The 72,089-nt window shown below is 37.2% G+C and overlaps 3 protein-coding genes, 1 non-coding gene and 1 pseudogene across 5 annotated transcripts; 3 read left to right on the top strand and 2 right to left on the bottom strand.

Annotated features, from left to right (window-relative positions):
* Window positions 1-32,790: 32,790 nt before the first annotated feature.
* LOC145561170 (small nucleolar RNA R71) lies at window positions 32,791-32,897 on the top strand. The gene has a single exon (XR_014093735.1). It is a non-coding gene; the product is annotated as a small nucleolar RNA R71 (small nucleolar RNA).
* A 12,641-nt stretch (window positions 32,898-45,538) lies between these two features.
* Window positions 45,539-51,464, top strand: LOC145558444 (uncharacterized). The gene is made up of 2 exons (XM_081619689.1): window positions 45,539-46,046; window positions 50,728-51,464. The coding sequence occupies exons 1-2, from the start codon at window positions 45,764-45,766 to the stop codon at window positions 51,108-51,110; spliced, it is 666 nt and encodes a 221-aa protein (XP_081475815.1). The 5' UTR covers window positions 45,539-45,763; the 3' UTR covers window positions 51,111-51,464.
* A 1,330-nt stretch (window positions 51,465-52,794) lies between these two features.
* Window positions 52,795-56,007, bottom strand: LOC145558443 (transmembrane 9 superfamily member 12 pseudogene; annotated as a pseudogene). The gene is made up of 2 exons (XR_014092474.1): window positions 55,823-56,007; window positions 52,795-55,305 (listed from the first exon to the last, which is right to left on the bottom strand). The product of XR_014092474.1 is annotated as a transmembrane 9 superfamily member 12 pseudogene (transcript).
* A 4,882-nt stretch (window positions 56,008-60,889) lies between these two features.
* Window positions 60,890-61,219, bottom strand: LOC145557483 (putative mitochondrial protein AtMg00310). Its single transcript, XM_081618662.1, has one exon. It carries the CDS (start codon window positions 61,217-61,219, stop codon window positions 60,890-60,892), a length of 330 nt encoding a protein of 109 aa, XP_081474788.1.
* A 6,310-nt stretch (window positions 61,220-67,529) lies between these two features.
* On the top strand, window positions 67,530-70,716 carry LOC145559608 (uncharacterized). Its single transcript, XM_081621007.1, has 6 exons — window positions 67,530-67,826; window positions 68,585-68,912; window positions 69,255-69,575; window positions 69,872-69,982; window positions 70,143-70,313; window positions 70,458-70,716. Exons 2-6 carry the CDS (start codon window positions 68,610-68,612, stop codon window positions 70,593-70,595), a joined length of 1,044 nt encoding a protein of 347 aa, XP_081477133.1. The 5' UTR covers window positions 67,530-67,826; window positions 68,585-68,609; the 3' UTR covers window positions 70,596-70,716.
* The last annotated feature ends 1,373 nt before the right edge of the window (window positions 70,717-72,089 follow it).

The raw sequence follows: 72,089 nt of genomic DNA, 5'->3' as shown, positions 1-72,089 counted from the left end.
GAGCAGATGTTAATTTGATATTAAAGGCTATTTTCAATAAGAACCTAGATCTAGTAAATTGCGAGAGCCTGTTAGATCTATGTTGATTAATAAATTGCGAGAGCCTGTTAATCATGTTATCTATGCCATGTCAATGATTGATTACCCTATTTTACCCCGGAATATTATTTATTGGTGAACCTAAGCCCTAGATCCTTTATATATTATTTTCTCCCTCTTTCTACTTTTTTTTAGTTTAGTTTCCTATTCAACTTTAATATTGGTTACTTAAATAATTTAGATTATAATATTTAATTAGGAGTAAAAAGACTTTTTTCCCTGTGGAGATCGACCCTACTTCCCTATCTACCTTAGTTAGTGATTTAGGTAATTATTTTTGATTAGGGGATACGACTTTATCCTGTCATGCATCTCTTTCAAATGAGATAGACAAATGGCAGAAGGAAGTCGATGCAATAGAAAGAGCACTTTACACTGTCGGTCTTGGTTTCGAGGATGAAAAGGTGGAACCAATCAAGCAAGTTGTGCGATTTGAGCCTACGATAAGTGTTCCGCCAGACCGAGTTGCAAGTGTTGAATGCAATGACAATTTGAAGCAATCCTCGATCAAAGAAGGATCTTTGGTGCGTAGCATTGAAGAACCCCTTACCCAAGTCAAGGAGGATCCACCCGATAAGGTGAATTGGCGTCCCACAGGGTATGTCAAAAAGCCGCGTCGTAGCCTAAACACCGCTAGACCAGGTGAGAAACCACCCGATCAAGCGTTAGGCCAAGGTCCTAGTTATTATACTTGGTAAGAAGGTCGTGCGGGACCTAGATAAATCAGCGCTTTGCGGGAGGCAACCCGTATTTTTAATGCTTTTTAGACTAGTTTTTCTTTCCTTTTTCTTATGAGAGGAGAGATGAAGGAATTTAATGAGTTTTATGAGTGTTTGTACAGATTTGAAGGAAAAAAGTTAGCCAAATTTTAGAGAAAAGAAGAAAATAAAAATTCGACAATTTAGCCTCGGGCCCGACCGGGCGAAGCTCGCCCGATCAGGTGCGAGAGCAAGGCTTCAAAATCAAGTAATTTTGCCCGATCGGGCGCGAAACTCGTCGTATACGGACTAAATTGTCCGCCCGACCGGGCGCGAGAAGAGGCGAAAATTATCTCATTAGATCGCCCGACCGGGCGCGAGAGACCATCAGATTTTGAGCGTTAGATCGCCCGACCGGGCGCGAGAGATGTAGGAAATTCGGACACAGATCGCCCGACCGGGCGCGAGAACTAATTGAGTTGAAAAATCCAGATCACCCGACCGGGCGCGAGGTCGTCCGCCACTTTTTCTTCTCTCTTTTCTCTTTTCTTCCTTCATTTCTTTTCTCCTCCATTACTTTCTCTCTCTAAAACTCAAATTCTCTCTACCTTCTCTCTAAGATTTCTCCTTCTTTTCTTACCCAAATCCAAAACTTTTTACATATTTTTGATCCCCTCGTCATCCTCTACATTTCTACACCAAAATCTTCAAGTTCTAATCAAATAATTTCTAGACCCATTTTCAAAAAAAAATATCGAAAATGGCGGCAAAGAGGGCAAGAACACTTCTAGGGGGAAGCTCAAGCTCAAGTCAGCAATATGACCCGGCGTTGCAACTACCGCATTAACCGACGATCAAAATAGCAACCCCAGAACAGAAGGAAAAGCTTGAGCAACTCTACGGGCGTGAGGTAATTCCTTCACGGTGGTTACACCGCCCTACTTTAGAAGCATTAGGTTTATATGATTATGTTAGGAGATTTTTGAACGATATTGGTATGAGGAAATTCTTTGATATGCATTATGCCACTTATCGTGAATCAACCTGTGAATTTCTTTCCTCTTTGCATGTTTATAGCCATAAAAATGGGCCAAAATTAATTTTTAGGTTAAATAATAGAAATATTACTTTGTTGATTTTTGTAAATTGTTTGATTTGGAACCTGATTTTCCTCACCAATGGAATGCTGAATACAAAATGGAGGAAATTTATACTGCCTTGACTAGTTTACCAGCGCCTAACGCCCAACATGCTAGTGCTAAACCAATCCATCACCCTGTTCCTAAAGTATGGCAGAGATTTGCTGGTGTCAGCTTTTTAGGTAGGAACGAGCCCCATAACTGTCAGACCAATGAACTTGCTGTTATTGGTCATTATGTGTTTGGATTCGGGAAGCTTAACATAGCTAGGTATATCATCTATCACTTAGCTAGGCATGCTACGGCTAGTAACACCGCTACTACCCCCATCCGTCTAGGCGGCCTTATCACTAGGATAGCTATTAAGAAGGCCGGTTTTGTAGAGGCTAGACCCCACCAGATGACCAACTATGGAACTGACACCTACATGACCATTAGGTATCTAGAGGAGTTGGGTTGGGTACGATCGGATGGTGAGCAGACACCCCACTAGTGTATTAGGACTGGGAGCGAGCAGCCTTTGCCCATCTTTCCCCTACCTAGTCCTGACTTGACCGCCTTTCCCCCAGGGCAACCGTCCTACACATATGATGTTTTAGTTGCCAACGCTGGGGGGGACGCACCACCACCACCACCACCAGTTCCACCACCTCAGCCTCAACCCGAGGTGGCATTCTCTCCACCTCGCATGTCTCACTCCGTCCCACATGTTGACTCTGACCCAGTTTGGGACCTTTAGAGTATAGGTCAGGTCTTAGCACGTATCGAGCATTCCCATACTGACCTTAGGAGGATGGTAGGCTCCATAGACCAGAGGTTAGGGTACCTAGAGAGGAACCAGGGTAGAGCTCTCTACCCTATGTACGATGATTATGCTCGTCGGGGCAACATTCCCGACGACGCTATTCACCCTGACTGGTTTCAGCCTCCACCCCAGGGATACGATAGGGATCCCACTTCCCATGGTATTTATACTGACTATTCTTCCTTCCATGGGTACGACCAGGACATTCCTTTCGGGGGACCGGCGGGGAGGAGTTTTCATGCTGATTATTTTGGTGGTAGCTCTTCTAGTGCAGGTGGCAGTGGAGGTGCAGGTTTCAGCCACATGGATGAGGATGATCAGGACTAGCTATGCCGGGCTAGTTCCCGAGCCAATGAGGACATTGTCTGATTCTGGCTTGGGGGAGATTTCGGATTTGGTATATTTCTTTTTCTCTTTTCTTTTATTTTTGGTATGTTTTCTTAGGGTAGATTTATTGCTTTCTAGGTTAGTTTTATTGCTTTCTTATATATGAAAAATACAAAAAAATTAAAAAGTAAAAAAATCCAACAGTACGTTCCAATGAAATGTAAATCATGCTTCCCTGTTCCCCTTACTTGAGAAAAATTGTTTTGATTCCTGGTATTTGATGATAAGCATTGTGGATTAGTTGATCATGATTTGATGTTTGATTGCCCTGAAACCTTAACATGCGTCAATTTTGTCCAACTACTTGTGAATATAGTGCTTGACTAGTTGATTTGGTTAGGAATGTGTGATAGTTCCATAGTTCGTGGTATGTCAATGAATTTGAGTATTGGTTTGCAACTATTAGTAATATTTATATGATTCATTATTATGCACATTGAGGAGGACGAAGGCGTTCATTCTTTTAGGTAGCCTCCAGATGATTGTAGATATATTTGTTCCCTTCTTGCTACCCATGTTGTTGCCTTGACTTTTTTGTTGTTTATTAGCCACATTACAAGCCTATTTTGCCCCATTGGTTACTAGTCCCAAGCTTGGCTTGGGGCAGCTATTAGTGAGTGAGGTGAGGGAGTTTGTAGTGTGCTTATTATTTGCACAATTTGGGTGGGTTTTTGAGAAGTAGTTTTGTTTTTTATCATGTTTATTTTTGATGAGTTTGAGATTTATATTTTCTTGAAAAAAAATAAAGCATGATGTTATGAAAAAAAAAAGTTCAAGAAAAAAAAAGTGAAAAAATAAGTGAACTTCAATAGAAAAAAGAAAGAGAAAAAAAATGTTCAATGTTCAAATGTTCTAGTTGGAGGTTGATCCAAAGAAAAGATTTTGAGCTTCAATGAAAAATTCAAGTTTGGAAAATAAAGTTTGTTTATTCACTCTACTTCTTCATTATTATATCTTATGAGTGAAATTGTAAGTGTTAGGATTATTTATTATGATTGGAGTATATTGGGTTGATATTAGAGTTGGTTATGTAGGAGATGTTGATCATTATTTATTTTGATCATGGGCTTTATTAGTATTTGCTCCCTTAAGAATAGCTTTTCTCTCACATTTCCCCAAATGATTCCTACCCTTTACCCTAGCCTTACATTACAAGCTTTAAAGACCTTCCGACCTTTGTGCATAGAACTGTATGAATGTGAAAGTGTTGTTTATCAATGCAAGTTATGATTTGACATATTTCGAGTCGACTAGTAGGTTGAGCGTTCATTGTTTTATACACACGAGAGTGTGAGTTGGGAGGGCATTGTTCACATAAAGGGGTTGGATGGAGAGCGATTGAGTACCCCTTTTACTCGCCACAAAAATGAGAGTTGAGTGCGTGAGCACTAGTCTTGAATTCTATATGCTCTTGTGGTTTGCTCTGTTTGACGATTGTTAGGGAAGATTGGTAATTAGATGGATTTGATTGGTTGATTTTGAAGCATGTTTATTTGATTTACCCTGAATTGTTTGTGCTTGTTTTTTTTACTTTTTGGGGTGAAGTATATTTATTGATTCATTGATGAGATCTTTGCTTAGGGACAAGCAAAGGTTTGGCTTGGGGGAGTTTGATGTGTCTATTTTATATAGTATTTTACCCCCGTCCCTTGGTCATAATTAGTAGTGTTTTTGGCTCTTTAGAGCCACTTTTATTACTAATTGGTGTTTTCTAGTGTTTTCGTAGATTTGGTTAACTTTTGCAGGGATTTATACTTTTGGAGTATTTTCCCGAGATATTTTGGAGCAATCACGAACATTGGAGAAGCACGACAAGATTTTATAGCCCAAGGCCGGTTAGAGCCATCGAACCGGTGATTAAGGGCTCGGTATAGGTGATACCGGGGCATTTGGACCGAGTAATCAAGACCCAAAGAGGAAACCCAGATTAGCCCGAAGAATTGGAGCCCAATCGTAGTCCAAATAGTGGCCCAAGAGAGCCGCCCGGCCAAAGAGGCTGGCGCTCGGAGGCGCGCCCGACCGGGCGGGAGAAGCTAAGGCTGGCGCCCGGTGACGCGCCCGACCGCGGGCGCGAGATTAGTATTTACGAGCAAAAAGGCGCGCCCGATCGCGCGGTGCCTTGCCCGATCGGGCGCGTGTATTTATTAGGAGACGATTAGCGTCGTTTTAGTTTGTTTTAATTTAGGATTTGTACGGAGTATAAATACTCCTCCGTAATACGATTTTAGTTCTCTTCTCTTCTCTCTCTCTCCTTCTTTCCTTTGGACTCTTTCTTTATTCTCCTAATTGTTTTCTTAGATTCTCACCCTCTTAAACCTTGGTTCTTAATCCATTCTTAATTCCAGATTTGTTTGGTAACTATTTCTCTTCTCTTAACCTTAGTTTTTTATTCTATTCCTTTAATTATGTCTTACTTTATTGCTTTGATTAGTTTAGTTTCTATTATGTGTGAGTAGTTTTATTTTTAGGGTTTATGGGGATCCTTAAATAATATGAAGGGGTAATTTATTGTTGTTAATTATCAATGCTAGATTAATTTCCTATTGATTTATTTAATGCTTTGTGACTAGATTAGGCCTGATCTTTTATGCATGAGTTTGACAATATTGATTCGAGAGATGAGAATTGATGTTTAGGTCTAGTTTCAATAGGCAGATTAATTTATAAACGGTTAAGTCGAGATTCGAGAGATGAGATTTAATACCGGTGGATTAATTCTGTGATTGTAATACGTAGCGAAAACCCTTTACGATCTGGTTAATTGATGCATTGATGATTGACTATTATTGATTTCTGATATTGCATGATAATTTCTTATTGAATTGTTTTAACGCTTTACAATTATGGCTTGTAAAAGTATAGCAATATTGAATTGATGAATCGAGCAGATGTTAATTTGAAATTAAAAGCTATTTTCAATAGGAACTTAGATCTAGTAAATTGCGAGAGCCTGTTAGATCTATGTTGATTAATAAATTGCGAGAACCTGTTAATCATGTTATTTATGCAATGTCAATGATTGATTATTATGTTTTACCCTGGAGTATTATTTATTGGTGAACTTATGCCCTAGATCCTTTTATATTATTTTCTCCTTATTCTTAATCTCCATAGTTTAGTTTATTATCCAAATATAAATATTGGTTACTTCATAATCTAGATTATATTAGTTAATTAGGAATAGAAAGACTTGTTTCCCTGTGGAGTTCGACCCTACTTCCCTATCTACTTTAGTTAGAGGACTTAGGTATTTACTTTTGATTAGGGGATACGACTTTACCCTATCAGGGACCATTCACCACTGGGTCAGTGGGCAGAAAATACCTCATAGTGGCGGTAGACTATTTTACTAAGTGGATAGAAGCTGAACCGACCAAGTACATAAAGGCCACCCAAGTGAGGATGTTTGTATGGAAAAACATCATCACAAGATTCGGGGTGCCACACTGCATAGTCTTTGACCACGGATGCCAATTCGACTGCGACACAATCAAGGATTATCTGGAGGACATGGGCACCAAGTATGCAAGTGCCTCAGTCTGCCACCCCCAGAGCAATGGTCAGGCCGAGGCAGCAAACAAGCTGATCCTAACAGCTATTCAGAGAAAGCTGGAGGAGCACAAGGGCTTATGGGCTGACCTAGCCCCAGAGGTCCTATGGGCAAACAGAACCACTGAGAAAGAGTCTACTGGTAAAAGCCCTTTCACCCTAGCCTATGGGGATGATGCAGTTGTCCCATTGGAAGTGCAGATTCCTAGCCTGAGGATACAGCATTATGAATAACAAGGAAACGAAAAACGCATGCTGGAAGAGCTAGACTTCTTGCCGGAGGTAAGGATAAAAGCATCTCTCAAGTTGGCAGCCCAGAAGAGCGGGATTTCCAAAGCTTTCAATAAAAGGGTCAAGCATAGGGAGCTCTTTCCTGGAGACTTGGTCCTCAGAAGGACAGCATCAGTGGGAAGAGGAAATCAGCATGGAAAGCTGTCAGCCAATTGGGAAGGTCCTTTCATCATTCATGAGCAAGTAAGACCAGGTGCATTCCTCCTCGCATATCAAGAAGGTCAGGTCTTAAGAAATAGTTTCAATGCTGATGTGTTAAAGAAATATTTTGTTTAAAAGGCAAGAAGTTAAGTAGAAACGGAGACAGCTATTTCAATTTTGTAAGAACTCTGTTTAGTTCATGTTATGTTAACTAAGGCATCTGAGCCATTTTTAATTTAATGAAATACAAGCTTCTACGTGAGGAGTATATTGCGTAAACTTGTTTTGAAATATCATGCTTTAGCATCATATACTAACATACAGAAGTAAAAAAAAAAGAGAGAGAGAGAGAGAGAGAGAGAGAGAGAGAGAGAGAGAGAAGAGAGCAAGAAAAATGCAAGTGCTGAAGTAAAAAGCACCCTAGCACAAAGCAACAAAACAACGTTAAACTACGAAGGAAAGCATCCCTCCCAAAAACCTAACCTCACCTGCTCAAAGTAAAACAGGGTACCACCTCGGGGACGCCTGAGGGGGAGGCCTGGCACGTTCAACTTGAGCAGGAGAAGGCAGGGAAAACGAAGACGATGAGCTGTGTGGGCAACACTAAAGTTCTCTTAGTCCCACCCAGCTCAGCTCTTTGAGAGGGAGAAGAGGAGGAGATAGATACATATAAGCCCTTACAAAAAGAAGTAAGTGGCACAAAACAACAATTTGCAGCATAAACAAGCTGAACAACATAAATAAGTCACAGCAAAACAAGCTGAATGACACTAAACGAGCGGTCAAAAAGCTGATTAACACAAGTAAGTCTCAACAGAGCATATCGAATAATGCCCAGAAAGGCAACAACTGAATAAACTAGTCAACATGCAAACGAGTCTCTATCAAATTTTAATAGCGTACATAAGGCACGAGCACCCAAAGCAAAAGGGAAGAAGACTTTAACTCACCGAAGTTCCTGCTAAACACAATAGAGAACAAGAAAGCAAGAGAGCCCTCAGCAACCAAATCGGGAAAACAGGGAGGCCTAGCCTATGAGGCCTCACTGAGCGCAACAAAGAAGCTGTTGTGCTTAGATATAGGTACTACTATACCTCGGCCCAGCAGCAGGCCCAAATAAACACGCTGACTATGAGATAATCAACATACAAAGTAGTAGAAATACATACAATATAAAGCTGAACCCTTGCCCACCAAGGCAGAGTAAACATTCAGCAAGTTAGTTACAATATATGCAAAGTTGAGCCCTCGTCCACCAAGACAAGGAAACACTAACCAAGTAAAGCTAGAAAGGCATAAATTCAAGTTAAGCTAGGCGACCCAACAACAAAAGACAAAGTATTATGAGAAAACACAGGGAAACATAATCTTTGGCGGATATACACCCCAAAGATAGTAATAAAAACTACCTAGTTACAACAGATCTGGATGAAGGCTCGGAGGAACCACTGGAGTAGGAAGGTGACAGCAGCCATAACCTTTATTGTCCACCAGCCAAGGACTCCACCCCAATAGCTTCAGCAACATCAGGACAATGGGGAACTTTCAAGTTTAGCATAGCATGGTCAGGAACCTTGCAACTGGCAGCACGAGGGTGGTCAACAGGCAGCTCAAACAAACCAGCCTCAACTTTGGCCTAGAAGGTGTTGAAACGAGCCTGCTGTTCCTCACCTTCACCATATAAGCTGCTCCCACACCGAGCTGCAGCCTCCCATCCACCATCATGGCGATCATCCAATAACTTAGCAAAAGTAGGGGAAAGCGCAAAGGTCTTAAGTGCCTCCTTCCTAGCAGCTTCCAGTTCAGTAACATGCCCAGCCCGCAAATTAGCGATCTCTGCTTCCAACGCCTGCACCCTGGCCTGAGAAGTCCCCAATTGCTTCTCGCAGCTCTTCAATTTGGTCTGGGTGGGACAAAAGAATCCCATCCTTAACAAGCACCCGCTAGCAGTAGGGATCAAAGAAATCAGGGCGAGGCTTGCGCTGGAAAGGGCGAAAGGCACTACCCTCAGCGGGACGACTACTTCCCGACCCAAATGCAGCAGTAGCTGTCGCAGCAGTACCCGTCCTTCTCGCAGCGGGGGGACAGGGAAAAGGCATAACCATTTGTATAGGAGTGGAGGAAGAAAAACAAGAAACAAGAGGAGTGTGCGCAGGGCGCTCACCTGAAGGAGAGGATCGGGAAGTAGAATCTGATTCAGTGGCCACTTGAGGCTCACTTATGTTTTGACTATCAAAAACGTCGGACATTATGAAATCTACAAAGACAAAAAAGCCCACGAAGAGAAGAAAAAGCAATGGGGCGCCGAAAATCAAAGATCGGTTTAAGGAGACAAGAATAATGAAGGAATAAAGGGGAAAGAACCAAGAATGCAACTACAACAACAAAAAAGCAAAAAAAATTGGGCAATAGCAATTGGGGCGAATCAAAAGATACAACCTTGGTTAGCAAAACGCAAAAAGAGGCGAAATTGGGAAAATACATACAACAAAAAGGTACAAAGCAAGTACCTTTAGGAGAAAATGTTGCAGAAGCAACAGAGTACAACAACAATGGCGGACCAAGAACCTAAACAAAACAAAGTTTGAAACTGCAGTCAAAAAAGACAGAAGAAGAAGCAAATTAGTAAAGAAGTAAGAGCAGAAAAATAAAAGAGAAAAGCGAGTATGGCAGAAAGTTGAAGCAAAAACAAAGGCGAAGAAAGCAGAAACTTATCACAACAATAGAGGAACACGAGCACCTGAACAGGAGAAATGAAGAGCGAAGATTTTGAAGTGAAAAGTAATAAAGAATGGAAGATGAAATAAATAAGGGAAGTAAAAGAAATGAGTAAAAAGTAGGGGAAAGTGAATTTAATACGGAGTAAATGGGCAATTGGAAACGAAGCAAAGCCAAACTGCCATGTCACTTCAGTAAATTTAAACTGACGGCCTGGATCATCAACACGTGTCCCACCCATGCAAATATTGTTCCCGCCAAAAAAAAAAACGTGCACTTTAGCGAGAGTGATCGAAATTCCTCTCCGCAAGCTCGTTATTTCTCAGACTTCAGCGGGAGTGATCGAAATTCCTCTCCGCAAGCTCGTCATTTCTCAGAATTCAGCGGGAGTGATCGAAATTCCTCTCCGCAAGCTCGGCATTTCTCAGACTTCAGTAGGAGTGATCGAAATTCCTCTCCGCAAGCTCGGCATTTCACATACTTCAGCGGGAGTGATCGAAATTCCTCTCCGCAAGCTCGTCATTTCTCAGACTTCAGCGGGAGTGATCGAAATTCCTCTCAGCAAGCTCGTCATTTCCCAGACATCAGCGGGAGTTATAAAAAAACTCCCCCTGCAATCCAAGCAAGTCACAGCCGAATGTGCGTCCAGCAGGCAGAAACTGAGCCAACACAAAATTCAAACGACAACAAAGGCATCGTCATCAAAAACCGGACCTGCCTCCCAAGTCTCCAGATCGCAGCAACAACCCAGAGACTTAAGGGAATAGGAGTGTGCAGGATAATTCGGCTAGACTACCCGTTGAGCCACAGCCGATAAGGCTACACGCTCAGAATAGCTGGCATGAATAACCTCACGCCATCTCTTGGGGGGCTAGTTGTAGGGGATAGCTCCTGCTGAGCTATTCCTTCCAGCTGGGCTCAGTTAAGAAGACTACGCTACATATAAAGAGTTGGCATGAGTGATCTCATACCACCTCTTGAGGGGCTAGTTGTATAGGATAGCTCCCGCTAAACTATCGCCTAGCTCCCAGGGTGCGCACTCACTGCCAAGAAAGCAGCTAAGAAGGGCTCTCCAGCCTGATGGAGTCAGCCCGCATGGCTGACCAGGCTAGACTCTCCATAAAGGAGATAGTACGCCTATAAATAGAGGGTAAGGTACAGCGGAAAAGAGGTTAGACGCTGAAGTTATTGTACTTTCTATATCTCTCTAAGTACACTTTCTCTCTCTAAACACTCTCTAACTTAAGCTTCGGAGGGGGATTCCTCGAGCCACCCCCGAGGGCAGTTTACGTGTATTGCCGTGTGTAGGTTGCCGACGGGACCCAGCTTACCCAGCAGAACCCTTGGATCCACACCTAGAACACCTATATTCTGACATCCCTTGTTGTATGACCACATTGTTGGGTAATAAAATAATATAAATTTCGATTCAAACTCTTCAAGTTCTTCTTCTTCGTCTTCAAGTTCAGCTGATGAAATCTATTATAAAATGGTCATGAATCTTATCAACGAGAGTCATCGATTACAAGTAATGCAAAATGCAGTACTTGTAGCTGTAAATAATTTAGTACAGCAAAATTAAATGAACAAAAAGGTCAAAGAAAATAAAGAATAACCGTGCCTAGAAATCGTGAAGTAGCTCACGACATTTTAGTTGCAGATTACTTTAGTGACCAACTATTATACGATGAAACCGCATTTCGAAGGAGGTTTCGTATGCGAAGACCCCTTTTTCCTTCGCATTGTCAACATATCGTTACTTCCAATAATACCTAGATGCTACCATTCGTCTTGGTGCTTCACCCCTTCTAAAAAGCATAGCAGCCATGCATGTTAGCTTATGGTTGTACAACTGATCAAGTAGATTAATATTTGAAGCTCGGTGAAAGAACTGCTAGAGAATGTCTTGGACAGTTTGTTGAAGGAGTAATTGCTTAATTTGCAACTGAGTACCTTCGCAAGCCACAATTGGAAGATATCCAACGCATCCTTAGAGAAGGGGAGGACAGAGTTTCCCTGGTATGTTGGGCAGTATTGATTGCATGCATTGGGTATGGAAAAATTGTCTAACCGAATGGAAAGGAATGTATCAAGGAAAATCTTAAATAACGACTGCTTATTTTAGAAACGATTGCTTCCAGGGATTTATGGATTTGTCCCACCTTCTTTGGGAAGTCTGGATCCTGCAACGACATTAATGTACTTCAACGTTCTCCGGTGTTTGATGATACAATAAATAATTGTGCTCCACATGTTATGTTCACAGTTGACAGAAATAAATAATCGTGCTCCACAAACAATGTTCACAGTTAATCGGCAAGATTTTGGTAGGGATCGGATGGAGTAAGGAGGAAAACCCATTGGAAAAACTGGTCTTCCATGCGTACGCTCAAATGCCTCGGGGGAATGGGGTTTCAAGACCTCGTTGTTTTTAATGATGCATTATTGGGGAGGCAAGCTTGGCATTTTTCGAAATTAAAGCCCCGAACTCTCTGCTTGGACGAGTTTTCAAGGCAAAGTATTACCCCAATTCTAATTTTCTTGAAACCTATTTAGGATATGTGGGGAGCTACTCATGGAGGAGTATTTAGTCATCAAAGTGTCTTGTTAAGGAGTATGTGCTATGGCAAGTGGGTGATGTAGAGGGCCGTTTTATTCTGAGCGAAGAAGTGCCTACTTTAATTACTATGAGTGACATCATTGACACTGACCGAAGGGAGTGGGATTATGAGATTATTGAAGAGCACTTTGTTGAAAGCGATGCCCAATGCATTATGGCAATTCCACTTAGAGAGAATGGCAAAGATGATGAGAAAACTTGGGCTTTCTCTCAAATTGGGGACTACACTGTAAAATCTGCTTATATTTTGGGAAAGGGTTGTGATATTTATCTTTTTTCACCAAGCATGGATAGAAATCTGGAAAGTCGATGTCACCCTGAAGGTGAAGCATTTCTTTTGGAGATTATGTACTAACACTTTGCCTGTGCGTAGCCTTCTTAAACATCGGCATATGTCCAATGACTCTTGCTGCCCTTGGTGTAATACTGACGAAGAAACGGTTGCCCATGCCTTTGCAAACTGTGTGCGAGTTCAGACCTTGTGGGATGGTTGTCAATGCGCAACAATGAAGTAATGGGACGGGTTCAGCTCATGGTGGAATATGGTTTTTAGCTAGGAACACCTAAAAACCAAGCAAACAGGAATGTTTCTCTCTTAGTGTATTTGGGTGAAAGAAATTTCAAAATCTTTGAAAATAAAACCACCCCAAACGAGCTGATTGTTGATAGGGTCTTCAGGTATGTTGAGGAGGTTGGGAAGTACACTGATCGTGTTAGTAAAGCTACAACTCTCGGATCTAATCGCACCCCGAACAAATGGATAGCTCCACCTGTAAATGTTGTTAAAATCAACGTTGATGCTTCACTTACTGATGAAGGATGGGTGGGGTTAGTTGCGGTTACTCAAGATTGTGGGGGGAAGGTTTTATGTGCTACTATTAGGCATACCCATGTGCACTGACACCCCTCCCCCCCCCCCCCCCGAGATAGCAGAGACAAAGGCTCTTTTGATGGCTCTGAAAATGGGTAAAAGTGGTGGTTTCGAGGAGGTGATTCTTGAATCAGATTACAAGTTTGTGGTCAAGCGTCTGTCCTTAGGTGCAAAATTTTCTATTGATATTGATATTGTTCTTGGGGATATTCTATCACTTTGTACTAGTATAAGCTATTTATTTTTCTCATGTAAAGAGAGACGATAATTGTGTAGCACATAATCTCGCTAAGCTCTTTCCTTTTGGTGTTGAACAAACTTGAGGGAATCATGTACCCCAAGAGATAGAACCCTATACTCATGGACTCCCTTTCAATTAATTAATGCAATGCTTTGCTCAATTTTCTTATTATTATTATTATTATTATTATTATTATTATTATTATTATTATTATTATTATTATTATTATTATTATTATGATATATATATATATATAATTTATATAATTTATATATATATATAATTTATCTGGGTGTACTGTACACCTGGGTGCATAGAACATGCTCTGTGTGAAAGGAAGATAGTGTGATATGTCAAGTGGAGAGAAGGAGAGAGAAAATGGGAAAGATTGTAGCATCATTACCAATATGTGTGCTCCAAAATGATATAGAAATTTACCATTTCTTTGAGCATCAATAAGGATCCTTTTAACCACTCAAAAAAGTTAGCTAAAAAGATATATATCCTTATTGATGTTCACGCTCAGATGAAAAATCTCCCATTTCTTTTTCTTCAGAGGATTCTTTTAGCCATTTGAGAATCAATAAGGATCATTTTAGCCATCTAAAAAGGTAGCTAAAAGGATATACAAGTCCTTATTGATGTTCGTACGTTAGTAATCCTTACATCGTTCAGGTTTAAGGGCCTGTTCACATTTACTTAATTTCAGTTCAGTTCAGTTCATTTCAGCTCCAATCAGTTCAGTTCAATTCAGCTCCAATCAGTTTAGTTCAGTTCGATTCAGCTCATAATTTCCATCTCTCATAAAATATTCATTTAAGCTCAGTTCAGTTCAGTTCAGCTCCAATCAGTTCATTTCATCTCAGTTCAATTCAGCTCAGTTCAATAAATATGAACAGACCCTAAAACTAGTTTATAATATTATTAAAACCCAAGGGAATAACATGGTCACGCCATGTGTCACCATTCCCACAACATGACTAGGCAACACGTGTGTGAGGCGGCATCCTATGTGTCACGTCTTTCCCCGATATAATTGATTTCATCGACATTAATTAAAACTCTTTAAATTTTTTTTAAAAAAAATAAAATAAAACTCTATAACTTTAATAAAAAAAAAATATTCATATGTATAATCTCCAAATTTAATTCTATAACTTTAATTCTCTATAATAATGTTTAATTTTCATCAAAAACTTCATATGCATGACCTCCAAATTTAAATTTGACATGCTAAATTTAAATATATATTAATGAAAGATCATATAGATTATTACTTCATATATATTTCACTCTCTTATTAATAATCCGTATTGTTTAACATTAATCCTTTCTATTAATTTTGATCAAACTTAATTATAAACTAGTTATTGGCCCGGGCGATTAACAGGCTAAAGTCGTATCACCTAATAAAAAGTAATTCCTAAATCCTCTAACTAATGCAGATAGGGAAGTAGGGTCGAATCCACAGGGAAACGGGTCTTTCTATTCCTAATTAATTCAAGCAATCTAAATTATAAAGTAACCAATATATTATAATCAAAGGAAACTAAACTAAGAGTAAAGAGAAAACAATTAATAAAAGGCCTAGAGCATAGGTTCACCAATAAATAACATTCCAGGGTAAAACATAATAACTAATCAGCAATGCATAAATTAATCAGATCATAAAATCGCTACGTATTACAATCACACAATTAATTTACCGATATTAAATCTCATCTCTCGAATCTCGACTTAACTATTTATAAATTAACCTGCCTATTGAAACTAGACCTAAACATCAATTCTCATCTCTCGAATCTCGAATCAATATTGTCAAACTCATGAATAAAAGATCATGCCTAATCTAGTCACAGAGCATTAAATCAATCAATAGGAAATTAATCTAGCATTGATAATCAACAATAATAAATTACCCCTTCATATTATTTATGGATCCCCATAAACCCTAGAAAAAAAACTACTCACACATGATTAAATCTAAACTAATCGAAGCAATAAAATAAGACTTGATGAAAGAATTAAAATAAATAACTGAGATTAAAGTAGAAGAAATTGTTACCAAAGTAATCTGGAATTAAGAGTAGAGTTAAGAACAAAGTTGAGAGAATTTTAGAGAGAGAAAATATTCTAAGTAGAGAGAGAAAGTCTAAAATAGAAGGGTGATAAGAATTCCGTACTAAAATCGTACTTAAACATCTCTAAAAACAATCCTAATAAAAAACTAAGAACTCGACAATCAAGTGCCTCCAAAACACGCACCCGATCGGGCAAAGGGTCGCCCAATCAGGCCCGCCTTTTTCTTCAAACTCCTCCTGGGCAGCCGCGCCCGATCGAGCTAACGCTCACCCGATCGGGCGCAAGCTTGCCTGATCGGGCCCGGTCTCTTCCTCGAGGCTTGGACTTCGATTGGGCTTGATTCTTCGGCCCAATCCGGATTTCCTCTTCGGGTCTTGAATACTCGGTCCAAATGCCCCGGTATCACACACCGAGCCCTTAATCACCGGCTCTAACCGGTCCTGGGCTTCAAAGATGGTCGTGTCCTCCTAATGTTCGTAGTTACTCCATGAAAAACCCGGAAAACGCTCTAAATGTGCAATTTCCTACAAAACTCAAGCAAAACTACAAAAGCACTAGAAAACACCAATTAGTAATAAAAGTGGCTCTAAAGAGCCAAAAATACTACTAATTATGACCAAGGGACGGGGGTAAAACACTATATAAATAGGACATATCAAACTCCCCCAAGCCAAACCTTTGCTTGTCTCTAAGCAAAGAGCTCATCATCGAACATATAAAACACGCTTCATCCTAAGTAAAAAAAATCAAGCACAAACGATTCAAGGCAAATCTAATGAACATGCTTCAATGTTAACCAATTTCATTCATCTAATCATTCTTCCTCCCCAACAATTGTCAAGTAGAGCAAACCACATGATCATATAGAATTCAAAACTAGTGCTCACACACTCAACTCTCATTTATGTGGCGAGTAAAAGATGTAATTGATCGCTTTCCAACCAACCCCTTTATATGTGAACAATTCCCTCCCAACTCACACTCTCGTGTGTTTAAAAAGATGTACGCTCAACCTACTAGTCGACTCGAAATATGTCAAATCATAACTTGCATTGATAAAACAACACTTTCACATTCATACAACTCTATGCACAAAGGTCGGAAGGTCTTTAAAGCTTGTAATGTAAGGCTAGGGTAAAAGGGTAGGATAAATTTAGGAAAATGTGAGAGTAAAGCTATGCTTAAGGGAGTCATATCCTAACAAAACCCAAGGTCAAAAACAAGTAATGACCAAAACATCTCCAATCACAACTTAACTCCAAAAAAATTCACCAAGCAATCCCATACATAACAACAATCCCAACACTTACACATTCACTCACAAAGTATGATAATAGGAAAAAGAGTGAATTAAAACAAACTTTGAACTACTGTTTTTTTTTTTCCAAACTTGAACTTTTTTTTTTTTGAATTTTTTTCTTTTTTTTTTCTTGAGCAACCTTCACATAGAACATTTGAACATTTGAAACAATTTTTTTTCTTTGCTCTTTTTTTTTCTTTTTATCTCACATTGGAAATTTTCAACTTTGAAACACAAATTATCAACATTCTTCCAATCATAATATCAAAAGAACAATCACTCTTCTTTTATTCCCACAATGTGCAACTAAAGTGCACACCACAACTCCCTCGCCTCACCAACTAATAGCTCCCCAAAGCCAAGCTTGGGACTAGTAACCAATGGGGCTCATATAGGCTTGTAGTGTGGCTAAATAATCAATAAAAGGGGCACAAGAAACAACATGGGTAGCAAGAAGGGAACAAATGTATCTAATATCGTTTGAAAGCTACCTAAGAGAACAAACGCCTTCGTCCTCCTCAATGTGCATAATATTGAGCCATACAAACACTACTAATAGTTGCAGACCAATACTCAAATTCCTTGACATACCAAGAACTATCACACAATTCCTAATCAAATAAACTAGTCAAGCACTATATTCACAAATAGTTGGCAAAATTGACGCATGTTTAGGCATCCAAACAATTAAACTTCAAATCATGATCAACAAATTCACAAAGCTCATTATCAAATACCAAGAATCAAAACAATATTTTCCAAGTATGGGACACAGGGAAGCATGATTTACAATTCATTGGAACGTATTTTTTTGAATTTTTATATTTTTCAATTTTTTGTATTTTTTCATATAGGAAAGCAATAAAAACTACATTAGAAAGCAATAAAATCTATACTAGAAAGCGATAAATAGAGAAAAGAGAGAAAGAGTTACCATATGTACAAGGTATCTCCCCCCAAGCCAAATCAAGCAATCTCCTCATTGACTTGGGGGTGTAGCTAGGAGAAGCTACTCCTCATCATCACCCTCATCCATCCTTTGATAGCCTCCTCCATAGCTCGAGCCGGCACCACCCTGGCTCGTACCAGCACCACCATAGCCCGAACCACCTGCAAAGTAGTTAGGGTCTACATTTCCCCCATCCCCCCAAAAGGAGCATCGGCCCCATAACCATGGACTCAAGAGTAGTCCACATAAGTACCATAGGCTCCGGGGTCGAATACCCTCCTTAGGGGTATTGGAACCAATCGGGAACTAATGCCTCGGGGGGAATAGCCCCTCGGCGTGCATAATCGTCATACATGGGGTATAAACCCCTCCCGAGGTTCCTCTCTACATGGCCAACCCTCCTATCTAGGGTGCCTAACCTAGAGTCTAGGTTTTGCACCATACCCTCCACTCTCCCTTGCCCTCTCTCGATCCGGTCAAGTTGGCTCCTAAAAGCCGAAAATTCATATGGGGCATGGGGGTCTATGTTGTAATCAACGGAGGAGGGTATGCCATATGTGTAGGGTTGGGGTGGTGGTTGGTATTGGGGTGAATGGTGAGGCTCTTGAACCTCGCCTTGACCGTCTAACTCAAAAGTGTAGGAAGGCTTCCCCTTCGCAAATTTGGTCAAGGCGAGGTTGGGTAGCTTAAAATCTTGATCTCTCCTACCCGACTCCCGGTGGACTATCCACCATGTCTCACCTCCCATAGGCTGCACCTAGTTAAGGCCTTCTAAGTAGGCTAGGTCCATGAGGGTAAAACCTCCACTTTCCTATGGCCGGTTGGGGTCCATCCTAGGTGTTTTACCGCTATATGGGTAACCAACCCCCCAAAATAGATAGGCGCCCTAGACCTACCCCCCCCCCCCCGACCGCATTGGCCACCCTTTGAAAATGTTGGGCTATCCTATGCGGTATGTTTAGTTTTTTAGCATTGGGGATCATATAGGAAGCCAACAATTCAAGTTCATCCCTCCTAACGTTTTCCGGTTCATGCCTCCTGTAGACACCTAAAAATGTCTCCCCAAAACCAAATCCGATGATGAATAACCTTTCACCGCCACTATTGGTCGGGTTTAGTATTTAATCCCGAGAGTGCTTTAAAAATCATATTTTATTAAATTCATATTTTTGAATAGTCCATGGATTAGTCTTGATGTTTGGTGAAAGCATAGTTTTAATTTCAGCCCAAACTTATTAATTAATTTTAAGCCCAAACCTTTTTATTTTATTGTTTTATTATTTATTTTTGGCCCAAACCCTTTATTTATTTTTATTTAATTATTTTCTTATTTTAGCCCAAATAATAATAAGTCAGAAAAAGCCCGAAATTATCAATCGGCACTTAAAATACCGAAAGAAATTAGGGTTAAAAATGTATTTAGGCGGAAAAACGGGCTGGAATTTCCCGCGCCACGGCAGGTACCTACCGTGTCACGGGAATCCTTCCCGTCTGACGGTGGGATTTCCCGTGACGCGGGAAGTCTGCCGTGACACGGGACATTCCGTGTCTTTTCCGCGTAAACCCTTGACGCGTTTTCTATCCCTTTTTCTGAAAATTTCCCGCGTCAAGCCAAAAGTGTACCGTGTCACGGGAAAGTGTGTCGTCTGATAGTGGAGCTTCCCGTGTCACGGTACAGTCTGACCGTGTCACGGGATATTTTTTTAGGGTTTTTATTATTTTAGGGTTCCGTGTGCTCCCTCAGCACATTTTCCCTATAAATACCCCCTCATTTCTGATTTACGGGGCACCGAGTAATTCTCTGATTTTATTTTCTCTCTTCTATGATTTAGCCTAAACACTAGCCTACCCTTTTCACTTCAAAATTCCTTCTTCAAGCACTCAAAGGAGTCCATATTTTACTCGAGGTGCTGTCCTTAAGCCAAGGCGTGAAAGGTAGAACTGTTTGAGGGTTTGGCCCCAAAATCAACTTTATTTAATTTAATTTAATTTAATTATTGTTTATTTATTTCCTTGAAGTTACTAACTCGTTTATTATTTTGTAGTTGCAAACAAACAGAATCAAAGTAAGGATCATACTCCATTTGTTTTTATTATTTTTCTAACGATTTTATATTGTTGGAATTGTGATTAAATTGGTTTTAATATTACTGTTTATTCTATTGTTATTATGATCACCATATTGCATGTTTAAAGGGAATATGTAATTGAAAATCACGCCTAATAAGATAATTTGGACAACCGGTTTAGGGTCCTTTTAATCTTATTATTAATTGAAGTGATCACCAATATTTTAGAATTATGTGTGCATTAATATTAAACCAATTTAGCTTAATAATAGTTTGGAGCGAATTGAATTATTGTTTGTATGCCTTTGAGATCACAGGAATGCTTTTCACTATAAGAATCGAGTAGAGGCCAATACGGGCGAATGTGACTCCATGACTCACTTCGTATCATCATCCCCGATCCTCCTTTCGTGGTTCCGAACCATATGGAGTTAGTAATCTCATGGATTATGAATGGGGTGTAACCTTCACGGGTCAATCGTTGTTGCCTATCGTTGTCCCTTATTCGTGGTTGCCTTTTATGATCCGTGAACGGTGTACAAGTTCCTTAAAAACTTGTTGGTAGCTCCCTACTTTATTTGTCCCTAATCGTTGTCCCTAATCGTAGTGTCAATTCCCACTTCCTATGAGTGCCAAGCATATTCACAACATGCTTTTTACGTAGGCGCACTTCGAGCGATGCCTACACCTCCCAAAGATTGTGAGGCCGACAAACCTTTGCCAAAACTTTGGGATGGGATGTTGAATCCACGTCCCCTTGGCATGTTGGAGGTTGAGTAAACCCTCCCCGGTGAGTCTTTTATAGACCACGGCAATGTGGTCTTGGGAGGGTTCAATAGGTTTATCCGATTTAAGCTCAAACAATTTTCCAAATTCTTTTAAAGTTAAACGCACATCATTGTTTAGCAACCGGAATTGGACATGAGTGATCAAAGCATTAGTTTTAATTACATTGAAACTAGAAACAAATTCTAAAGTCAAATAATCATAGGTGTCATAATGCATTTGAAAAAATCCACTCATTCCTATACCTTTGAACAATTTTTCTACCGGTTTATCAATTCCTAACCTAGACAAAGTAGGATGGTGTACAAAGCGAGTAGAGATTACCTGCCTCTGGATGAGGTTAAGAATCCTAGCTCGTTGTTCAGTTGAGGAGATGACTACTTCGTCCCATCCCGGAAGTTGAAGCTCCGGGTCAACCATCGGTTGCTGTTGTTGCCTCGAACCTTCACCCCTTTGTTGTCTTAATTTTTTTGAAGCCATTTTATGTGTGAATGGTAGGATTTGAAGCTTTTTCTCTCTAAGGGTTTTGATAAATCTTGAAAGAAAGTGGTAGTTTTTTAGTAGAGAATGTAGAGGAAGGTGTAAAGATGAAGAATATGTCCGGTGGCTTATTTTCTTTCCTCACAGTCGACTTCCTTCGATTTTTCTGAAAAAACGTATGTGTTCTACATGCGTCTTAGCCCCGGGGGATTTAAGCTCTATCAACCCAAAAACGCTCATGGCAATAAGGGTTCATCCGAGTTATTAAATCCACCCAAACCATGGAGTCGAGTTCGATTGCATCACGAACTCGCGGAGCCGCCCGTTGGCATACACCCTCAAGGGAGGCTGCCTTGCTAACGCGTCCAAACTCTTAACCATGGTACCCTTTTGACACCCAAAGCTTGACCAATAGTTGAACATAGATCTTGACTCTAGGTTGCGAACTTTTTTACATCATCGTGCCTAAATGCTATGTGGTTGTTTGGTGCTAACCTTCATGTGTTTGCTCTTTTGTTTAACCCATGACCGAGGGTTTTTATTCTCACATAGTAATTAGTACGGATCTAAAATCGGTTAAAATCTGGAAAAATCACAAAACTGGCCTGGAACTGCGCACCGTGTCACGGCATGTTCTGTCGCGCCACAGTGAACAGTGCCGTGACACGGGGCTGTCTACCGTCTGACGGCAGACTGCACCGTGTCACGACAGTCTGTACCATGACACGGTGCCCAGAAAAGTGTCCTGTTAGTCCTTTTTTCGATTTTTGTGCGAATGATGTGTCCAGTTTTGTGTCGTGTCTAGTTGTACGGTCAAAACACGCGTCCATAACCTCACTTAATCACTCACATGTCGTGTTCACACACTTTTTTGCTTTAAGTCGTGCATCACTTTTTTGACCGTATTTTAGGAAGTCTTGTGTTTGTGTCGTTTTTTTTTTCGTAGTAAGTCGGATGGTATCCTCCCTTTAAAAATAAACAAGTAGAATTTCAAAATTATAGATTTTTTTTAAAAAAATAAAATAAAATAAAAAAATTCTCGTGCCACGTCAGCATCCACCGTGGCACGGGAATGGTTGCCGCGACACGGGACTGTCCACCGTGTCACGGAAAAGTCCACCGTGGCACGGTGGACCTGCAAAAAAAAAATTCCCGTGCCACGTCAGCATCCACCGTGGCACGGGAATGGTTGCCGCGACACGGGACTGTCCACCGTGTCACGGCACAGTCCACCGTGGCACGGGAATGGTTGCCGCGATACGGGAAACTCTACCGTGTCACGGAAAATTTCCACCGTGACACGGTGGAATTTCCAAAAAAAAAAAAAAAAAAAAAAAAACGTCAATCAAGTCTTCCGTGTTAATTTGGTCCTCGCGTCAGTCATTTTGGTTATTGTTCACATGTCTAGCCATACGATCATACCACGAGTCTTATAACATCACTTAGTCACTCACGAGTCAAGTATAGTCCACACACTTTCTTTATGTTCCGACTCGAGTCGTGCACCAGGTCGTTTATGATCGTATATTAGGTTCATGCACCCTTTTTTCGTCATAATAAAAAAAATGAGTGGAGTTTTCTCACCTGTTTTCAAATGTCTATTTTTTTCCTTCCTTTCCTATCTTGAGCAATGAGTCAAACAATTAAGTGAATTATTTTATTTCACAGTATTTGGTCAAGGAACAGAGATAGATCAATACGGTTCGAGCCATTACCGCAACAATCTCTCAAATCTAATAGGCGTTCAAAGAGAACTTTGTCATCTCCGTTACTCATCACCTTTCAATGGCCACTAAAGAAGACATTGAGAACATCAACAAATCCATTGAGGCACTGTCTTCCATGATGCAAACCCTTACCACTAGGGTCACTACCATGGAACAAAACAAGGTCACTGTTTCCACCCTTGACAAACTGAAGGAACAAATGAGTAAGATCTATGAGGATTTCACTTATGTGGAACGGCCTCCCACTCCTTTGGATGTGAAGGATAGACTCCCTGACAAGTTCTCCACTGATGATATTCCAAAGTTCAAGCCTACTGACAATCCAATATTCCATTTGAAGGCGTTCTCTGCAACCATGGCTCTTAAGGGATTGGACGTAACACTCTTCCCTACGGTGTTCCCTCTCTCCTTAGAACATGCTTGCCAACAATGGTTTTATTCCTTAGATGCCAAGCATACTGCGACTTGGCAAGATGTCACCGAAAGTTTCATGAATCGTTACAAGTGTAACATTCAAACTAAAACTTCTGAACGTGAACTCTCCATTCTCAAACAGAAAGAGAATGAAGGCTTCACCGCTTACCTGAACAGGTGGAGGGAAACAGCTTCACTCTTGGTAGATCCTCCCAAAGAAAGAGAGATGGTTCGCCTCTTTATTCAAAATCTGACTCATAAATATAGGGAACATCTCAAATTTCTTCCACTGAACACTTTCGAAGCTGTATACGACATCGGCATCAATATCGAGGATGAGCTAATAAAGACTGCTGGTAGTAACAATAATAACACTTGGAAAAACAAGAAGAACGACCATCCTTCTTCTTCGTCTTCTAAGCACGAAAATACTACCAATAATATAAGCCAAGTTGATCTCAATGAAGTGTTAGCTCTTGATACTCCATTGCCCAAGAAGAAAAGAACTTACACTCCTTTAGGAATGACTTATGATGCGGCCTTTGATCGCCTTTACAGTCAAGGCTTGATCACACCTATTGGGCCATTTCCAGAGCCAAAACCTGAAGAAATGAGCTCCAAATGGAATCCCAATGCCTATTGCAAGTACCATCAAGGAAGGGGCCACACTACGGAGCAATGTTGGAATTTGAAGGACGTCATTCAAGACTTGATGGATGCAAACAAACTTCCTGCCCCTCCAGGCGGCAAGAAGTAATGAATACAAGGCACACAGATCCTTCGTGCAAGATTTCATGATTTCTTTCTTTATCATTCTTCTCCATTCCCCCATTCATGTCTAGCATAGGTTTTCCACTTTGAATTTTTTTATATGTTTCATGTGTTTCGTTCACCTTTTCCATTAATAAAATGAGCAATTTTCCTTTACATCTCGATCATAGAATTTTTCATAAAAAAAAATAAATAAAAAATCAATTACCGAACTAAGCCCAAGGTACACCAATGACTTGAGGCACCTTTGCAACCATGTCATTCCCTGTTAACCGTTCAATCACATTCCATTTCTTCATCAACCATTTTGAGCCTCGTCTAACGTTTGGCCTTCATTTCTTCAACCCACATTCACTTAACCCTAGGATTGGAAGATGTGTAATTGTATAACATTCAAAAATCAAGTAAAAAAAAAAAGAAAGCAACAATAAAACAATGTCTAAAGGCAAGTGTTCCAATGTCTTTGATATGAACACGTCTCAAATTGCGTCTCTCATCGAGTGCTTGGTACCGTGCCTGAGAAACATGAATGCTAAGTGAGTGATGGACCGCATGATCTGAGATTGTCTACATTGATTCAAAAGAATAATAAAAAAAAAAAGAGAAAAAAAGAAAGTTCAAAGCAAAAAAAAAATGTGTTGAAAATAAACTAGCAAAATTCAAAATTTTCAAATTCACAATTACACATCTTGGGGGCTTCTCTCGGGTCTTGATCCTTTTACCTTTTTCTTCCTTAAACCATCAACTTAACCACATTACAACCCTTGAAAGACCTCATTGAGGTGTACGTACACTTGTGCAAAGTTCGGTTAGAGCTACGTTCGTCCTGATTCCTAACGGATACGTAGGCAACCTCACATCGAGGTGCGGCCACATTCATATTCATATCCATGCATGATCGAGTCAAAGAATATCCAATGCTTATCCCTACCCATTTAGAGCTAGACTTGGGGGCTTGAATCCAAATCACATTAGCTTACCCAGCCTGAAGAGTCATCATCTTTAACTCTTCTCACATCTCTTTCCATCGCCATAACCCTTACAGCCAGCCTTAGTATCACATTCACACACTTCACTCACACATCCATATCCATATCAATCATCCTTCCCTTTAAGAGCCCTTTATCATGAAATCTTGTTTCAACACTATGCATGTTTCATCATATTTAAAGACAACATTCAATAGAAGAAACATTGTATACTTGCTTAGCTTCCTGACCTGATCAATGTTCATTGTTTCGCATAATGTGCTAAGAAAAATTTATATATCAATGATTTTTAATCATACAAAGCATATCGTGCTTAGCTCCTTGACCTAAGCAACGTTCATTATGCAAAAATCACTATACGTGCTTAGCTTCCAGACCTAAGTGACGTTCAAAATCGCTTCTTTACACCATATATGACGCTTAGCTCCATGACTTAAGTTCATTCATCTATCGTGTCACAGGATGTAATTGTCTTTAGCCTCCTGGCCTAAGAACATGCATCATGCATACATTATTTTCAGGACAAGCAATTCAATCCATACGATTCATTTCGTCTTGCTCAAGGAGGAAGTTCAAAACTTCTTTCCTTTTTCATTATTTTATTTTGGGGAAGTTCAAAAACTTTTTCCAAGTTTTCATCGAAGGAAGTTCGAAAATAAAAGTTCAGTTTTCACATCTTTCTTTTTCGGGAGAAAGTCGGTACCCTCCACTCATGACAAAAATTGACGAAAAATTTTTGCTTTTGCATCTTCGTTTGCTTGTGTCTGCACACACACATATACATACACACACACACTCACAAGTCATACACATGTCATGTCACATCAAGTCAAACTTGGTCAAGTCAGTGGTCAAGTCAATCACAGTATATACGAGTCCATTAGCAAATTTATTTTTGCAGGTCTTATTTACAGCCCACGTCCGGGGACAAACGGACCATTTAAAGCCCACGTCCGGGGACAAGAGGGCCATCTACAGCCCATGTCCGGGGACAAGCGGACCATCTACAGCCCACGTCCGGGGACAAGCGGACCACCATCATTTCATGACGCAAGGTTCTCGATACACAGAGACTTGCAATCTCATCATCTTTCGACTTTCCTCAAACATGGAAAGTATTATCCGGTGGATTTTTCTTCAAGTATATAAAACCGCCAAATCGGCTTTCCTCAAGCATGGAAGGCATTATCGGTGGATTTCTTCAAGCATAAAATGACATCATATTCATCGTCGGCTTTCCTCAGGCTTGGAAAGCGTTATCGGTGGATTTTTCTTCAAGTATAGAAAACCGCCAAGTCGGCTTTCCTCAGGCTTGGAAAGCGTTATCGGTGGATTTTTCTTCAAGTATAGAAAACCGCCAAGTCGGCTTTCCTCAGGCTTGGAAAGCGTTATCGGTGGATTTTTCTTCAAGTATAGAAAACCACCAAATTCCTTTGTCAGCTTTCCTCAAGCATGGAAGGCATTATTGGTGGATTTCTTCAAGCATAGAATGACACCAAATTCGTTCGTCGACTTTCCTCAGGCATGGAAAGTATTCGCCAAGTCGGCTTTCCTCAGGTTTGGAAAGCGTTATCGGTGGATTTTTCTTCAAGTATAGAAAACCGCCAAGTCGGCTTTCCTCAGGCTTGGAAAGCGTTATCGGTGGATTTTTCTTCAAGTATAGAAAACCACCAAATTCCTTTGTCGGCTTTCCTCAAGCATGGAAGGCATTATCTATAGATTTCTTCAAGCATAGAATGACACCAAATTCGTTCGTCGACTTTCCTCAGGCATGGAAAGTATTATCCGGTAGCTTTCTTCAGGCTTAGAAAGGTACCAAACTCTTCAATCGACTTTCCTCAAGCATGGAAAGCATTTTAACAAACGTCATCCGGTGGATTCCTTCAAGCATAGGAAAATACCAAACTCATTTGTCACCGATACACTGGTGCCAGATACGTATTCTATCCCTTTACTCTTTTATCTGTAGAACTAACATTTTTCTACAAGTATCGGCGTATACAGAGTGATTTAGGATCGCAGATCTCTCCTACCCGACTCCCGGTGGACTATCCACCATGTCTCACCTCCCATAGGCTGCACCTAGTTAAGGCCTTCTAAGTAGGCTAGGTCCATGAGGGTAGAACCCTCCACTTTCCTATGGCCGGTTGGGGTCCATCCTAGGTGTTTTACCGCTATATGGGTAACCAACCCCCCAAAATAGATAGGCGCCCTAGACCTACCCCCCCCCCACCGCATTGGCCACCCTTTGAAAATGTTGGGCTATCCTATGCGGTATGTTTAGTTTTTTAGCATTGGGGATCATATAGGAAGCCAACAATTCAAGTTCATCCCTCCTAACGTTTGCCGGTTCATGCCTCCTGTAGACACCTAAAAATGTCTCCCCAAAACCAAATCCGATGATGAACAACCTTTCACCGCCACTATTGGTCGGGTTTAGTATTTAATCCCGAGAGTGCTTAAAAAATCATATTTTATTAAATTCATATTTTTGAACAGTCCATGGATTAGTCTTGATGTTTGGTGAAAGCATAGTTTTAATTTCAGCCCAAACTTATTAATTAATTTTAAGCCCAAACCTTTTTATTTTATTGTTTTATTATTTATTTTTGGCCCAAACCCTTTATTTATTTTTATTTAATTATTTTCTTATTTTAGCCCAAATAATAATAAGTCAGAAAAAGCCCGAAATTATCAATCGGCACTTAAAATACCGAAAGAAATTAGGGTTAAAAATGTATTTAGACGGAAAAACGGGCTGGAATTTCCCGCGCCACGGCAGGTACCTACCGTGTCACGGGAATCCTTCCCGTCTGACGGTGGGATTTCCCGTGACGCGGGAAGTCTGCCGTGACACGGGACATTCCGTGTCTTTTCCGCGTAAACCCTTGACGCGTTTTCTATCCCTTTTTCTGAAAATTTCCCGCGTCACGCCAAAAGTGTACCGTGTCACGGGAAAGTGTGTCGTCTGACGGTGGAGCTTCCCGTGTCACGGTACAGTCTGACCGTGTCACGGGATATTTTTTTAGGGTTTTTATCATTTTAGGGTTCCGTGTGCTCCCTCAGCACATTTTCCCTATAAATACCCCCTCATTTCTGATGTACGGGGCACCGAGTAATTCTCTGATTTTATTTTCTCTCTTCTATGCTTTAGCCTAAACACTAGCCTACCCTTTTCTTTTCAAAATTCCTTTTTCAAGCACTCAAAGGAGTCCATATTTTACTCGAGGTTCTACCCTTAAGCCAAGGCGTGAAAGGTAGAACTGTTTGAGGGTTTGGCCCCAAAATCAACTTTATTTAATTTAATTTAATTTAATTATTGTTTATTTATTTCCTTGAAGTTACTAACTCGTTTATTATTTTGTAGTTGCAAACAAACGGAATCAAAGTAAGGATCATACTCCATTTGTTTTTATTATTTTTCTAACGATTTTATGTTGTTGGAATTGTGATTAAATTGGTTTTAATATTAATGTTTATTCTATTGTTATTATGATCACCATATTGCATGTTTAAAGGGAATATGTAATTGAAAATCACGCCTAATAAGATAATTTGGACAACCGGTTTAGGGTCCTTTTAATCTTATTATTAATTGAAGTGATCACCATATTTTAGAATTATGTGTGCATTAATATTAAACCAATTTAGCTTAATAATAGTTTGGAGCGAATTGAATTATTGTTTGTATGCCTTTGAGATCACAGGAATGCTTTTCACTATAAGAATCGAGTAGAGGCCAATACAGGCGAATGTGACTCCATGACTCACTTCGTACCATCATCCCCGATCCTCCTTTCGTGGTTCCGAACCATATGGAGTTAGTAATCTCATGGATTATGAATGGGGTGTAACCTTCACGGGTCAATCGTTGTTGCCTATCGTTGTCCCTTATTCGTGGTTGCCTTTTATGATCCGTGAACGGTGTACAAGTTCCTTAAAAACTTGTTGGCGACTCCCTACTTTATTTGTCCCTAATCGTTGTCCCTAATCGTAATGTCAATTCCCACTTCCTATGAGTGCCAAGCATATTCACAACATGCTTTTTACGTAGGCGCACTTCGAGCGACGCCTACACCTCCCAAAGATTGTGAGGCCGGCAAACCTGTGCCAAAACTTTGGGACGGGATGTTGAATCCACGTCCCCTTGGAATGTTGGAGGTTGAGTAAACCCTCCCCGGTGAATCTTTTATAGACCACGGCAATGTGGTCTTGGGAGGGTTCAATAGGTTTATCCGATTTAAGCTCAAACAATTTTCCAAATTCTTTTAAAGTTAAACGCACATCATTGTTTAGCAATCGGAATTGGACATTAGTGATCAAAGCATTAGTTTTAATTACATTGAAACTAGAAACAAATTCTAAAGTCAAATAATCATAGGTGTCATAATGCATTTGAAAAAATCCACTCATTCCTATACCTTTGAACAATTTTTCTACCGGTTTATCAATTCCTAACCTAGACAAAGTAAGATGGTGTACAAAGCGAGTAGAGATTACCTGCCTCTGGATGAGGTTAAGCATCCTAGCTCGTTGTTCAGTTGAGGAGATGACTACTTCGTCCCATCCCGGAAGTTGAAGCTCCGGGTCAACCATCGGTTGCTGTTGTTGCCTCGAACCTTCACCCCTTTGTTGTCTTGATTTTTTTGAAGCCATTTTATGTGTGAATGGTAGGATTTGAAGCTTTCTCTATATAAGGGTGTTGATAAATCTTGAGAGAAAGTGGTAGTTTTTTAGTGGAGAATGTAGAGGAAGGTGTAAAGATGAAGAATATGTAAAAATTTTGGAGTTTTGATGGGTGAATTTGAGGAGATCTTGAAAGGAAAGTGAGTTTGAAGGTTTAAAAATGGAGGTTTTAAAGAGAGAAAGTGTGAATGAAGAAGAAGAAGTAAGAAGGAAAAAGAAAAGAAAGGAGGAGAAAAGAAAATAAAGGCCCGGCCAAAAATAGGCGCGCTCGATCGGGCGAGATATGTTTTTCCAGATTTATGAAGTGCGCGCCCGATCGGGCGAGATATGTTTTTCTAGATTTATGAAGTGCGCGCCCGATCAGGCGACCTCCGCCCGATCGGGCTCGAACTCGAAGGATATTTCGCCCTCTTGCTTCGCCCGACATATCTTTTTACTTCACTCGATTTCTCCAAAAATCCACCCGATCGGGCGGCTTCGCCCGATCGGGCGAATTAAAGCTCCAATAAAAATCAATTTGCGCACCCGATCGGGCACATTTTTGCTCGATTTTGACCCTTAGGTGCTCGCCCAATTGGGCGAGCTTCGCCCGATCGGGCCCGTACCCAAATTGGAATGCTCCTTTTTTTCTAACTTTTTCTCTTTAAGTCTCCTAACTTTATGATCTAATACATGTACAAAAACACTTATGAAAGGTAAAATTGCACTCTCCTCACCTCTCTAAAAAAAGAAATAAAAATAAAATAAAAGAAAGACTAGTCTAGAAAGCAAGAAATACGGGTTGCCTCCCGCAAAGCGTTGGTTTATCTAGGTCCCGCACGACCTTTTTACCAAGTACAAGAACTAGGACCCTTGGCCTAACGCTTGGTCGGGTGGTTTTTCACCCAGTCAAGCGGTGTTTAGGCCACGACGCAGCTTCCTGACATACCCTGTGGGACGCCAATTCACCTTATCTGGTGGATCCTCCTTGACTTGGGCTGGGGGTTCTTCAATGTTACGCACTAAAGATCCCTCTTCGATCGATGGTTGCTTCAAATTGTCACTACATTTCGCACTTGCAGCTCGATCTGGCGGAACACTTATTGTAGGCTCAATTTCCACAACTTGCTTGTTCAATTCCACCTTCTCATCTTCGAAGCCAAGACCGACAGTGTAGAGGGCTCTTTATATTGCATCAAATTCCTTTTGCCATTTGTCTATATCATCTGTAGAAGACGCAACACAAGATACCGCCTCCAACGAATCTTTTACAAGAGCTTAGGGCTGGTTAAAATAATTTTGAACCACATCAACACTAAAACACTTCTCCTCTGTCATGGGGCTTTTAGGGGTATTATTAAGATTAAAAATAATTTTATCGTCTCCTACTGACTGTGTTAATTTGCCACATCTCACATCTATAATTGCTCCTGCGGTGTTAATGAATGGTCTACTCAAAATAATTGGAGTTTGCATATCCTCAGCCATATCAAGAACAACAAAATCAACAGGTATATAAATTTACCTACTCTAACAGGAACATCCTCTAAAACACCTAGGGGGTATTTAAAAGAACGGTCGCCATTTGTAGAGTAATATTAGCAGTTTTTAATTTACCCATATTTAGCTTAGAACACACAGACAATGGCATAACACTAACGCTAGCACCAAAATCACATAATGCATTATCAATCATTAGATTGCCAATATGACAAGGGATAGAAAAACTACCTGGATCTTTCAGTTTAGGTGGAGATTTATTTTGAAGTACGGCACTACATTCTGCAGTGAAAGATATTGTCTCCACCTCACTAATAGACCTTTTTATTGTCAATATTTCCTTCATGAATTTTGCATATGCAGGAATTTGTGTGATTAATTCAGTGAAGGGAACTGTTACCTGCAAATCTTTTACCATCTCCAGAAACTTACCAAACTGCTTATCCAAATTTGTTTTCAAGTGACGATTGGGGAATGGAAGTTTGATAACTGGCTTTGGAGCATTACTGCTCTTATTTGGAGCTGTTACCTTCCCTGGAGTCGTACCCTGCAATGTAAAATCAGATATATTAGTATTACTCTTTAGCCCTGCAGGGCTATTAGCTACATTGTCAAGTTTAATGGAATCAAGATTAGCGTTATTTAATAAAACGGGTTCATCATTTTTGGGCATAGAGGGCCCTTCATAGTGTGAACCACTCCTTAGAGTAATTGCATAGGCTTGATCCGTAGGCCTAGTCGGCTGTGCTGGCAGGGCTCCCTATTGACGGGCTTGCAAAGTAGCAGAAATTTACGCAATTTGATTATCTACAATTTTATTGTGTGCTAGGATCGAATAAATTTGGGCATCTCTACTCTCCATGTGCTTCTTCATATTAGCCAGCATCGCTCTAATTTCTACCAGAGCAGGGTCGGAATATGAGGAGGGTTGTTGTGGTTGGTTCTTTTGGCCAGCATTGGGGTGGTAATATTTCTGCTGAGTTTGTTGTGGCGCCTGTGATTCTTGTGGTGGTGGTGGATTTTGAACATTGGTGCTCCGGTAGGAAAGGTACGGATGATTCCGGTACCCGGGATTGTAGGTGTTGGAGTATGGGTTATTCTGCCTATAAGCTTGAAAGGCATTGACTTGCTCCACGGAACTCTTGCAATCTTGCTTCCAATGACCTACAATTCCACAATTTTCACAGAAAGCCTCATTAGTATTATTATTAATTGCAGAAACATTAGCTACATTAGCAATACTAAGATTATCTAATTTCTTGCATATAGAGGTTAATTGAGCTTGCAAAAAGGATACAGAGTCAACACTATGCTTCCCCTTGTTAGCAAAGCCTCTAGGATTCCCATATTGGGAATTACGTATCGCCATATCTTCAATAACTTGACCTGCATCATCAACATTAAGGTTCATAAACCTCCCACTTGCTGCAAAATCCAATATTATTCTAGATGAATTTCCAATCCCATTATAAAAGGCTTGGATCAACTGCCATTGTGCCAGATTATGGTGGGGACATTCTCTTTGTCGATCTTTGAACCTTTCCCAAGCCTCATATAAAGTTTCATCGGCCTCTTGGGCAAAGTTATGAATAGCACTCCGTAGTACAGCTGATCTCTCTGCAGGATAATATTTGTTATAAAAATTCTAAACAAGAGTTTCCCAGTCAGTTATACCAAGTGCAGTTCTATTTAATCCATTAAACCATAATTTGGCTTTTCTAGTTAAAGAAAAAGGAAAGAGAATCTCCCTGATTTGGTCTTGTGTGACCCTAGCTTGCCTGATGGTATTACAGTACTGACAGTAGTCTGCAATATGAAGATTTGGGTCTTCACCCTTTGCTCCACTAAGTTGCTTCCTTTCTATCATCGTTATAAATTGGGGTTTGATCTCAAACTGTACCCCATCAAGAGCTGGAGTGGGAGTAAGGTGTGGAAAATCAATAAGCTTTGGTTGTGAATAATCACTAAGCTTCTTAGGTACCGCCATCTCTGATTCTTGATCTGAAGATACCTCTGAATCGCTAGAATCAGTTGGAGGGTCTCAATGATTATTATTATCACCAGAACCCGCCATAATTTGCTTGTAGAAATTCTTCTTTCTATGGAAGGATCGTTCGATCTCAGGATCGAATGGGATGTAACCTGATCTGGAACACCTGGGCATAAACAAAGAACTAAAAGCAAATATGAGACTTGCCTCAAAGAACTAACGTTCTCTGAGACAAAAGGAAATAACCTAGACTACAAAAACAATCAGAAATAAAAATAAAACCGTTTCCCCAGCAACGGCGCCAAATTTTGACAGGCTAAAGTCGTATCACCTAATCAAAAGTAATTCCAAAATCCTCTAACTAATGCAGATAGGGAAGTAGGGTCGAATCCACAGGGACACTGGTCTTTCTATTCCTAATTAATTCAAGCAATCTAAATTATAAAGTAACCAATATATTATAATCAAAGGAAACTAAACTAAGAGTAAAGAGAAAACAATTAATAAAAGGCCTAGAGCATAGGTTCACCAATAAATAACATTCCAGGGTAAAACATAATAACTAATCATCAATGCATAAATTAATCAGATCATAAAAGGCTTTCGCTACGTATTACAATCACACAATTAATTTACCGGCATTAAATCTCATCTCTCGAATCTCGACTTAACCATTTATAAATTAACCTGCCTATTGAAACTAGACCTAAACATCAATTCTCATCTCTCGAATCTCGAATCAATATTATCAAACTCATGCATAAAAGATCGGGCCTAATCTAGTCACAGAGCATTAAATCAATCAATAGGAAATTAATCCAGCATTGATAATCAACAACAATAAATTACCCCTTCATATTATTTATGGATCCCCATAAACCCTAGAAATAAAACTACTCACACATGATTAAATCTAAACTAATCAAAGCAATAAAATAAGACATGATGAAAGAATTAAAATAAATAACTGAGATTAAAGTAGAAGAAATTGTTACCAAAGTAATATGGAATTAAGAGTAGAGTTAAGAACAAAGTTGAGAGAATTTAAGAGAAAGAAAATATTCTAAGTAGAGAGAGAAAGTCTAAAAGAGAAGGGTGATAAGAATTTTGTACTAAAATCGTACTTAAACATCTCTAAAAACAATCCTAATTAAAAACTAAGAACTCGGCAATCAGGTGCCTCCAAAAACACGCGCCCAATCGGGCGAAGGGCCGCCCGATCGGGCCCGCCTTTTTCTTCAAACTCCTCCTGGGCAGCCGCGCCCGATCGAGCTAACGCTCACCCGATCGGGCGCAAGCTTGCCCGATCGGGCCCGGTCTCTTCCTCGAGGCTTGGACTTCGATTGGGCTTGATTCTTCGACCCAATCTAGATTTCCTCTTTGGGTCTTGAATACTCGGTCCAAATGCCCTGGTATCACACACCGAGCCCTTAATCACCGGCTCTAACCGGTCCTGGGCTTCAAAGATGGTCGTGTCCTCCTAATGTTCGTAGTTGCTCCATGAAAAACCCGGAAAACGCTCCAAATGTGCAATTTCCTACAAAACTCAAGCAAAACTACAAAAGCACTAAAAAACACCAATTAGTAATAAAAGTGGCTCTAAAGAGCCAAAAACACTACTAATTATGACAAAGGGACGGGGGTAAAACACTATATAAGTCAGACATATCAGCGATGCCCCGGGTCATTATAAATTTTATTACTTTAATCGAACTATATATATTTTGGCTTGTTTGTCATTGAGAGTTTAAGTGATGATTTTTTTTTTATTTATTTATTTAATATTATAGCTTAAGTAGTTTGTTGCTTGTATAAGTTGGTTTGATTATAATAATTTTTTTTTACATTAAAATCATAAAAATATTATAAATCAAATCTTTATAAATTTGATGTCAAAATATATACTACTCCATAATGCACAAAAATCTTTTACTCTATGATTACAATTTTATGAGTTAATGCACAAAATAAATATGGAGTAATGTTTAATTTCTTACTAACTTTATTATTATATAATTATTAAGGAGTTATAGTCCAAGGTAAATTGTCATGCATATGAAGAGTTTATCAATTAAACTTAACATTAATATATGAAAGTTAATGCATAGAGTTTTTCAATAATTAATGTTATGGTATGATTTGGCGACGACACATCATATGCCAAATGGCAAAATTGTTGACACATGGCAAAACATCATGTCTTGCCATGAGTTTTAATATATATATTGATATTGATTTGCGATGTATCGGGGCATTGCCTGGGCCAATTTATCTATTTATAACTAAGGAAATAACCGCTGACATCATCATTTACAAGTGTCAACTTCTCATACAAAATTTTCCCTCCAAAATTTTGGTAACTGTAGACATCTACTTTTGGCCTCCTGTCCCGACAGGGAGTGCAATGACGATAAATAAAGCCATCTTCGTGTTGGATCAAAGTGAAGAATACTTATGGATAACTTGTTAAGCCACAAAACACAAAAGACTAGCCCAAATTAAAGAAAAGCCAAAACAAAGGTCCAATTAACTAAACCTGATCATAATTAGGCTTAAGCCCGTGCTTAAACCCTAATAATGACGGATTTAGGAGCGCCTAGGTTAAAACTTAGTGTTGCCGCAGAAAAAGCCGCGCGCATCTCACGAAGTCACGTTGGGCTGTCGCGCGCAACTAATTCAGTTGCGCGCAACGCCTAGTGCAACTTTCAGAGTTGCGCTGTGGAAGATTTGTAATTATTCGGCAATTATACGGAAAATATAAAATCGAATCTTACTGTAAAACCGCGAGCAAGACAAAAAGTCGCGCTGCACATAGCAGCGCAACTTTATGACTTGCGCTGGGATGCCGCGCGCAACTTCATCTGTTGCGCGCGACACCTGCTGCGGTAGAAAGCTCGAAACCCTAAACCTAATCCTTCTCTATAGATACGAGCTTAAACCGAGGCTTCAACAGACAAAAATTAACCTAAAAACTCTGGCGAAATAACTTGTGAACTTATGCAACCTAGCCCTCTTGTCCTAAACACTCACCCTTTCGATACTTTGTTACTACGGTGGAGGTTCTCCAACAAGAAGGTGTCCATAAGTGTTCTAAACGGAGATCTAGCAAAGAGAAGTGGTAAATTCCTGAGCACTTAGTTAAATCACCTTTATTTTCTTATTTAAAAGGACTTTAATTAGCTAATTAGTGTTGTTTGATCACTTTTAAAATAATTAATTAATCAATTCCACATAGTATCTTGCGTTAAATAAAGACTAGAATTGAATTAAATAATTGTTGGTTGATCACCTAAGCCAAGGCGAATCTTGTTTATTGTTCTTCCACGAATTTTTTTAAATAAGAATAACGACTTTGCAATGTAATTCGCACTACAAGAAAATACGCAATTAGCGACGGCCAAAGTAGTCGCAAATTCGTCGCAAAAATGGATTTGCGACGGATTTGCGACTACTTTGGTTAGTCGCTAAAGGCCTCGTCGCAAATCCATTTTTGCGACTATTTTTGAGCAAGTTGCAATTTTAGCAATGGAATAGCAACACCCTTGCGACTACCAATTAGCGACTAATTTTCATATTTTAGCAACTGAATCATTGTCCGTCACAAAATATTAGCGACTAATTTGCAACTATCATTTAATGACTAACTTCCAGATTTTAGCAACTGATTCATTGTCCATCGCAAAATTTTAGCGAAAGATTAGCAACGGAATTGACCAATTTTTTAATACTACAGAGATTGTTATTTTGAGACGGATTAGCGACTACGGAGACCAAATTTTTTTTTTTTTTTTGTGATTGACAAGTAACTTTGAGACCAATTTTTGCTACTAACAAATCAGTTGCTAATACAAATTTTAGTTGCTAAATTTTTAGATCTGCCTATTACAAATCACAAAGGCAGCAATTCAAAACCGATGAAAGGCACCAGTTCTTACATGAACAATTGCCTAAAATGCCCACAAAAAAATGGATTGTTTTCACCCTCAAAATGGATACAGAAATACACATATATATATAAACTTGAACATTTTTCAATAATAATTATTGTAATATTACAATTTTATCAAAAAAGAAAGTATTTTAATTGTACAAAGTTAGGATTAGCATTAATAAGAACATTTAAAGGCAGCAATAGCAGCATCAACATTCACATCAGTGACTTCAACGCTAACAGCAGCGATTGAGGCATGAGCAGCAGGTCTGCTAGAAGAAAAACACATAAGTACCTTGATTATAATTTGTCAAGAATATACGCAAGAACCGGTTTAAAAATCCACAAGACAAGTATGAATAACAGAATATTGCAAATGAATTATAATAGAGCTATCTAAACAGTTAAAAGAAATAGGAAAAAGAGATGCTTAAACTTATCAAGATCCCCATAAAAGCTTGGGGAGATTGATAGTAATACAAGGACGAATAATGATCTATCATACAAAGGATCCCAATCCTTCTCATCATAACTAGATTAACCAGAATATTCAGACAGATAGAAATAGGAGACTAAGGTAAATTAACAAGTAAGGTAAAGTTATGGCATGACTGCATGAGCATCCATTCTACATCAGCAAATGGCATAGTTCCCACTGTTTAACATTTTCATTCAACTTTCTTTTCTACAGCTTCATAAACAATCTTCAAAACTAGAATGTGGCAACACTTCAATGATAAAACAAAAAATCATGAAGCTACACTCATTAAGGGGTGATAACACCATAAAAAGAACCAAAGAGCACATAATAGTTTGACAAATTACATCTTCAGTTGTTTCTTAGGGTGTTATCCAGCCCAAGTAGAATGCATATTACATCTTCCTTTGGTTGTTTCTTAGTAACATTAGAATAGTAATAATGAAATTGTAATTACAAACACAAATATCTCAGCAACACTAATAATGCAATGGTGATTGCAAATACACATAAGTACCCCAAAATTTCACCAACAATTTCAATTTTCTATCACTTCAATTTAATTTCTATAAATTCCTATAAATCATGAAACCCCACCAAAATATATAACAAAAAATCAAGCAAAATCATGTAGAAATATCATAAATATACGAATAAGTAAAAAAAAAAGGCAAATCTTGACATTGAATCTCCAAAGCAATTCAATAAATGGGCAAAATTCATCAATAAGCCCAAATAAAAATAAAAAATTGATCCAAAATAGCAATAAAACAAGCGCTATAGAGGAATCGGTTATAAGGAATTGATTTTAATGAGAATTGGAATAAATGAAAATAATTAAAATATAAAGGACCATACAAATAGAGGAATCGGCACCGGTGTTCAAGGAATCTGGCGACGTGGGTGACGGCGACGATGGCGAAGGAAGAGTGAGCAGATGAGAGAGAAAGAGAAATGGGGGGTTTTCAGTTGTTGCTCGAATTTGTTGGGTTTTGGGGCGAATTTGTTGGAATTTGGGGTCGAAATTTGCTGGGGTTTTGGGGTTTGAACGGGAACAAGCTAAGGGGTTCAAAATTCCTAGGGGTTTGGGTGCAATTTTTTGCTCGGCAATGGGGATTCTTCCTTGGATTTGCTCGAATTTAGGGGGTTTGGCTCGAATTTGCTGGGGATTTTGGTTTTTAGTTGATTTTTTTTGGGTTCTGGGGTCGAATTTGTTGGGGTTTGAATAGTTGAATTTTACTGGATTTTTGAGGTTTGAACGGCAGCAAGCTAGAGCAGTACGTAAATCAATTATTTGTCTACACTGTAAGCACTAAGTAGTCCGTGTTTAGGTTTCAATAAGAAAAACCTTCGTTTTGAATTAAATGGGCAGATGCATTCTCTCGGTGAAAGTGATCTTACCCTAACACATGTGAACAAGTAAATCGCGGGATATGACACCATAACTTCGTCGTATTTAAGAAAAAATTATCAAATTACCTATTAAAAACACCAATTGCATCAATTGGAATGTAGAACGAGCTAAAATAACAGCTATAAATTTTTTGGAAAGGATGAACATCAAACTAGTACTGAATGAATGAATATTACGGTCTCTTTAGTTGCGATTCTTATTGTTGCGACTGGATATTAGGGTAGTCGCAAATATTAGTCATAAATTAGCGACCGCATTGCAACTACTAAAAAATATGTTACAATATTTGCAACTACTCGTTTTTGTAGTCGCAAAAATATTTTTTGCGACTAATTATTATGGTAGTCACAAAAATAAGTTGCTAATTAGCGACCGCATAGCAACTAATGCAAAATCAGTTGCAAAATTTGCGACTGCTCGTCTTTTTCAGTCGCAAAAATAATTTTTGCAACTGATTATTATAGTAGTCGCAAAAATCAGTCGCTAATTCCCCTTTTTCTTGTAGTAATTCCTAGGTGAATTAATGCTTGTAAATAAAATCAACTAACATAGTTTTAGGTATCACGTTGCATATATTGTTTGGTGATGAAATTATGAAAAAGGAAGAGCTAGTAGAGGCCGTACTAGGGCTAGGATGACGATTCCCCTATAAAAGGAACGTTATCTTAGTACCCTCGCTCCCTAACTCATTTCTGGTTTATAGACCAATTTGGGCATGGGTAAACTTATGATTTGTGCTAATTATTCCATGAACTCCACATGGAAGAAAGACATGAATGAGGTTTATGAGATTTTCCTAAAACTCATTGGCGACTCTTACTTGTTTTTTATAAAAAAGTGTGATGATAGAATCTTCTAATTCAAGGTCCCCCAAACAGTCAGGAATTCAAATCCTACTACACCTTAACAAGTGTAAAGTCCTAGGCTTTTAAGTGGCCAAGTGCATTTAAGGAGAGTACCCCTTACGATGGGATCACCCTCCTTACAGTAACATTATCTTTCTTTTTTTTCAAAATAAAAAAAAAAGTTTGGAATTAGTAAATTAATTGCACATTTCCTAAAACATCAATCAATCAATACTATATACTAAAAGACACACCAGCAATGACACGTGTCATTCACTGGTGTGTCTTTAATTATTAATTATTAATTATTTTTTATATAAAAAATCTATTAATTAAGGAAACAAATCAATTTCAAAGATAATATTTTTGTTGTACATATTCCATTTTTTTTTTGAACGGTACATATTCCATATTAATGTAGTATATTTAAAATAAAAAGATTTCACAAATAATTTTTCTAAAACAGAAAATTGGACAACTATAAACCAAAAATTATATTCTTAAAAATATTTTGTGATCTGTTTTACAACAAAAAAAATATTGCTCGGATTTTTTGCCTACTTTATTTTTAATTGTGTATTAGAAGCTACAATTAAAATTTAACATATCACATACTTTTATTGTTCCTCGACTAATTTATGATTATAATATTTATCTATTAATAATCTATAACAATCACCGTGCATGGCACGGGATCTAACCTAGTTTTATGCTAAAATTGACTAACTACCAAATTTTTTGATGGATTAAAATTAAAAGTTAGTGGCTGGAATATTTCATTTTTCTTGAAACATTTTATCTCCTCCTACTTTTAACATTAGTGTTGTTTTTGGTGTTTCCATTCCTTATTAGTTCTTAAAAAAAATTTAATGAAAGACAAACCAACAAATTAATGCTAACATCTTATGAATAAGTTTTAAATTTTATTTAAATTACGGAGCATATAGTATAATATGTGATTATAATACTCTATATTTAACATCATATTTTTCGTTACAGCTCAATTTCATCTAATAAGAAGGCGATGTTATGATAATATTTAAATATGGATGACTATTATCCCATGTACTATCTAGAATACTCTAGAGTTAGGTATTTGGTCTTATCCGTTGATGGAACCCTAGGTAGTGTACATGTATATATATCCCGTACTAGATGGAATATAAAATATAACGTAACAATCTTCCCTCATCTCTCTATATTTTGTCTTCCATATTTAACACGTTATCAGCACCATTGCTTTAATTATCGGAAATCGGAGAAAATATTAATCAAATAATATATATAGAACTTCGTACACATTAGTTTTTTGTTTCCTCCCGTTGAGAACATGGATATTACTCAAGTTCAATTTGCTATGAATGGTGAAAATTTATGTCTTGCTGACAGTGCAACTACTTATACAATACTTAAAAATAAAAAATATTTCTCTCATTTGATGATGAAAAGGACTAATGTGAGTACCATATCGGGTAGTACAAATATCATTGAGGGCTCCGGAAGAGCCACTATAAAATTGCCTTGGGGAACTGAAATTAAAATAAATGATGCTTTATACTCCCCATTGTCTCAAAGAAATTTATTAAGTTTTAAGGATATTCGCAACAATGGTTATCATATTGAGACAATCAATGAAGAAAATAACGAATTCCTTCAAATCACAAATATAACTCAATGCTCAAAACATGTTTTGGAGAAACTACCTACATTCTCCCGTGGTTTGTACTACACAAAAATCAATGCTATTGAAGTTATGCTAGAGTAAACCAGAAGTTTACTAATAATTTTGTTGTTTGGCATGACCGGTTAGGCCATCCCGGTTCAATAATGATGCGAAAAATAATTACGAATTCATGTGGACATTCTTTGAAGAGCCAACAGATTCTTCATAATAATTTTTCATGTGCTGCTTGCTCAGAAGGCAAGTTGATTATTCGCCCATCACCAGCTAAAATTAATTTTGAATCAATTAGTTTTTTGGAACGTATATAAGGAGATATTTGTGGGCCCATACATCCCCCATGTGGACCATTTAGATATTTTATGGTTTTAATTGATTCATCAACTAGATGGTCACATGTGTCTTTGTTATCAACTCGTAACCTGGCGTTTGCGAGATTACTTGCCCAATTGATTAAGTTACGGGCACATTTTCCAGATACTTCCATTAAGACTATTCCACTTGTTAATGCTAGTGAATTTACATCTCAAGCTTTCAATGATTATTGCATGTCCATTGAGATAGATGTTGAACATCCTGTAGCTCATGTTCATACACAAAACGGTCTTGCAGAGTCATTAATTAAACGTATTCACTTAATTGCTAGACCATTGCTTATGAAATCCAATCTCCTAATTTCTGCTTGGGGACATGCTATATTACATGCAGCAGCACTAATTCGCATTAGGCCAACAAGTTATCACAAGTTCTCCCCATTACAATTGGTTTATGGTCAGGAACCAAATATTTCCCATCTAAGAATTTTTGGATGTGCGGTTTATGTTCCAATAGCTCCACCACACCGCTCTAAGATGGGTCCTCAAAGGAGGTTGGGGATATATATTTGGTTTGAATCCCCGTCAATAATTAAATATCTTGAGCCTACAACAGGGGATTTATTTACGGCTCGTTTTGCAGATTGTCATTTTAACGAGTCACTTTTCCCAACATTAGGGGGAGAAAAAAGAGAGTTGGAAAAGGAAATTAAATGGAATGAATTATCATTATCCCATCTTGATCCTCGAACTAAACAATGTGAACTGGAAGTTCAAAAGATAATTCATTTACAAAGTTTAGCAAATCAATTGCCAGACTCGTTTGCTGACCCAAAAAGAGTGACCAAGTCACATATTCCAGCTGTAAATGCTCCATTTAAAATAGATGTTCCGGAAGGACAAAATAAATTTGCTAATGAGTCTAAACCACGTCAGAAACATGGAAGACCAATAGGTTCCAAAGATAAGAATCCTCGGAAAAGAAAAGGAGCATTGATTGATGATGGTCAAATTTAAGAAATAATTTCCGAAGGATCTCCAGAAGAGACTTTAGACATGATATAAGAAGAAATTCAGGTACATGATAATGAAGAAATTTTAATAAATTATATCATGTCTCGAATTACATGGAACCGAAATCAAATCGACGTCGATGATGTTTTTGCATGCAATGTATTATTAGATGTTATGGATAATAATGAGGATCATGAACCAAAATCCATTGAAGAATGTAGACAAAGAAATGATTGGCCAAAATGGAAAGAAGCAATTGAAGCAGAATTAAAATTTCTTGGAAAAAGAGAAGTATTCGGACCTGTAGTCTGTACACCTGAAGGTGTAAAGCTAGTGGGATATAAATGGGTCTTTGTGCGAAAGAGAAATGAAAAGGGTGAAGTTGTAAGATATAAGGCACGCTTAGTTGCACAAGGATTCTCACAAAGACCTGATATTGATTATGAGGAGACATACTCTCCTGTGGTGGATGCAACTACTTTTAGATTTTTTATTAGTCTGGCAATAAGAGAAGGACTTGACTTACGTGATAGATGTAGTCACAGCTTATTTATATGGCCCACTGGATAATGACATTTACATGAAGCTCCCAAAAGGATTCAAGTTGCCAGAAGCAGCAAAATCTAGTTCTCGAGAACATTTCTATATTAAATTGAACAAATCTCTTTATGGATTGAAACAATCTGGGCGCATGTGGTGTAACCGTCTAAGTGAGTATTTGTTGAAAGAAGGTTATAATAATGATCCTATCAGCCCATGTATTTTTATAAAGAAATTTGGATTGGGATTTGTTATAATTGCAGTGTATGTTGATGATTTGAAAATCATTGGAACTCCTGAAGAGATTTCAGTGACTGTCAATTATTTAAAGAAAGAGTTCGAAATGAAAGATCTAGAAAAGACAAAATTCTCCTTGGGATTACAAATAGAGCACCTAGAGAATGGAATCTTTGTGCATCAATCAACATACATAGAAAAGGTTCTTAAAAGATTTTCTATGGATACAGCACATCCATTGAGCAGCCATATGGTTGTAAGATCACTTGAAGTAGAGAAAGATCCATTTCGACCTCGAGAAAATGATGAAGAAATTCTTGGTCCTGAAGTACCGTATCTTAGTGCAATTGGAGCACTAATGTACCTTGCAAGTCATACATGACCCGACATATCATTTTCAGTTAATTTATTAGCAAGGTTTAGTTCATGTCCAACCCGAAGGCATTGGAATGAGATTAAACATTTATTTCGTTACCTTCAAGGTACGAAGGATATGGGTTTATTTTTCCCAAAGTTGTCCAAAGAAATTTGATTGGTTTTTCAGATGTAGGTTATTTATCTGATCCTCATAATGGTCGGTCACAAACTGGATATGTGTTCACATATGGTGGTACTGCCATTTGTTGGCGTTCCATGAAACAAACCATTGCAGCTACTTCTTCCAATCATTCTGAGATTTTAGCAATTCACGAGGCTAGTCGTGAATGTGTATGGTTAAGGTCAGTAGTTCAACATATAAAAGAAGTTTGTGGTTTATCATCTGGGAAAGAGGCACCAACAACTTTATATGAGGATAGCGCAGCTTGTATTGCTCAACTTAAGGAAGGATACATCAAAGGCGACAGAACAAAGCACATCTTACCCAAATTTTTCTTCACTCATAATTTTTAGAAGAATGGAGATATAAATGTATTGCAGATTCGTTCAAGTGAGAATTTAGCAGACTTATTTACTAAGGCTCTTCCGACAGCAACATTCAAAAAGTTAGGTTACGGCATTGGATTGCGTTGTCTTAAAGATCTCAAGTGATGTAGTCATGAGGGGGAGTTAATGCACGCTGCACTCTTTTTTCCTTAACCATAGTTTTTCCCACTGGGTTTTCTTGGTAAGGTTTTTAACGAGGCAGCATCTTATGCGCATTATAGTGTATTATTTTGTACGGGTTTTATAGTAAATGTTAGTTATTGCTTTATTCAATATATAGTCATCCAAAGGGGAGTGTATGATAATATCTAAATATAGATGACTATTATCCCTTGTACTATCTAGAATACTCTAGAGTTGGGTATTTGGTCTTATCAGTTGATGGATTCCTAGGTAATGTACATGTATATATATCTCGTACTAGATGGAATATAAAATATAACGTAACAATCTTCCCTCATCTCTCTATATTTTCTCTTCCATATTTAGCAGACACATGATTCATTAGTGTTTTTCTTAAATATGTATTACTTACAAATAAATAAGGAAAACAAATATTAAATCGTGCATCGCACAAGACGGACCTAGGGTTTGTTTGGCATTGCTGTGGTTTTTTGTTTTTTTGGTTTTTTTTTTGTTTTTTAAAACTATATGATATATGCCCCATAATGAATCAAAAATTATTTAAACTTATTAAAATCATGATAATTTTAAAAACTACAACAAATTAGTAGAAACACCTTTTTCTTAATTTCTGTTTTTAGTTAAAAAAAAATTGATGTCAAACAAACCTCTATTTTTCGAAAGGCGAAATATTGTCTTTGATGATTCCACCTGGTAATCTGGTATAAGCCCACCGTTTCTGAAAATTCCAAAGTCGTGAGTTTAAATTTAAACGTATGAAATCACCATTCTCAAATTTCTCTCAACAAGATTCTCGTCAAACTTTTCAAAGTAGTTGATTGAAGTTGAAATTGATTACCACAAGAATTAATAGCCGACGACACCAAACTCTCAACCGTCGCTCCACTCTCTAAAACCCCTCTTTTCACTTTCTCTCTCCTCTCAAAAATTAGGGTTCTTCATTCTTCCGATTGATCAACCATGCTTCATCTACTTTTCTCCATAATCTTCGTAGAAATGGCAGTAATTCTGCTACTTTTGTTCAGAACTCCATTGCGAAAGCTCGTAATTATGGGTTTAGATCGAATGAAGCGAGGAAGAGGACCTGTTGTCATCACCACTGTTGGCGGCACCATTCTCGTTTTGCTCGTTACCAGCATTTCAAGCATCCTCACTTTTCAACAGCGTGAAATTGAGCCTGGTACCATCAATCCTACTGATCAGGTTTTGTTTACTCGCAGTCTTCTCGATACTTCTCTCATGGGTACGATCTTCTTCAATTTTTTTCGTATTTTGTTTGTTCGTGAAATGATGAATTAGGTTATTTGTTCTGTATTTTGGTATGTAATTAAGTTGTTGGATTTTTTATTTTCGGTACTTGAATGATCAGAGATCTAATTGAAGGAACTATATGATGATGTTAATGTTTAGGATTATTAGATTGATTCGTTCACCTAAATAAATATATTGAATTTGTTCTGTTAGTTTAATAGCTCAATTAATTTAGTAATTACATTTTTATTTGGCTTTTCTATTTGATGAGTTATATGTTCTCGCTTTGGTATGTAGATTCCTATTATTAGATTCCTTTTAATAGCTCAAAGTTAAAATTGCTAATTTAGAGTCTTATTAAACTTAAGCCATTAGATCATGCCAAATATCTAGTTATCCACTATTTTATATAATAACTAACCCTCCTTGTGAAGATTTCTAAATAAGCTTCGCAATAATGAGTGATCTTTGGGGAAAAAAAGTCGAGGGGTTGAAGGAACTGAATATTCAAAAAACATGAAAAAATCTGTCATGGTTGCATTACTTGCATACTTGACCAAAGTTGAGTGGGATATTAAGTTAGTAAGGGTAGTGTAATATTTCAAGTTTTCCCAGCATCGATTTTCTGTACTCTTAAGACCCTTCCTTCCAAATCATGCTATCCAAACATAAATTTATTGATTAATATTCAATAGTGTTTAAAGTTTAATGTGTATGGAGAGGAAATAACGAATAACGTAAATAAGACTCTAAATTAGCAATTTTAACTTTTAAAACAAATTTATTTCTTATGATTAGGGGAAAATAATTTGTAGCATATTAATTGAAAGTCAAGATATCCCAATCTATCGAGTTTGTATTTACAAGATATAACAATCTATCGTGTTTGTATCTGAATAGTGAGACATAGAATTTTTAAGACAATCATTTTGCATTTGGTAACATATTGATTTGTCATCTCTGCACGAGAAATATCTAATTCGTCATTGATAGGTGTTTTTTCTTGCTTTGATAAGTAGATTGTTCTTTAAATTGATTATTCTCTATGTCCATATTCAAGATTTGAACTCTTATTAACACCTCCTTATATTATGGAATATAATATTAGATTACATGGATCCATATATTTGTCCAAAAAAGCCTCGTAGAGAGGTAGGGTCGATGCTTTTTTGTGGTACTATTTAATAGCAAATCTATTATCAATTGCCTTTTTGTTATGAAGTATTGTCTAGGGCTGTCAAACGGGTCGTATCGTGTCAGGTTCGTGTTCGTGTCGATGTTAAACGGGTTGAAAAACCCTTGACCCAAACCTAACCCGTTTATTAAACGGGTTGAAAACCCTTGACCCAAACCAAGTCGCTTATTAAACGGGTTACCCGGGTAACCTTTTACCCACACAGTATGTAAAACTAATTAATATTCAATTCAAAAATAAAAACAACAGACATCATTTATTCATTAAATATACAACAGTTTAATGTTAGTAGTTTTAGCAAAAGATACCAAGAGTTTAAAGCTAGTAGTTTTAACAATACAACCATACATAAGAATTGTCTCAAATTAACGGCCATATTAAGTATAAATTTACCAAAGAGAAATATATATTTTTTTCGCCAAACTAACCGCCAAAAAATTACCAAAATGTATAAATGGTGTCAAGGTAATTTACAAAATTACAAGTTTTGAATAAAAAATTTCAGTTTTTTTAATTAACTAATTAATAAATTAAGCGTGTTGGGTTCAGGTTGACGGGTTGTCGTTCAACCCATTCATATAATCGGGTTATGCGTGTCAGTTTCGGGTTTCAACCCAAACCTAACCCGTTTAATTTCGTGTCGTCTTCAGGTCGACCCAATTATGTAAACGGGTCGAGAATCCTTGACCCAAACCCCCTTATTTCGTGTCAGGTTCGTGTCGGGTTATCGTGTCGTGTCAGCTTTTGACAGCCCTAGTATTGTCCATGGCTCCGTAATTGAATTCCTTGTTCGGCTTCTTCGCTTTATCAACTAGTCTTAAACTTTTTATTAGAGGACCTGTCAACTTCAAACTGCAATCCTACAATCTTTTTGGGTTAAAGAAGTATTCTGCAAATTTCTCTCAAATTGATCTATTGCTGTTGTATGGAGTATATGATCGAGAATTGAGCATTTTGTAAACCTAGTAATTGTCGGCCTATGTGAAGTCCTTCGATTTTTTATCCTTCTCTTCATCTCGTTTATAAGACCAATATGACTATATGAAAAGGCATTCATGGACATTCGCTTCTCCAAAGCTTTCTTAACTCCTAAAATTTTCCCTCTTATATTCATCAACATATGATCAAAGCAACTTGCTATAGATGTGGGCTTTTGGCTTTCGCCACTTACCTTGATTATTTCATAAGATCAAAATTAAGTTCTCTTTGTCAAGTTAATTTCTTCACTTCTCCTTTTACATTCATTTTCGGTTTATTGCTACACTATTCTGTGGGACAAGACCCCCATCAGCCATATGCACTATTTTTTTATATTTTATTTTTTAAAAAAAAATATTTCTATCTTTTGTTCACCCTTAGTGTCTATGATATCTTACTTTTCCCTCGCACTAACGATAAAATGTACCCCCACTAACAATACTTATAATTTTATATTATGAAAAATTCCCATTTTGGTCCCTTCTTTTCACTGTTAAACTATGTGTGCATCCTACTGTTGTGATTAATTTTAAAATAGAGGGAGTTGATTTTAAATTTTATTACTTCTCCCAGTTTACTCTCTTCATAGCTAGTTGCACACACTTTTATGCAAGTTGAAAAAGAATAGTTTGACAGGGGAAAAAAATGAGTGGGTGAATGTAGTCCCAACTTAACAGAGAAAGTGAAGAGAAAAGATTTGTATGAAGGTAATGGGGCAATTAAATTGGGTTGTCCTAAATAGAAAAATGGGCAAGTAAATTGAGAAGTAGTTAGCTGTAACTTGGGAAAACTAGGACTAGTATCATACTCATTTTAATATAAGAAGATCTATAATCCATTACTTCCTGAACATCTTTTTCCTATGTAAGTTTCTCCATCATGTCACAAGTATATTAAACTACATTTCTACTTCTTTCTCAAATTCAAAAACATCTATGAAAACTTTATACTTCAATTTTTTGTAGAGTTTATAAGAAAGCCTCATAGTGTTCTTTAGGGCTACTAATTTGCATCCACAACCCACTTTTTATTTGTATCCACAGCCCACTTTTACTAATGCTTTGTGTGTGTATCACTGCCTTCTAAGGAAAAGTATTTATATTGTATGCATGCTAATTCTTTTGTTAATTAGACTATATTTCCTGATTTTGTCGTTATTAATCACTAAAAAGTTCAATATTAGCAATTTAAATGCTACTCCCTTATTATAAACCACCACGTTATTTCCTTGCAAATTGTCCCTTGATTTTTTTAACTCATATTATAGGTTGTTGAGTGTTGCTTTCCTCCTTTCCCATTTACTCTATCTTTGATTACATATTTGGGATTAGAAGGGAAAAATATGTCAAGAGAACCCCTTTTTTTTGTTGCTGTAGTTGTTGTTGTTGGTTTTTTTTTATTTATTAAATTACTTGTAAGAAACTACTATCATGATACGAACAATTGCTTACTATAAGCCGTCCAAGGTTAGTTTAAGGCTTTCGGCTGTTTCTACTCAATCTTTTTCTCATCATAATAATCAATATTGTTACATCCTTTGGCAACAATGAAGTTTTTCAGTTTGTCTATTGCCTTTTTAATTTAAAGAACATTACTTTCCCCTTGCGTACTTGGAATATTGGATGTATTTGGTCACATTCTCAAATCCGTCAACCAAATTATTTCAGCCTTAAGCTTGTCCCTCGTTCGCTTTTTTAGTATTCTCAAAATATGGTTTAACTTATCTTAGAATTATATAGAAATATTTTTTTGTATACTTCCATCCCATTATTTGCCTTTCTTCTTGTATACGAATTAACAAATCTTTGCTTCAGCTTGTTTGCTGACAATTTAAGCTACAAATCTTTGCTTCAGCCTTCAGCTTGTTTGCTGACAGACAATTATATGATGATGCAATCCAATATTTTTTCGGTGTGTCATCTAGGCTAGGACTCTCACCCTTGAATTATTTTACTCTTATTGGTATCTTGTGATGCGGAAACCTCCATGTGCTAGGTTTAGTTGTTCTTAGCCTATTGGAAGGTTAATTTATGTCATTATCCTGGCTTCTAGGCGTTTCTTAGGTTTTATTTGTTTGAAGATTTATCCCAACCCTTTTGGTGGATATTTGCATACTTTACTGAACTACTCATCAGCACTGAATTTGCCAGACATTCAATAATGGGGAAAAGGGTGAAAAGGCACCGTAGGGAATGGGGAGAAAAACTATGATGCCTTAAACTCTAAAAGTAATTATCCAGTGACCTGTTAAACTGAAGGCATCAGGCAGAGATAGAGTATATGCTTCGATACCATAGCCAATGAAAAAGTTAGATTAGTACTGTATGTTTTATGTTTCTTTTCTTTTTTAATTCTTATTTTTCCACGTCTTCCTACTTGGTATATTTAATAAAATTAAGGAAATATCTACCACCATACCCAAATGTAAAATTGAGCATGTGTATAGAGAAGCCAAATATCATGGGCTACTGACAGATTTGAATTAATTGATAATGTGCAGGATTCATCTTGTTCCTTGGACTGATGATGGACAGGTTGCATCATTACATCAGAGAACTCCGCTTACTCAGAAAGACAATGGAGGCGGTAAAGAAACAAAGCCGGAGTTTTGATGATGCCAAGAATGGTAGTTCAGAGGATCTAAAAGCCATGGAGGAGGAGGTTGCTTCCCTGAAGTCTAGGATCAAGACCTTGGAATCTGAGTGTGCTGCCAAAACAGATGAGGTTAAATCTGCTGAATCTAAATCAGAGGCTTTGAAAAAGCAATCTGAAGGCCTACTTCTTGAATATGATCGGTTGCTTGAGGACAACCAGAGCCTTCGTAGCCAGTTGCAGGAAATTGGTCAAGGCCTTGCAAACTCTGATGGCAAGAAAACCATGTAAAGCAAATGCCCCATGTAATCTCAAAATTATGCACCCTTTTGTTTTATGGTGTAAATCGGTGCCTAATTAGAAGATGCCCGCATTGGCACATTACTCATTGTCAATGGTGTTCGAGTTTAGTTAACTCCATAAGTTAACTCCATATGTAATAGACCTGCCCAACTGCATCTTTTAATTTATAGTTTTAACAGGGGAATGTTTGTTCTTATAGAAGAACGTAGTGATAAAAGTTTTGAACAGTTTGAAATTCTGGTTCATAACCTAAAAGTTCAAGCTTGGTTTTCAACCTTTTGTTTTTGTTTGAATACAATGTTAACAAAGAAATAAAAGCAAACTAGTTGAAATCTTGCTGTACTTGGAATCAAAGCTAAAATTGCCAATTGATGGCTTACTTGTGAACGGCATCAACATGGCCTCAACAAGCTATAGGAACTGAACGTTTAAATAACTGTCGAGCACAGGGCCTCGCAAGGATCATAATTGGGATTTGTCTGTTCTCTCTTGTTCTCATTTTTGGAATTGGAATTTGCCAGAAATTGTGTGACTGTCATTCAAGGATCAGATTTTCAGCAAGGTATGTAATATATGTAATATACATTATTAGCAGACCAAAATTAGCAGACCAAAAGACATAAAACGCTTTTTATGTAGGCACGTAAAATTTTATATAAGTGCCACATTAGATATAATATTACATTATAGTCAAAGGTTAACTCATTGACTCAATTTTATTTGACTGTTAACTTAAATTGATTATATTTTTTTTTTAATTTTTTTTTTGAGGCCATTTAAATTGATTAATTTGAGTGTAATAAATTAAATTTATTGAATTTTAATTATTTTAATGAAATTGTTTTCATTATATATGGGTTATAACAGTCAAGTTCAATATTGAAAGCCCAACTCTAATGTACATCGAACCTTAAACCTAAAGGTGTCTTCGAGGAGAATTAGAAAACCCTAAACCTCTAAAAAGAAAAACTTTCAAGCTTTTATCGTGTCGTTCTACTCTAGAAAATCATCCTTGGACAAGATCAAACCTCGACGGCCCTCAATAAGAGAGAAAAGAACTTTGAAATATCTTCAAGTCAGTTTGTGAAGCAAGTCAAAGTCCAATGGAGATCGAAATAAAGATTGTACCCAGAAATCATCAAATTAATAAATTATAACTTTATTTCATTTCATTCATTTATTTTGAATCTATAGTTTGCAGATTAAAATTTGTGTTTACGATAACCATATACATAGCTCATCCTCAAAGGCTACTTGATGCTCGATATTTTGCAAACTGTGATGATTTGATTAGATTGTAGCCTAGAAATGCAAATCCCAGTGATGCTTTTGATCAAGCATTGGTAAGGTATCTGTTCCAGTGTCCTTGAACAAAAAGTTACTTAGAATCATATCATGACCCCCCTTTTTCTCGTTCACATTCTTGCAGTCATTACTTGTTCAAGTGCTCATTACTGTGTCGTACTGTCATTGTCCAAATTTAGAAGGTTGTTCTCTATGTTTTAGAGCCTCTCTAGTCTCTACGCATTGCAGACAGCACTTAAGGTGTTAAATTATGATCAAACTTGCCGCTTTCCCAAGCATTATGAAGATCAATAAGTTGCAGTTTATAACGTCGGATGACTCAGATCAATACAATGAGAAATAAGAACTGCTCAGTTAAACTTAAAACTCAAATAAAATGATACTTCATGTAGAAAGAATGTGAATGAAACAAACATTTGGTCTAAAATCTAATTGATGAAAATACATCCAATGGAGTACAATTCTGCCGGTGGAAACCGGTATATAAACGAGGACATCTAAGAGAATACAACTCAAAACTAAACAATAGAGGGAAAAACAAAGAAAAATAAAAGGAGAATACATGCTAGAGAGAGGAAAAAAAAAAAAAGAAAAAAAGATAAAAAAAAAAAAAAAAAAAAAAAAAAAAAAAGGCCTTGCTTCATCAGGTCTTCAGATGCAGCTAAATGCTCTTATCCTCTATATCTAGTAACCTTTCGTCCATCCCGAGGAGGACATTTGACAAATATGGGAGAAATAGGCAACAAAATCTCCTCTTTTGTTCTGTAGATAATGCCATATCGTGTAGCAATCATCGTATGTAACCTTAATCAATCTTTACTGATGAGAACAGATAGTGAACAAAGTAGAATGACATAAGGAATCCGATGGTGCCGGTAGACAACATAATCGCAACTGCCATAATTAAGGAATAGCCCAGATAAAGTAGAGCTGACACAGGTCCACTGAGACTCTGGAGATCAAAAACCAAGTAATTAATGGAGTAAAGGAAGACATATAGAGCAACAGAACCCGAAGCAAAGAATGCTTTCCACCACCAACGCCAATCTTCAACACATAGATGCATGTAAGTTAGGACCACAGAAACTTCAGCACAAACAATCACCAGCAACAAGAGGACAACAAACAAGAAACCAAAGACATAGTAGAACCTTCCCAGCCAAATGCTGGACAAAATGAAGAAAAGCTCGATAAACAGGGTTCCAAATGGAAGGGTACCAGCACCAAGAACAAGCAACCATGAAGGGTATTTTCGAGCAGGAATTTCTCTGGGGATTTGATTGGTGCGCACAGGAAACTGAATAGGCTCGGCTCGGGTTCCAAGATAACCTCCAAACAGAGTGAGGGGAACTGAAATGCAGAACCAAAGGGAGAGAAGGATAAAGTATAAAGATATTGGTATAGCACCAGTACTCTTGCTACCCCAAAGGAGGAAATTCAACATAGTGAGGATGACAAAGACGATCCCAGGGAAAAAGCAAGCATTCCACCAGGCAACAGACCTCCAACCATCGGGTGTTCCCTTGATGGTTTTCCATAGGTATACACCAGCGTATCCTGCAAGAGCCCCCAGCAATAGGTATAGTATTATCATTCCTGTCAACAGCATTCCCCTTGATGCAGGTGACATAAAACCAAGAGCTGCAAAGACAATAGTCACAGCGGCCATTCCTGTAATCTGAACACCATCTCCAACCATCACACACAATAGTTTAGCATGCTCAGGTTCTCTAAATACATCACCCACAACAAGCTTCCATCCTGACAGCTCCTCATTCATCTGTGCTTGAGCTTCTTTATCCAGTTCCTCATACCTGGTCAAATCTCTTCTTACAGTCCTCAAAAATATAACAAACACAATTCCAGCCAAGAAAAAGATCACCATGAGGGAATTCAAAATGGAGAACCAATGCACCCGTGCACCTTCCATTTTTAGGTAAGCATCCCATCTAGATGGCCATCTAGTACTACTCTTCACAAACTCAACCTCATAAGTAAAAGCAACTCTCTCTTGCTCTCTTATGATTTGAGACCTTTCAAGATCCCCAGGGCAATTGATCGAATTAATGTTATCATACATGTGAAGTTTTGACATCTCTTCAGGATCATGCTTGACACTGCAGGGAACAACCTCAAAACCAACAATCTCAAAACCAGATGTCTTTTTCTTGTCAGCTTCTGAGATCACTCCCATACCTTCTTCCCCTGTACCAATAATCTCTACAGTACTTCCTTCATATTCGTGAATCAAAACCTTAAACTTCAGATGATTTATAATGTAATCATCATTGCTGTTTGCTGGAGAATATCCAATTGGAAACCCAGTCCATTGGATCTTTACACCATTTTGGTTTGCATACCTCATTGCAGGGAGATTATCCAAAATCATGTTAACCTGATATAGATCGCGAGTTCTCTGTTTCAAAAGTTTTACCTCCTGTTCATTAAGAGGACTAGTAATACACAAGAAAACAGATTCATTCCTATTCATCTGAAATCGGTAAGGGGAGTTGTCAATCTGATCTCCCATGAGAAGCTCTCCGAGATTCTCTGCACTCTTCTTAACCCCATCATGTGGCTTACAGTAAGGAAGACTGTAATAACTAAAGGGAAGCTCAGTCTCAATGGAGGTCAGCGAATTCACTTTCGCATATATTTCATCATCATTGGAGTATGTGTGCATGTAAGTCCCAGGCAAGTAAAATCCCTCACAAACAAAAGCAAATAGGAACAAGCACAAGAAAACCCGGTTAATTCGCAGCATCCTCTTCTCCGAAGAAGCCATTGCAATAGAAAACCAGCAAAACAGCTCAATCTTCAATTCAACCTAACTTGATCTAAGCTATATAACTAACCCAACCGTTTTGCAGCATCAAATCTACCTATAATTTAACAATACACATTATATAATATTCAGGCCAATATAACAGATCTAAAAAGTGTAAATCACAGTAATTAAACAGCCAAATTTCAAGAGTACAATCCCATCAGAGTAATCAAACAAAATCATTAACAAAAACCCACCAAATTTCCAATTAATTAGTAAAATTTACACTCCAAATACATTCGAATTTCGACAACAGATATCATAAATTGAAAAAAAAAATCACTTTAATAATCTTGAATTAACCAAACTAACCGAAATCTACAAAACTTTATAAAACATGCGTTGATAAAGATAAAATCAACAACAAAATCCTAATGCAATTCGATGCAAATAACAAAAATAATTAAATTAAACATTAACCAGAAATTAAAATCAGATCTGGATAATAGGAAATACTAATCAAAAACCCAAATTCATCAATTAATCTAAAACAGGAAAAAAAAAAATAAGTAGATCACATGAATGAGGGAATTAGGGCTAAAGAGAAGAGAGAAGAGAGAAGAGAAACTTGCCTGAAGTAGATCTCGATGAACTTGAATGAGATTGCAAAAGTGGAAGATTCGAGGTTGAGATTTTATGAATCGATTTATTTTTATAAAAATGTTTTTTTTAGGGAGAACGTGATTGTATAACTACAACTTGTATACTGCAAGTAAGCTTTCACAACATGTGAGATTTGAGGGATGATAGGCATGGGCGCATGGCATATTGAGGACATTTTTCGGAATTTAGGGATGTGTTTAAGGGTGTTTTGGGGATACTGTGAAAATAAGGGTTACACGTGGATCAATAATAAAGGGCGCTTGGTTTATATGGGATAAACAAATCGAAAGAAAGTGAATAATAAATATTCCTAAAACACAAAAGGAAACTAGCCACCTTCTTCGGCCACCCCACCACCACACCGCCCCTACTTTCTTCCACTTTCTCACCTTTCTCTAGCCACCACTCGCCGCTCTCCCCCCCCCCACCAAAAATCCTTTCCCTCCCCTGAAACCCTTCCCCCACCCCCTCATTAACCTAAAATTCGCACAACTGTCTCCGTAAAAACGTCAACCAGGGGTTAGGGAGGGACAACCGATCGTTTTAAAGGTGGTGCGATTATAAGGTTATTACAAGGGTGGGGGAGGGCTTTTCAAGGGAGGGGAGGGGAGGTCTTTCTAGGGGGAGGGGTGGGGGTAGGTGCGGCGAAGGGTGGGGAAGGGGTAGTGGTGCGGTGGTGATTTTCCAGTGGTGTGGGTAGGTTGGAGGGTGGTGGTATAGTGGTGGCTAAGGAAGTACCTTGGCGGTGGGGAATCAACTTGGAAGGATTTGGGGGAATGAAGAAGGTAAAAGGAATAAGAAAATATACCCAACAAACAAAAACAATGGGAATGAGGGTAGTTGCTTCCCATTTCCTTTAAAGAATACCTTAAACAGATTAAAACGACCCCTAAGTGTTTTAGAGATATCGTGGATTAGCAATGTATATATTTACTTCATTCCCAAAAGTTCAATCTAGTTATCGTGAACTCTCATGTTAGAAAATTTGGAAAAATTTGAGTGAGTGTAATAAAGATTTTTTTTTTTACTCCATCTGTTTTTAAATGTTTGCTATATTTCTCTATGCGCGGAGTTTTAGGTGAAAGTAAAAAATATGAAGATAGTGGGGTTAGTGAAAGGTATATTGGAGGAGAGAAAATCTAAAGGTAATAAAATATAATTCTATTGGGTCTCACTTGTTGAGAGAAATGAATTAAATATTGTAAAAACTTTTTAAATAAGAAAATGGAGCAAGTATTAAAAATGGCCGAAAATGAAAAGTGGAGCAAGTATTTTAAAACGGGGGGAGTATAATTTATGACTCAATTATCCACAGCCCTCCAAAAGCCTAATTCTCAACTCAAATTTTATGCATTTTTTTTTCTTTTCTATAACCTCCAATTAAATAAATTCCACTTCTCCAAAAAAAAATTTTATTTATAACTTTCATATCTCCTATTGTTTTTCTTTCTAAATATACATGCTTCGTATATACCGTGCGTTTGTACGGATACACTCTAGTGGATAAAATACAAGAGATATTGAGTAGAATAGTAAAAGTAGTGTGGAGTAAGAAGGATAAAGTATTTCCTACCAAAAAAAAAAGGATAAAGTAGTTATTGAGTTTGCAAAAAAATAAATAAATAAATAAATAAAATAAAATAAAATAGTCGAACTTTCTAAAAATACTCCAAATAGAAAGCGCGCCAAATATATAAGAATAAAGGTAATATTTGATACGTACTTTATCCAAAATTAGGGCCTAGTCTTTTCTTTTTTTGAAAATTTTTTATATACACACCAAAGGAATTTTTAAACAATAATCATCAGAATAAGCTAAAGTTACACTTGGGTGCAATGAAAACTAGGGTATATATAAAAAAATCTCTCTATTTTTACTGAATTAAAATATTTTTACCTAATTGAAATTATTCTTGCTGAATTAAAAATACTTCGTTGATTTTTAGTTACATTTTTTTGTAAAGTTAATAATTTTTATTGAATTGAAATTATTTTGCTGAACTGAACTTATATTTGATAAACTAACATTACTGAGCAGAGACAGTACATTAGGGCCCTAGGAGAATAAATTATTATTATTATTATTATTATTATTATTATTATTATTATTATTATTATTATTATTATTATTATTATTATATCTCAAAAATAGACAAAGTCATACAACCTACAAAAAATTAGTGGGAAGCCGAGATACAATCTGGGCTCCACTCCTCTAGCTATCGCAAATCCTATCCTAGTGAAGATATGAGCTACAACACGTGCCCCAATGTCCTGAGTCTTCGAGAACTTATGGATTCGCTTTAGAAATGCAATAGCTTCCTTTTCTAACTCCCCAAGAGAAGAGAAAGAGAAAGGAAGGAATCCATATCCAATTGCTCGACAACTGGAATCGTACTTTACCCGCTTCCTGTAGACACCCATTTATGTCTCCCCAGAATCAAACCCAGTGATGAATACCTTTCATGTCATTTAATTATCGAACAAGGCGAAAGTGTGAAAAGTCTAGTGATGAGGATGTTTTTATTAAAATATCTCTTCTTTCTGTTTTTGAAAATATTTCTTTTCTTACCTTATTTATGAAAAACGTGCATTCCAGTTTAGTTTGGTCCATGATAAGGGTCCAATAATAGTGTAGTTGGATAGGGCTTGAAAAGACCTTTCCAATGATATATTATAAGCCCAATTCCGATGAATAATGAGGAAGTTATGGCCAAAATATTAAACTGGGCTCGAACCGGATCTTACCTACGGCCCAATGATCATGTGGAGGGTCCAAAGGTCTAATCCTATTCCTAAACTAATTAGGATTAATTAGAACATTCCATAAGTTTCTAAAAGATCTTAATTATCTTTTTTGAAAAGATAAGATTAAAGAATTTGAGTTAAATAAAAACTTTCCTTTTTTAAAATTTTCCCTTTCTTAAATCCTAATTCTATTCGAATTTAAAGATGTTCAAAGACAGTCAGATTTTATTTTCGTTCCTCATAATATTTATCCAAATTTTATATGGTTGGATAGATCTTGAAATTATCTTTCTAATGATATATTATAATATTAATTCCGAGCTATAACGAAAAAGATATGAATGAGATATGAAACTTTATCCAAAACTGATACCCTTCCACTATTTAGGCCATATCTTTTTATCTACAAAATACTGATACCCTTCCACTATTTAGGCCATATCTTTTTATCTACAAAATATTTTAATCTGATTATAATTGGGTTGGAAAGTAGACTTCAAGATCTTTCCAACGACATATTATATGCCTTATTTGGACTTCCAGATCAAAAGATATGATAAAAACAAAAAACGCGTGAAACTGATTATTAACGCCTGACGACAAGCATTAGCGCCTAGCACTAACCTTCAGCGCCTGGCGCTAATGTCCAGCGTCTGGTGCTAACCAGTTTTATTCTTGTCGAAACTCTGATTTGTTTTTTTATCCATCTGGCTGATTTTCTCTATAAATAGCCTCCTAAAACCTCCGTTTTTCATCATCAATTTTCATCAATTATCATCAATTCTTCTCATCAACTCTCATCAAGAATTTCTTGATTCTCTCTCTCTTTCTAGCCAACCCTTTTACAAACACAATTCCTCATACATTAGCACTAGACACACCTAGCCAAATTCGAAGTTGCCTTCGCCCTAGACGTGAAAGGTTTTAATTTCTGAGGGTTTGGTCCCAAATCTCTCTTTCAATAATTTAATTTAATTGTTTAATTTTATTATTTTCCTTGAAGTTACTAACGCGTGTATTTTGTTATTAGAAAGAGATACGAGACATCTAAGTAAGTGATTTAATTGATTTATTGATATTATGATTTAAAAATCATGTCTAGGTTGTTATTATGATTCCTAGTGTCATGTTAGGGCGTTTTGATCTTCCTAGTATCATGTTTAGGGTAACAAATATAATTTCTAATATCAAATATGACAATTGTGATTCCTGCGATGCTTCCTATTTCTTTCCTGATATTCATGATAGTATCATGTTAGGGTTAAAGCTTTGATCTTTAATGTTTAGTGACATGCTAGAGTTTGTTATTAATCTTGTTAGTATCATGCCTAGGATCTTGCTATTATGCTTTAATATGATTATTGTTATAATTATTATTATGATTATAATTATGTTGCTTGATATTTATTGTTATTTCTTGATCACGCCTTTTATGCATGTTTAAAAGGAATTATCCAAAAAACTGTACAAAAGTACAAGCTCAAGCCTAACAAACTAGGCTATCCCAAACTACACAAGACCTCAAAGGTCAACCAAACCCCAAGTCCCTATCTCCTAAGATGCCACCTTCTAGGAAGGGTTTACCTTAGAGGATAGGAAACAAAACTACCAGAAGCAAACTACAACCTTTTAGGAAGGTTGCAGGGAGCAACTAGCAGAAAACAAACTATAACAAACAGCCCTCCTGTACAAACAAAAAGGAGCTACACACTAAGACTATCAAGCCATTCTCTACTACTTACACTTAACTTCTTCCCTCCTATAGCTAAAAATATGCGTTTTACATCTGTCTTTATAAACTGAGCAATGTTTGGAATGTTCATGAATTTTTTGTCCTAAAAAGGCATGTTTCTTACTCAGTAAATGACTGCTAAAATGCAGACATGTATCATAGACCTTTGCAATATGTCCTTTATTTTTCTGCAGGCTCGGACCATAGTATCCAGCTGAATACTCCTTGGACCAAACCCCATCCAATCTCTGATATGCTGCCAGAGTCAGCTACTATAATGGTAGTCAAAGAATAGGTGACTATGATTTTCATCACAAGCATCACATAAAAGACACTTCATATCAGAAATGCTCATTTGTGTATGCAATCTATCTTTAGTCTTCATTCTGTGTTGAATGGACAACCAACGAATGAATTGGTGTTTAGGTTGAGCTACTCTTTCCCAAACCACCTTATCCCATCTGCAAATTTGTTTTTCATCCTACAAGGCCTCATAAATTTTGCTGATCTTATATCTGCCCTGCCCTAGAGAGACTGAAGAAATAACATTCTTCAGTTATTCTTCACTTCACAAATTTGTTTCCAATACCAGCTGCAAGTAGCACTAGGCTCATAATCTGCCCAATTACTACCTTTTAAGTACACAAAATTTACCCATCTCACCCATAAATTCTCCTGATTGTGAGCAATTGCCCTTACATGCTTACCCATTGCAGCAATGTTCCATAGCCCAACATTAATGATGCCTAGACCTCCTTTCTTCTTTCTGAAGCACAACTTTTCCCAGGCTAAACATCCTGGTTTATTCTTCGTATCACCATGCCAGAGAAAGCTTCTACATATGACTTTTATCTTATCTAAAAGACCTTTAGGTAAGATCATTATTTGTGCCCAATACATTTGTATGCTCATCAATACATCATTTATCAAATTAAGTTTGCCATCAAAAGACAAGTTCCTAAAGCTTTAGATTTTAACCCTTGTATACATCTTGTCAAGTAATTGATTATATTCAGCTGCAGAAATCTTCCTTGAGCAGATTGGTATCCCCAAGTACTTGATAGGTAACATGTCCCTAACAAAACCGATAAGGTCAAGAATCTCTTGAATTGTCTGCTCATTCTCACTCATGCCTAAGAAGTGGACATAAGTTTTCTCAATGCTGGCTTTCAAGCCAGTGGCCTTAGAAAAATCCTCAAAACCTCTAATCATCATCTTGAATGATTTAACATCGCCCTTGTAACATAATATCAGACCATTAGCAAAACAAAGATGTGTCAGCCCATTTGCTTTACATCTTGGGTGATACTTGAACCCTAGTATCTCACTGACCACCTTTAGAATTCTAGAGAGGTATTCAATACACAAAATAAAGAGAAGAGGAGAGAGGGGATCTCCCTGTCTCAATCCTCTCTTGGAGTTGAAAAAACCATGAAGTGAGCCATTAATCATAAGTGAGAATTTAGGATTTTTGGTGCATATTATCACTAAATCAATCAATTCTCTAGGAAATAAGAGAGCTTCTAACATTTCCTCAATAAAATAACATTCCAATGTATCATAGGCTTTTCTCAAGTCAACTTTCATCAAACATCCAGCTGCTGCACTTTTCCTGCCATACTATCTCACCAAATCTTGGCATATCATTATATTATGCACAATATATCTAATATGCACAAAAGTACTCTGGTTCTCAGCAATTACCTCAGGAAGCACACTTTTTAGTCTTTCACAAAGCACTTTAGAAATGCATTTAAAAATGACATTGCAACATGAGATAGGAGTAAATTCTGTAACACTTCCAAGGCAGCTGTTCTTAGGAATTGAACTAAGGTGATAGAGGTGTTTTTTTATCTCTTTAAGAATCTTAAGATTCTACAAGAAATCCGAAACAACCTCACTCACATCTCTTCCTACTTTCTCCTAAGGGTCCTTGAAAAAAGCACTACCAAACCCATCTGGCCTTGGCGCTTTATTTCCATCTATATTGAACATAGATCTATTTATTTCATCAAGAGTAAAAGGAGCTACAAGAGAATCTTGCATTTTCTGATTCAAAACAGGCCCTTCCTAACAACATCTTTGTTCACTTGGGATATGTTCTGGTCATTAGTACCTAGAAAATGCTGATAATATTCCAAGAAAGCCTGTGACACTTCTTGAGGGTTATCCACCCATTTCCCATGCATGTCAAGAAGAGCATACACCCTATTCTGCATTCGTCTTTTCTTCAAAGCATTATGAAAGACTGTAGTGTTCTGATCCCCATAAAGAGACCAAATTCCTTTCACCTTTTGTTTCAAGAAATCCATGTAAGTGACTTGCTTCTGCACAAAATCCTTTCTGGCTCTATTTTCCTTCTCAATAAAATCAATGTCATCGGGATGAGCATGAAGATCACTCTAAGCTCTATCCAAATCAGTAACAGCTTTCCTGTAGTTCAACTGGACATCCTTCACACTAGTCTTCCTGAAATCAGCTAGACAGTTTTTCACATTCTTGAGCTTATGTACAACTCTGTACATCATAGTGCCTTGAACCTGTAAACCCCAGGCCTTTTCACCATATCTGCAAAACCAGAAGCTTTGCTCCACATATTAAAATATCTGAATGGATTTTTATACTGAGTAGGATCATGATAAACTAAGAGAACACTTGGGCAGTGATCAAACTCCCCTTCATTCATATAACTCATAACAAAATGCTCAAAATGTGTGAACCATAGCTCATTAACCAATCCTCTATCCAGCTTAGAGAAAACTCTAGCTAAACCTTGTTTATTGTTCCAAGTATAGTAGTTGCCACTATACTTCATATCCTACAGCTTGCAAGATTCAATGCAGTCCCTAAACTCCTCCATTTCACTCCACTTCACAGTTGCACCAATTCTCTTTTCTGTATCCAAAATACAGTTTAAATCCCCAGTAATGATCCATGGCTTATTAGTCCAGGTGTTTATACCTTTTATGTCATTCCAGAGAGCAACTCTATCCTTTGCAGAGTTAAAAGAATAAACAAAAGTACAAGCAAAACTGATGATCCTGTTCTTTGGTTGGACCAAACAGTGCATAAGTTGACTTGTACTTATCACAATATCAACATCAAATGCTCTGGGGTTCCAACCAATGACTATTCTACCCCCAAGATGAGTGTTATTATTACAATAAAAGCACTAACCATCAAACACCCAAAGGTATAAATTTCCCATATTAGAAGATTTGACCTTAGTTTCTAGGAGAGAAACAAACCCACAATTATAGAGTAGAATAACTCTTTTAATCTGTTGTTGTTTACTGAGTTTATTTGCCCCCCTAACATTCCAGCAAAGGATTCTATCCATGCTGATCAGAGGGAATTCCACCCTCTGCAGCATGAACCACCCTCTTACTCATCACATCTGCATCTGCATCTGCATCTATCTCCTCATTCTATAGGATCTGAAAAGAGTTTTGCACCCTTATCTCACAAGCAGCCTTTAGAGACCTCTTAGCAGCTCTTCTATCTGACTGAAATTCATCATTCTCAAACTTATCCTCAACATTTGGTCCAGCTTGACCCACATTCTGAATCTGCTGAACTTGTACTGGTTTTTTAACAGCCTTTGGAACTCATTGTTTCTTAGGTCTACTCTTTTGTTTCTTGCAGTTCTCCTAGGAATGCCCTAACTGTTTACACTTAGAGCGCGACATCCTGTAAGCTTCCAATCATACTTGATCTTAACTTCCACTCTGTAACCCTTCTCATTCACAAATTCAATCATATTTGGATAGTTCTAGGCTACTCCTACTTCAATCGGCACTCTAGCAAACTGGAGCTTCTCTCTATTAGCAGTGGGTTGATCTACTTTCACAAAGTTTCCTAGCTTACTCATTATCTTTTTCAATGATTTCTCCCCCACATTACTTCAAATGAAGATTCCATAACTGAACCCACATAGGAAAAATCTTGAAATCCTCCTGTAGGGAATAATTTCAAGCGTTAATCCCCTTGCTTGAAGCCCACTATGATCATACACTAAAGTACGGTGGCGTCCAAAGGGAAAGAATATAGAGCAAAAAAGTCGCCAACAAGTTTTTTAGGAACTTGTAAACCGTTCACGAGGTGAAGGTTACACCCCTTAACGATCCAAGAGATCGTCAACTCCATAAGGTCTTGAACCAAATAGGGTTCGGGGATGAAGGTACAAATCCAACCTAAAAGAGATTGAACCTGCCCTAATAATATGCCTCTACTTTATTTTGATCGTATTCATGTGCGCTTTTTGACTAACATACAATCAATAGGTTTAACCATAAACCTGTTTATCTATGTTGGTTGAATTTTAATGCACAAATAAATCTATTATTGGCGATCACTTGAATTATAATCACATTAACCCTAAACAAGATTATTAATTATCTTATATAAACATGATTACAAGTACAAATTCCCTTTAAACATGCATAAAAGGCGTGATCAAGCAATAGCAATAAATATATCATCAAGCAACATAATAATAATCATAAATAATCAAAATAATCATCATAACAATAATTATAAAAATTATAATCATAAATCATAAATCATGTTAAAGCATAATAATAGCAAGATCCTAGGCATGATACTAACAAGATTAATAACAAACCCTAGCATGTCACTAAACATATAAAAATCATATATTTAACTCTAACATGATACTAACAAATATAAATATTAGGAAGAACATAAAAGGCATCATAACAATCATACTTGATATTAAAGTTACCCTAGACATGATACTAGGAATATCATAATAACAATCTAAGCATGATTTCTATATCATAATATCAATAAAAACCATTAAAGTACTTACTTTGATGCCTCGTACCTCTTTCTAATAACAAAATACACGCGTTAGTAACTTCAAGGAAAATAATAATCAAACAATTAAATTAAATAATTGAAATAGAGATATTTGGGACCAAACCCTCAGAAATTAAACCTTTCACGTCTAGGGCGAAGGCAACTTCGAATATGGCTAGGTGTTTCTAGATCTAATGAATGCGGAATTTTTATATTTGAGAGAAGCTAGTTTAGAAAAGAGAGAGAGAGAGTAATCAAGAGAATCTTGATGAGAGTTGGTGAATCCAAACGGAGTTTTTACGACGTTATTTATAAAGAAAATCAGCCAAAAAGATAAAATATCAAAACAGAGTTCTGGCGCACGTAAAACCTGATCAGCGCCAACGCTGGCTATTGGCGTCAGACGCCAACATTAGCGCCATGCGCCAATGCTAGCGCCAGGCGTTACAACTGGCGTTTGGCGCTGATTCGGAAAATCACGCGTTTTCTTAAAATCAGATAAAAATTGCCGTACAGGAGGATAAAATCGTATTTCCCTCAAAAATACTCTTTGATTCTAATTAAAATTCTGAAAAGTCAACAAAAGTCAATTTATCAATGCTAATTAAATTAGGAATGAAAAGAACCTTCTAGAAGAATCTAGAAGACTAAAACCATTCCTAATTGCATTAGGAATGATAAATCTATATTAGGCCCTCCTCTAGATTATTGGGCCGCATATAAGGCTCAAGCCGGGCTAAGTTTAGTAAATTGGCCATAACTTCCTCAATATTCATCGGAATTGGGCTTATAATATATCGTTGGAAAGCTCTTGTCAAGCCCCATCCAACTACATTACTATTGGACCCATATCATGGACCAACCAAACTGGATTGGCCGTTTTCTTAAAATAAATTTTCAAAAACAGTGAGAAGTGAAAAGAATTAAAACTATCCGCAACACTAAACTTTCCACACTTTCACTTCATTCGATTATGATTCGACGCGAAAGGTGTTCATCACTGGGTTTGGTTTTGGGGAGACACAAATGGGTGTCTACACCTCCTTAGAAATCTCCATATCTTGTTCCCAAGCTTTAATGAAAACAGGTTTCAATTCTTATCAAAGAAAACTCTACCCCTATTAATCACCTTATCTCTGTTTTTCATTGTGTGAAATCTAACAATGAAAATGCCCTTCTCAAGCAGAGACACCTTATCAATTCCCATTGACTTCCAAATTCTTCTGAAAAACCCCTCAATAACAGGTAAAGGAGGATTTGCCCCACAAACATAGCATACAATTGCAGAATTCCAGAAATCAATTTCATCCTGAATATCCTCTATATCAATTCTAACACATTCGGGTGTATTGCAATTATCATCGTTATCATTCAAATTCATCGTTTCAGCATGCAGTTCACCAGTCTTAGCATTCAATTCAGCATTATCCACATTCTCAAGCTCAGATTGTAAGTTCTTAGCAATACTAGCATGCAAAATTGGGGTATTGATTTCATGGGTATAAGGTATCAATACCTGGGTTCTTCTGTGAGCTAGCTTTAATGACGCCCAATCAATCCGAAAAGGTCTTACGAAGCTCTGATTTCTACTGTAGTTCCGCCATTAAAGCCTTTGGTGAGAGAATTTGCTCTTCTACAAAATCCGCAATTACTGGGTCCAAATTCATCTCCATTGCTTCCGAAAAATCCTTCGATTTTTCCTTCGAATTCTTATTCTTCTTGCTTTTATGTGTAATTTTTTGTTGCTTTTGCACAAGAGTATGATTGAGCTCTAGTGCCCACTACCATGGCAGCTCAAACCCACGCGCTTGAGCAAGGCTTTCGCTCTTTCTCTCTCTAGAAATATGCAAAACTTTTTTCCATTTATCTATGGCGAGGATTTTTTTTATGAAAACATCTTTAATTATTACTAAAACAAAACATTGATGACGTCATCAACTCTCAAATTATCCTAGGTGTTATCTTAACTTAAAAAAATTTCCCTCCACTTTCAATGAGTGATGTCATCATTTATTTTATTTTTTTTTTAATCTCTACATTATACATTGTTATAACAAAAAAATAAAATAAAATAAAAATAAAAAACCACTCCTTTTACACAAATTATAAAACTTTATTTTATGCATAATAATAAAAATTAATTAAATCGTGCAATGCACGAGTCTAATCTAGTTGAACACTTATATTTAAAAATAAAATAAAATAAAAATTCTAATTTCCCCAATTGCAATATATATTTCTTTAATAGAATTAAAATTTTCAAAACACAAGTAAAAAAATGATACTTGTTATTTGAATTAAAAAATTCGTCAAAAAAAAAATTGCTTAATTATAGTGTTTAGGCTGGGTACAACTGTACAAATTGCTTCAACGGATACAATTATACAAATATCATCAACGGTAAAAAAAAACCGCGTAATTAATCCGCCAAACGTATTACGCGGTTTATTGCGTATAAACCTATTATTGTGCCGTTATACCGCACTCACTCCCGGTCTCTCTCTCTTAGTTTCCCGTTGTAGCTCACTCAACGTTCTTCTTCTCCATTGAAGCGAACTTAAGGTTCTCCATTGAAGCAAACTCAACGTTTTCCATTGAAGCAAACTCCACGTTCTCCATTAAACAGCCTTCTGTTAATTTCAATACTCCATTTGAAGCAGCTTCTGAGGTAATTTTTTGAAATCATCGAAAATCAATTTCATAATCTAGGGTTTATAGTTGATCTAATTTTGTTTGATTGTAAGCATACTAAATATGTGGTTCGGATTTTTGAACTATTGCTTCTAACTGTTGAGGTTATGAAGGATCAAATGAGCGATTTTGTTGGTAGAGTAGAAAATTATGAGTGTAATTTGATGATGGATATTCTCCCTTAAATTATGTGAATTTTCTAGTCTAATTTTATTTTTTTAGTCTAATCATCAAATATCAATTCCATAATCTAGGGTTTACCGTTGATCTAATTTTATTAATTTGTTAGTATACTAATTATAGGGTTCGGATTTTTGAACTATTGCTTCTAATTGTTGAGGTTATAAAACTAATGAAAGATCAAATCAGTGATGTTGTTGGTGGAGTAGAAAATTATAAGCATAATTTGATAATTGAACTAAATGGGCATATTCTCCCTTAAATTATGTGATTATTCTAGTCTGATTTGATAATTTGATTTTTCTAGACTAATCATCGAATTTCAATTTCACAATCTAAGGTTTATTGTTGATCTAATTTAGTTTAATTGTCAGTATACTAAATATGGGGTTTGGATTTTTGAACTATTGCTTCTAATTGCTAATGTTATGAAAGATAATAACAAGCGATTTTGTTGGTGAATTTTTCCTTAATTGTGCATATTTTCCCTTAAATTATGTGAATTTTTAGTCTAATTTGATGACTGAATTAAATTTGGTTGCTGATGTATTGCAGAACCCTTTAATATTTGGGTTGAACTATGAAAGACCACTTCTCTCAGGGCTCAGGACAGCAGCAACCTGTTAATGATTCTGGGTCTGCTTCCCTAGAAAGAGCGGAATCAGCAAATCAGCCTACTGGCATTAGAACATATCGCTCTCAGGGAAGAAGCTCTGTGCCCAATGTAGCTTCCAGACGCCGTGGGTCTACTTCCCTAGAAAGTGCGGAATCAGCAAACCGACCGACAGGCATTAGAACATATCGCTCTCAGGGAAGAAGCTCTGTGCCCAATGTAGCTTCCATGCGCCGTGATCTTCCTCATTTAAGGACTCTGCCAGTAGATGTATGTTTATCCATTAAAATCCCACTTATATTTCTTTAGTCTATAGGTTAGAATGACATAATCTGGATTATAAGCTGAAACAGCTGCTTAATTACTACATATGTTTATATCTTGCATGAAACTTGTTATTATCTGCTTTTCAGAGAGTCGTAGAATGCTGTTCATAAATCTTTACTCCTTTACTGCTTTTAGAATGAACAAGTAAAGGAGAATTAACGTTATTAGGGCCATTAGAGTTACAGGCTTACAGATGATAATACTAAAATGTTGTACAAAATATACTTTAGGTGAGGATCACTTGTTTTTATATAAAATGTTAAGATTCTGCTTTGTTGCTTGTAGGAAGTTGCGATTTTGGAATTCCCCAACGTTTATGAAGTAGACTACGATGTCGAGAGAATCAGTGATTATCATAGGGATATGCGATTGGATATTGATGACATGCCCTATGCGGTGAGTTATCCTCCTTTTCTGGCAGCTCCAGGTACTGTTCCAACAAGTGATGGTATGCTTCATAATTTTTTGCCAATATTCCAAGAAAGTGCAGAGCCAACAAACCGGCCAACAGGCATTAGAACACATCGCTCTCAAGGAAGAAGCCTTGTGCCTGCTGTAGCTGTCAGGCGCCCTGATCTTCCTCGTTTAAGGACTCTTCCAGTAGATGTATGTCTATCTACTAAACTCCTCATATTTATCTGGGCTATAGCTTAGAAATACATAATCTGGTTCATAAGCTGAAACAGCTGTTTAAATACCGCATATCTACATATGTTGCATGACACTTGTTAATGTTATCTGCTTTTGCGTAGAATGCGGTTCACAAAGTAAATTTCCTGTTATTTGCGCTGTTAGAGTTACAGACTTACAGCTGAAATACTAAAATGTTGCACAACATATAATTTAGATGACGAACACCTGTTATTATTTTGAATGTTAATATTCTGCTTCACTGCTTGTAGGGAGTTGCGCTTTTGGAATTTCCAAACCTATATGAAGTAGACTACAATGTTGAGAGCATCAGTGATAATCAGAGGAATATGCGTTTGGATATTGACAACATGTCCTATGCGGTGAGTTATGAATCTCATCTTGATTGTTTATAACTATATATTGTTTTGTAAAATAGTACCTTGCTCTTGCAGATAAATTACAGAGTGTAATCAGACATGTAGATTTTCCTTGTATCCTAGCATTGGTGATATGATATGATATTTGCTTTCTTTGTTGCAGGAGCTTCTTGCTTTGAGTGAACGTATTGGGACAGTTTGTACTGGGTTGACAGAGAAAGACATCAGATGCCATCTGAAAACCAGAAGATATAAGAAATCTACTGCAGCTACTATCAATTCAGAGGAGTTGTCATGTAGCGATCAAAACAACGATTTATGCATCATATGTCAGGTAAAAATTACTATGATGTTCTGTGCTATCCTTCTGTTCCGGGTGTTAAAGTAAGCTTGGTTGAAGTTTAAATAAAACCTTAACCTGTTAAATGAAAAAATGGCTCCGTATGCAGTATGATGATGGTTGTTGTTGGCATTGCAGGATGAATATGAAGATAATGAGCAGCTGGGAACCCTAGAGTGTGGACATGAATACCATGTAGATTGTTTGAAGAAGTGGTTGCTCTTGAAGAATGTGTGCCCGATTTGTAAATCAACTGCCTTGGTTCTGGATCGTTAGGATATTGTTGATGATGTTAATAAAACCCTAAGTAGTTGTAATCATGTTTATGGTATTAAATTGTTGATTGAAGTTCCAATAGTTGATGTAGATTTAAATTGATTGTGTCTGTTTCTTTGTGTATGTGTTGTTTGTTTGGTTCTTATGGCACGAGTGATGCTGTTGTTTTAAGGTTTCAATATAGGGGTGAGGATGTTGACTTGGTAGTAGAGGATATTGACAAAGTAATGATTATTGACTATTGGGATAAGGCAATTGAGAGAAGAAACCACAGCTTAGAAATCCCACCTTTATTTGCATATATGTGCACAAGATGAAACATTGCCATTTAAATAATGATAAGGATTGATGATAATGTTTAGCAATTTGCTAGGAAAAGATTTGATATACATATGGGTGGGAGAAGTTGAGTCAGAAACTGAATCAGTGAAGACTGCTAGCTTAGGGGTTTGAATGCAAGTAGGATAGCAACTGATTTGAAAAATACGGTGGGACATTAAATCATCAAGATTAGGACCGTCTGAACCATTTTTGGGGCCTTGTGTTAATTTAAAATATGGGCCCTTCGAATTTCAACATCTTAACTAAACAATTTTTCTTTCTCTTATTCTCAATCCTTTTTTTTTAAATTATAAATCTCAAGGTTTATTTATCTAAGTATATAATTTTATTCTTTTTTTTAAAAAAAATAACTGAAATTATGATACAACACTTCAATCATTAAAGACAATCTTGATGCAGATGATTAAAGCAATAGAGTTTCAACTAAAAAAAAAAATAATATTTAGAGCATACTACTTACCAAATTTGAACCTTACAATGAAGATACATCACTAATTATTCTGATTTTTATGCAAAATTGCAACCTTGCATATAGATGATTATATAAACATCTTCCTTCTTCAAAAAAAAAAAAAAAAAAAAAAAAAAAAAAGAATGATTATATAAACATCTAAAAATAAAAGCAATAAATAAAGTTTGCTTAAGGCACTTACAATAGTGAGCAAAAAAAATTCTCTCTCTACCCACTTTATCTCTCTTCCCACCTTACTACCTTACATTGCTCATGAGCATTTTTGGTAAGCATATTTTGTCCCAATAGTGATAAAAAAAAATGCTCATCATTCTCTCCTACTTTTTTCAATACCCCACCAACGTTTCTCTTTCTTACACATTGATCACCATATTATTATTAAGGGATTTTATCACTGGTACCCTCAAATAATTGACTTTTTATCAATGGTGTACCTCATTAAATTTTCATTATCAGCGGTGCACCTAATATTTTTACCTAATTGCTACAGTGATCATTACTTAATTATAACGTTAAGTAAACGTTAACTTAGGGCATTTTGTGAGGATTAAGGTCAGCCATTGAGTTTACGAAAATGCCCCCTAGTCATTAAGTCACCCTCCAAGCCCAACTAACTTCATTTATAACAAAAACAGCCAAAATTTTTTGATCGTTCAACTTCTTTGCTCATTCCTCTGTTC

Source organism: Chenopodium album, chromosome 9 (assembly GCF_948465745.1).
Source record: "Chenopodium album chromosome 9, dcCheAlbu1.1, whole genome shotgun sequence".
NCBI classification, from domain to species: domain Eukaryota; kingdom Viridiplantae; phylum Streptophyta; class Magnoliopsida; order Caryophyllales; family Amaranthaceae; genus Chenopodium; species Chenopodium album.
This window is presented reverse-complemented; position numbering and strand designations above follow the sequence as displayed.

Excerpts from the sequence above, each read along its gene's own strand:
- LOC145559608 (XM_081621007.1), top strand. The coding sequence starts at position 68,610 with ATGAAAGACCACTTCTCTCAGGGCTCAGGACAGCAGCAACCTGTTAAT. Across the intron at positions 69,576-69,871 it reads TAAGGACTCTTCCAGTAGAT|GGAGTTGCGCTTTTGGAATT; the intron begins GTATGTCTATCT and ends CACTGCTTGTAG. Across the intron at positions 69,983-70,142 it reads TTGACAACATGTCCTATGCG|GAGCTTCTTGCTTTGAGTGA; the intron begins GTGAGTTATGAA and ends TCTTTGTTGCAG.
- LOC145557483 (XM_081618662.1), bottom strand. The coding sequence starts at position 61,219 with ATGATCTTACCTAAAGGTCTTTTAGATAAGATAAAAGTCATATGTAGA.
- LOC145558444 (XM_081619689.1), top strand. The coding sequence starts at position 45,764 with ATGCTTCATCTACTTTTCTCCATAATCTTCGTAGAAATGGCAGTAATT. Across the intron at positions 46,047-50,727 it reads TCTCGATACTTCTCTCATGG|GATTCATCTTGTTCCTTGGA; the intron begins GTACGATCTTCT and ends GATAATGTGCAG.